The 72,089-nt window shown below is 32.1% G+C and overlaps 6 protein-coding genes and 1 long non-coding RNA gene across 15 annotated transcripts in view; 2 read left to right on the top strand and 5 right to left on the bottom strand.

Annotated features, from left to right (window-relative positions):
* The window catches only part of LOC120342024 (uncharacterized), an 11,398-nt gene extending 97 nt beyond the window's left edge, over positions 1 to 11,301 (bottom strand). Inside the window, exons 1-5 of the mRNA XM_039410676.2 lie at positions 11,283 to 11,301; positions 4,348 to 4,465; positions 3,613 to 3,668; positions 1,757 to 1,901; positions 1 to 1,440 (exon numbers count right to left, since the gene is read on the bottom strand). The exon at positions 1 to 1,440 is cut by the window's left edge and continues 97 nt beyond it. Of these exons, the coding sequence (XP_039266610.2) occupies positions 1,349 to 1,440; positions 1,757 to 1,901; positions 3,613 to 3,668; positions 4,348 to 4,438 (384 nt within the window). The 5' untranslated portion in view covers positions 4,439 to 4,465; positions 11,283 to 11,301 and the 3' untranslated portion in view covers positions 1 to 1,348. The remainder of the gene's footprint in view (positions 1,441 to 1,756; positions 1,902 to 3,612; positions 3,669 to 4,347; positions 4,466 to 11,282) is intronic.
* Positions 11,302 to 18,616: 7,315 nt separating this feature from the next.
* LOC120342022 (uncharacterized) lies at positions 18,617 to 21,113 on the bottom strand. Its single transcript, XM_039410674.2, has 4 exons — positions 20,952 to 21,113; positions 20,610 to 20,713; positions 19,780 to 19,942; positions 18,617 to 19,608 (listed from the first exon to the last, which is right to left on the bottom strand). Exons 1-4 carry the CDS (start codon positions 21,082 to 21,084, stop codon positions 19,532 to 19,534), a joined length of 477 nt encoding a protein of 158 aa, XP_039266608.2. The 5' UTR covers positions 21,085 to 21,113; the 3' UTR covers positions 18,617 to 19,531.
* A 10,039-nt stretch (positions 21,114 to 31,152) lies between these two features.
* On the top strand, positions 31,153 to 41,268 carry LOC120342027 (uncharacterized). 9 transcript variants are annotated; one of them, XR_013474767.1, is made up of 9 exons: positions 31,153 to 31,951; positions 32,665 to 32,751; positions 33,561 to 33,653; positions 34,335 to 34,410; positions 35,887 to 35,940; positions 36,368 to 36,393; positions 37,404 to 37,433; positions 39,131 to 39,182; positions 40,251 to 41,195. It is a non-coding gene; the product is annotated as an uncharacterized LOC120342027 (long non-coding RNA). The 9 variants fall into 9 exon arrangements; XR_013474762.1 differs by having other exon boundaries at positions 31,172 to 31,951; positions 32,660 to 32,751; positions 36,365 to 36,393; XR_013474761.1 differs by having other exon boundaries at positions 31,173 to 31,951; positions 32,660 to 32,751.
* A 4,662-nt stretch (positions 41,269 to 45,930) lies between these two features.
* LOC120342028 (uncharacterized) lies at positions 45,931 to 49,115 on the top strand. The gene is made up of 3 exons (XM_078110583.1): positions 45,931 to 47,054; positions 48,197 to 48,413; positions 48,770 to 49,115. Exons 1-3 carry the CDS (start codon positions 46,539 to 46,541, stop codon positions 48,883 to 48,885), a joined length of 849 nt encoding a protein of 282 aa, XP_077966709.1. The 5' UTR covers positions 45,931 to 46,538; the 3' UTR covers positions 48,886 to 49,115.
* Positions 49,116 to 55,934: 6,819 nt separating this feature from the next.
* Positions 55,935 to 59,273, bottom strand: LOC120342008 (uncharacterized). The gene is made up of 8 exons (XM_078110582.1): positions 59,130 to 59,273; positions 58,799 to 58,860; positions 58,375 to 58,390; positions 57,938 to 58,204; positions 57,462 to 57,626; positions 57,237 to 57,382; positions 56,930 to 57,026; positions 55,935 to 56,168 (listed from the first exon to the last, which is right to left on the bottom strand). Exons 1-8 carry the CDS (start codon positions 59,176 to 59,178, stop codon positions 56,068 to 56,070), a joined length of 903 nt encoding a protein of 300 aa, XP_077966708.1. The 5' UTR covers positions 59,179 to 59,273; the 3' UTR covers positions 55,935 to 56,067.
* Positions 59,274 to 63,510: 4,237 nt separating this feature from the next.
* On the bottom strand, positions 63,511 to 68,812 carry LOC120342013 (microfibril-associated glycoprotein 4-like). Its single transcript, XM_078110581.1, has 9 exons — positions 67,996 to 68,812; positions 67,695 to 67,756; positions 67,278 to 67,293; positions 66,840 to 67,106; positions 66,364 to 66,528; positions 66,139 to 66,284; positions 65,830 to 65,926; positions 64,972 to 65,068; positions 63,511 to 64,486 (listed from the first exon to the last, which is right to left on the bottom strand). Exons 1-9 carry the CDS (start codon positions 68,042 to 68,044, stop codon positions 64,165 to 64,167), a joined length of 1,221 nt encoding a protein of 406 aa, XP_077966707.1. The 5' UTR covers positions 68,045 to 68,812; the 3' UTR covers positions 63,511 to 64,164.
* Positions 68,813 to 69,746: 934 nt separating this feature from the next.
* On the bottom strand, positions 69,747 to 71,555 carry LOC144411720 (techylectin-5B-like). Its single transcript, XM_078110588.1, has 3 exons — positions 71,465 to 71,555; positions 70,692 to 70,788; positions 69,747 to 70,087 (listed from the first exon to the last, which is right to left on the bottom strand). Exons 1-3 carry the CDS (start codon positions 71,544 to 71,546, stop codon positions 69,763 to 69,765), a joined length of 504 nt encoding a protein of 167 aa, XP_077966714.1. The 5' UTR covers positions 71,547 to 71,555; the 3' UTR covers positions 69,747 to 69,762.
* Positions 71,556 to 72,089: the final 534 nt, after the last annotated feature.

Here is a 72,089-nt window from a genome sequence, read left to right as displayed (position 1 = left end):
GCATTGGCAAGTACTTTCTCAGACAAGGGTAGATACGGTAGAGGGGGTGCGGGTTGGATCAACGTAAAAACTATTGGATTTTCTTGTAATAACACATTCATAATTTGTAAAATTCAAAATATAATATAACAAGTTTATTTGCAAAAATGAACACAAAAAATTCCAAAATTAAAGAAGCTAAAGAAATCAGGGTTTATAAAATCACCGCACGTAGTTGGTCCTAACATTTTCCTGTCTGAGATCTCAACATTTATTGGGTATCAACAGTAAAAATATTATTACAGGGTAGCAATACAATGTAGAAAAAAAAAGTAATTTTTGAATCAATACGAGTTTAAAGTAAATTCAAATATAAACAAAATTACGACCACTCACGCTGCAAGATAACAATTTAAAAAAAAAAAAAAAGCAATATTAAATTCACATTTTTATCTACGATCCATGCTGCCAATATTTGTCATAACAGAACGTATATTGTTAAATAGGCTTTTTACAAAGGTCTTTACAAAGAACCTACATTTGGTTCATTTATGCTATCGGAATTTTAGCATCTTAATATGCAATCGTATTTTGGCGAGGTTGTTTTCAAATAAAATAAAAATAATAGGAAAATTTATAAGAATCAGAAGCCACGCATCAGCAATGTAAAATGAATCTAATGTGGCCAACAACAAAGTGATTTCTTGGGGACTGAAAACTTCCATATTCAGATTATCATAGGTCGATCATAGGTCGGGGCAAGGTTGGTTATGGGTGACTTTGTCGTTGGACAAGGACTCCGTACTCACGCCATCTTAAAGTGTGACGTCATGTTATGACGGATTATCACTTCAGTGCCGCTTCTAATTATGATCTAAGTTACACTAGTCATTGTAGATATTTTACAAAAAGTAGAAGAATATTGAACTATTCATCGAATAAATGCAATACGATGTCCAGACAGACAAAAGGATGTGATTGGTGAAAAAAATAACATTTAATGTAATCATTTATAGATATGAACTTTTAGATTTAGATTAATTAAAAGCCGAAATTCTGAATTAAAACGTATATACTAAATGCTGCATAGACTTGTACTTTGTTGAAAATTGGACCGGAAGAATCTGAACGTGAAAGGGATTTAATATTTACAATCATCTCTGCCCTAAATTTTAAATAATAATATATCGACAAAACATTAAAATGTTGAAGAATATATAGGCGTGTAAAAAACATTGATTTCGACATGTTTGAAGTAAGTTTATATCTATGTAAATTGTCGTCATCAAGTAAAGTCTTATAACATGGTCTGCAAAACTAAGCGAGAGCGAAGTCAGTTTCATTTACATATTTTGTTGAGGAGCTTCTTTCACATCACCATTTCATACAGTCTGCAATAATTCATTTGCAGAATACCTCGTTTGCAGCATTTCACCAGACGGTTTTTCCCACGATAAGGACCTGTTAATGAGATGGTAATTACTAATTAGTTATAACATGTTTGAAAAAAATACCTTTGTTAGCAAGAAATACCTTTATTAAACTACGACTCTGTTAATAGTTGGTGTTCAATGGGATAGCCGGTCTATGCTCAACGTATATTATTTCAGCAAATTATTGTAACCAGAACTAATGTGTAATGGAGTGATCGTAATTAAAACATAGGTGAGATCTTTAGTGCAATTTTTCAAAATCTTCCGAATTTAAGTATTTCCTGTTTATATACTTAATTTTACCTAATAATAATGATTATTGATTAGGCAATTAGTAAACTTACGTGCTAAGGGTCGACGATATTCTCGACATTTTCTCAAGCAAGGCTTTTTGGAACAAATGTATCGCCAAAACGAGTTGAGGCTCCTTTTCGTTCTGTGTTCTTCTGAATCTTCCAACGTTTCAATATCTGAATTTGTTGATCGTTTCTAATATAAAAATTTACATCAGGTTTAAATATATTCCCGTAGGTCTTATGTATACAATAATGTGATAATTTAATAATTTAATTCAGACTTTCAATCTAGGTGTTCTTAAAAAATAATTTGACTTTTGAAAACGGATGTTTTCTTGTGGACGAAGTCAACTCTGGAAACCCGTTTTCGCGAACTCGCTCACAACTTTGTGTTTCAAAATGAAATGTTGTCAAATCCAATACACCAACTTTGAAATTTATAAGAATTATACTCCACTTTTCGAAAACAATAATTTTCTAATTCAGGGAAAACCCAATTTTTTTTAAAGATAAACATATTTAGGTAATTGGCTCTTAACTTATTATGGTTTATGGTTGTCTGCATATTCTAATTCCGATAACCAAAACTCTCATCCCCATAAAATACAAAACCGAAAATAGTTCAGAATGTTTTGTATACATAAAAGCAGAACCTTTTGCTATTAATGAAAAATTATCTCCGTTACCACGTCTACTTAAGATATTCAAAAAATTGCATGGTGAATGTTGTTGAGCATATCTTATTTTGAGCAAAGAAGAAATGATAATTTTTAATATTGTTCAACTATTTTTAATTTCAAGTTTTTTTTAATAGAACCTAACGGAGAACTGTAAAACTATTGTATAATCCTGTTGAGGGTTTTAAATCAACCAATTGACAAATTTGTTTCAAGCCTGTAATTGTTTGCTTATACTTTCTTTGGAAACGGCCTGTATTGAATGAATATGTACATTGTAAGGTAACGACTCTAATTATTACAGTGTGGCAAAACTAGGATTAGATTCAATAATTTAATGTTAAAGATGATTACCCAACGTGTATTCAGGAGAATTGCAACAACAATATATCCCTCCCCTCCTCAGAAATGCCAATAAATCGATGTTTTTATGGATGCCATAAGTATTGATAGCTTAGTAACCACATAATACGAATTTAACGATATCACTTATACACGGGTATTCTGATATATATTTAAAACTTACTCATAAAACACAGGCTCATATTTGCACATGTTTATTACGTTTAATTGCTTCCCTTTCGTTAAAACATATCGGTATGCACTTTGATGATTTTTGTGGTATTTTGAACAAGAACCATGCGGCTCATTTAATAATAAATATTATATTACAGAGTATAGGGAAATTTCATACCCTGGTCCAATATGAAGTTGCTAATATGCAATAAAGTGTAATACCGGGAACAGTATAAGTCGTATATCAAATAATTCCAAAAATTGAATTTCAAGGATATGTATTGAATCAAGAAATATACGCAAAACATACCGCAAGCATAGTTGGATATTATCGTAAATTTGCACAATAATTTTTAGTCGAAACAATTATTTCTAACGTATTATTAGATGTCTTAAAGGGTTTAATTTGATATAGGTGCAAAATAATATATTCACATGAGTAATTTTCGGTTATTCAGACCTGAATGATCTAAAGAAAATTTAAATAAAATTATGTATGAAAATTTGCGAATTTGGGGAACACTATATGCTTCTATATGAGTGTTGTTGACGCGATTTTGTATTTTCTCAGAAAATCGTTTTACACTAACAAATCGTTAGGCATATATTGATAATTACTTGGATAGCCCCTACGACTTAAAAGCGGTTGATGCAAGTACGAAAGCATTAACATTTTTGGTTTTAAGTTTATCTCAAACATTATCAAATTACCTCCATCAAGTGAAACGTGTTATCTTCGTTTTTGAACTGCTCCAGCTTGATTTGTTCTGCAAAAAATACGCAAGTTCAAATTATGTAATATATCACAAATGCATTTGACAACAACCATTTAGTTACAATGGAATATTTTTATAGTAGCAATCTTAGCTAGTCTTCAATTTTTCATTGTTTATTGTTATTTTGATATACTAAAATAGCAATCGTTTTTTAGCTTTCGAGTGAGCATTTTATGGTTTTAGTGAAAGATTATACAGTGAAATTGAAAATTAAAAATCAGCTAGGCATTACAAAACTTGAACAAGTCAATTGTATTATAATGTGAAAAATTTTCTGTAATTTACTTTCAATTCATTATTCAATGATAATATTATATATAAATAAAATAATAAAACAAAAATTGTTCAATTTAAATAAAAAATCAACTTGGTTTTAATATTTTTACTTCTCATTATTTTAGTTATAAATATTCAGCCATGTTTTTAATACCACAAATGTGTACGTACTTTGCTTCAGCAAGAAAACAAGCACTGAGTTGTTTGGTCAAAATACGTAAACAACTGAAATCGATATTCACTTGCACCACTGCCTGAGTGAATCATATTTGGTAAACGTCAATATATATTTTTAAACATTTCATTTTACTACCTCTGTAGTTGTAGTATTTTGAGTTTTCTTTCTCAAATTTTTTTTTGAAAAATGTTATTTTGCATATATGAAATCACCTACCTTTTGATATTTTTGAAGATTGGCACTGCAGAATAAGACCGTATAGCAACATACAAACAAGAAATTGAGTCATCACGCTTGTGGTCTTCATATTGTTTAGTTTAAAATTAATGTTACACTAAGAAAAGATAATGTTTTAATTCATTAAGTTATTTAAATAAAATTTGTTGTTGAAATACTTGAGAATGACGGGAAGAAGAAAGAGGGCTGAGTTAAACTTTGGCAGTTCATTATGGGCAAATAGGGTTAGGTTATTTGAGTTGAATACAAGCAAATTACTATCTAATATGGCCCATTCTTACAACATTAACATTCTCTTATCTACAATTAATTTGGATTGTTTTCGTCTTTAAAATAAAGGATTACTTCACGTTAAAGCGGGCAAATATATAAACCAAACTAGAGCCTGCTTTGGTATAACACTTTCCATTGATACATGGTGGCTATAGTGATTAAATAATTGAGTGACAGTAGTGTATATTTTATTATTGCCTGAAAAAAGTAGTGTTATATCAATTCATGATTAAACACTTTTTTTCAATTTTAATATTCTCTCAAACACTAAAACTATAAAAAGAAATATATATTATATAACATGATCCCATACTTATATTTCTGAATCCATTTTTTATAAGTTTTTCACAGTATTATAACATGCATCTGTTGATAAGGCTATTAGCGTCATATCTACATGTTGACATTTTTTTTAAAACCTCTTAGTGTGATTGCCTAGTAGTTAGACAGCTCTATCTTACTATTTTGGCGCCACTGGCTGAAGCTCTTAGATTCAAACCGGGGAACTGGAAATTTCGTATGCCTACAAAATTATAAATAACATTAAAAAAAGCAATAATAATAACACTGGATGTTAATGAAAATCTATACTCAGTTAAGCGTAGCGCCTAGAATGACTGATAGATAAATTATTTGGTCAGCGAAAAAAAAGTAACGCATCAACTACACTATACATTGCGTTTAACGCTATACATGCAAAACACCAAATTAAATTCTTACACATTGGATCCGAACAATTATTATGCGTTGTAGACTAGAATTTAAGAACAATCTTTGTCAGACAGCAAATATTTACACATTTGTTAAATGCTATTCATTGCTATTCAAGTTGGAATCCGTATAATGGGTTTTAAAACCTATGTAAAGTCGATTATCTGGATTTTAAGCCAGTAAAGCAAAACGGTTAAACAGTTTTAAGAGACGTACATTCTAATACACCAAAGAAAAGGGGAATCTTCAATTCTACACAGCTGTACACATCCTATTTTAATGATCATCTGATATTTCAATATCATTTAATAATCCAATTTGAGTCTGCCTTGTTTCAACGCAAAATAGGTGAATAACATAGACCGAGAAAAAGAATTTGTAATTCTTCATTTTGAAAATTTGAAAATAATAGAAATTATAATGTGGAATTCAAAAACAAAAAAAGTTAAAAATTCTGTGCTGCTGTCAAAAAGTTCGGATAAATAGAACGTACGTATCAATTTTGAGTTTTGAAGTTGAAATGCCATACTATTTGAACCACTACAAGAGAGTCAGTTTCATCTAAATCCGTTCAAAAGTTTTACCAAAACCTTTCGAATTCATAATCTTGGTTTTGCGAAAACAATATCTTGAACTTGACTCAAGTGCCTACGTTCTGCTGAAGCTGTTGACTTTCTTTCAGTCTCAAATACTTATGAAATTCTAATTCATAAAAGCTAATCTAACACGTAGTAATAAAATACTAATTAAGAATTACATTCAAAAATATATAATCAACGAGCGCAAGAGTGTTCGAGATGGGTCAAACTTTGTTTAAAACCGTTATTTTTTAGGTCTTTTCCAGACTCGAATATTATTGCCTTCGTGAAATTGCTTATATTTGTACTTACCATGACCTTATTTATTGTATATTTACCAAAATTGGCAAATATTTCAATAATTTTAAATTCATAAATATGGTTTTTAAATGGCTGACAACTATTGTAAATATTTGTACCATTAGTAATGAACCTTGTCAAAACAGTACGTTTCCTCGTAGATTGAATATAACAAATTTCAGCCATTGCATATGCGCATACAAATTATCTTTGTACATATATACAGGGTGTCCATGGAGTCCCTTTACAGTTTCAATTTTGTTATAAAGTCAGACCTCAATAAATTTTGACCAGGTTTGTTGTTTTTTAATTAATAAAAATATTTTAAATATTCAAATATTATGTTTTATTTATTTATTTAATATTAATTATTTGGTATTTATTTTACATTCAATACATCTGTAAAGGTCAAAATATTTTATGGTGTCGATAAATTCCCTTTGCAATTTTATTGCAACTTTCTTTTGCAACTTTATGGACACCCTATATATATTAACATAAAATATTTTAATTTGGATTAATATAGACTTATCCAGACAATCTATTGGCGACAAAAGTTTGATATTGGGCAGTGTTTCTCCGAGTCATACGCTCACAATGGCGACCCAATGTACCCTAATTCAGTGTAATGTATTATTCTCTAACACTATAGAATTAACAACCTTTTTTTCTGTCTCAATTTTTAAGCTGGTGGTCTTTTATAAAAAAATTGTATTTTTACGTCGTCTTTTATTATTTACCTCCCTTAGTATTTATTTCTATCATTTTCATTTATTACTTCTATACTGCGGTCATCAAATTCTAGAATATTTAATTTACCATATTAAAATAATTTATCATGTTAAAATAATTTTGAGTATTCAGGTTTATTCAAACATTCCAAAAAACTAATTGATAAGAGGAACCAAAAATTCAGATAAAAAATTGAATGATGAAATGAACACAAGAGAACGATGCTTAAATATATGAACACAAAAACCAAAACAAAGTAGTTCGGGTATGCAATCTGTCACAGTAGACTATACCGGTACCAGACTCTTCTCGACTTCGCCTGACTGCTAACGCAAACGCGAAAACAATACAAGGTGCGCATTTTTAATTTAGATGACGCTATCGCACACAAAACAAAACAAAACCAATAGAGCCCACAAAAATTTTTGAAATAAAAGTATAATAGCCTAGCGAAAAATACGATTTTTAACCACTAAAAATTTCAAAGCAATTGTGAGGTCCGTTTTTTTCACAGTCAGAAGTAAATGGAAAAGAAAAATACTAACAATAACAACAACGACATAATAAGAAAACGATTAATATGTACATTTTATGTCCAATAAATTCGAAGTTATGATTTGAAACGTTTCTCTTGTTACCTTGTGATTTACTTGATGAATGATATTATCACATTTAGGACTTCCTAAACGCGTGATTCTGTACATTCCTATATAACAAATCAAACGATTTAATCACTGTCACTCATGCTGGGCATTTTAAATCTCATACTTGGTATCACTACAAAAGCATATTTACTTATTGAACAAATATTATAAATTATAATATGCTGAATTCCTCAATACTGAGCACCTCACGACAAATTTTTGATGTTTTTTTGTTCAAATCGAAATTTACAAGGACTGACTCCTGGAACAATTCGGCGCCACAATACAAAGGTAATACAAAGCTTATTAAAAAGATATTCCCGCCTCTGACAATGCACATCGATAACCGGTAAATTTACAAAGGGGAATGAACTTAAATACAATGAGATAGTTTCCAATATTCTTATATTTTATTTTAATTGAAATCCTATTTTTCAAGGTCAATAATATGGAAAGCAAAAGATTCAGGTTAGGCCTCAATTTCAGGCACAAATGTTACAGGAGTCACTTGGCTAGTCTCCGAACTCCGAAAATTGGAATTGAAATAATGGCCTAACTTTAACCTGCTACACATACTATGTTCCGGTGTCCGCCATCTTGGTTCACATACTACGGGAGCGGCCACTTTTTAGTAAAAACCTAAATAGTTATTACAGGATACCGCACAAGATTACAACCTAACCAAAAAATGTGTTGTTTTCCAGCCAACAAACTAAAATTTCGGGAAACTTGTTCACCATCTGTAGCGAGGCAGAACAATCGCAATCTTAAAAATTCTAAAAGGTTAAAATTAAAATACAGAATTTCTGAAGTCGATAGTTAGATCATAAAATTCCTCCTGTCATTATTGTTATGGTCAGATTATGATGGAAAAAAGCAAGCAAGATTCAATGTTATACAATTTAAAATAGAACTGAATTAAACTGTTCAGTCCCTATGAAGCTCCATGGGAACATGATATTAATTTTTATATCTTGTAGTAAAGTAAACAAGGTACAACAGGGTCGTGTGTGGCTGCAACGTTCTCAACAGAACCTAATCTTTGTCAATCGCCAGTCACACACGACACGTCGCTTATTTCTCAGTTCGCATTTCCATAAACCGGTAACTTTATTTATTGCGTGACTGAAATGCATAACGCATACCTGGGTGTGATGTCGCAATGAAAATATTATTGAGAAATAGTCTTTACAGTCAAACGTGCGTTATTGATGTTAAAAAATATTTTCAGGTGATATAATGATTATACTAAATTCTAAATGTTAGTATGATTAAATATTTCACATTAACATTTTCAGATACTTCAAAATTGTCTTTGCTTTTCACAACTATACAAGGTTTAAATACATTCTTTCTGATACACGACTCGTAATTGCAGAATACACATTGTTAAATAATTATAGATCGCTTGTGTCGAATGCAATCCTTTATAATTAGCAAATTCTTTGGCAAATCCATTTACCTGCATGCAAAATGACTGAGCATAACCTTCCCGGATATATTTGAATTCCCCCTTTCTGCAATGAATAGCAAAATAAAAACTAAGTCATGCCAATACCACATTTTCACTCACATTACCATTTTTCTCGCAACTGCACTTCACTGTTGCTAAAAAACCAAAATTTCATTTGGCTTACATACGACACAACCTATGATAGATAATACGAATTAAAAGTGAAGGTGAAAAAACGTGGGCGAGGTAACTCTTGCTCAATCGCGTAACCAAACTCTTAAAGTCGAGCCCTGCTGCCCGCAAAACCTCAATTCTCGTGAATGTTTTGCCTCCAAGAATAGGTTACGAAATTTGAATTAGATGCCGCTGAGGTTTAGGGGAAAGTAAGGTCCAAAGAATACAGTAGACCTTTCTTAAGCGGCCCAACAATATTTAGACTGAAAACATTCCGGCCATTATGTGTCGATGTTATTGTATATCGGAACACTAATTAAAATGTTTGGGATATCTAACCGGCTTTCGATTTTATTCACAACGGCTCCAAACGTAATCCTAATATCTATCTAATAAGCAGGTTATATTTGCTATTATAAGATTTTCAGAATTATTTTCATAAACTAGCCCAACTTTTTAATGTTTGTTCATGGTTAGTCAAGCACGATATGTGAAACATAGTCGCTACAAATTGAACAGAAGGAAATATTTAAAATTGTTCATACAGAAGGAATCGTGCCAGGTATAATTAAATTAATATTGACGTATCGCATTTACAAGTGAACACCGTAAACTTAATTACTTCATTTGAATATTAGTACCATATTGGAATCACGCAACGACAATTACCGGCTATTTTTTGTACAAGGCGTTTTCATGTCTTCACCTCAAACACTTCTATAGACAAACAGCCATCGAATCACAATAATATACTATTTTTTAGATAACTTTCCGTTTCGTCATTGCTAACCTGAAATAACTTGAAATAACGTAAGTGAGGTTGTGAGTATGAAATTTTAAACCTAAATTTTCAACTTGCGACGTCTACGCGCCCAAGACTATGATTTTGGTCAGACAAAATATTTATTATTTTTTAGTTTAGTGGTTTCAGTCACAAAAGAGATCTGTCAGTAATCGTACAATTTTTTTTTGTTCTGCAAAATGATCTATAGCGTGGGATTAGACAAGAATGATTTATTCTTTGAGACGCTTCAATATTTATCTTTTACTGGTTTGTTTATAAACGTGATAATTCAAGCTCACCTTAACCCAGTATTCAATTTGCTCGCAATAGACAACAACTTGCACTTGGTAATACTGTAAAAAATATATGTAATTTTACAAATACTTTAGCATCGTGGCCTGATCCGACTGCCATGCAACTGACTCGGCGGTAGAAACATTCAAACTCTTTGTAAATACAATATTACTATAATGGTCTCTAAATTTTAAAATTCCTATAAAATTATTGCAATGGTATATTTATTCGTGACATGAAAATGTGTCAGTAGTCGTGTCGAAGGAAACGTTTCAACAAGATGATCGGCGAAAGAACAGGCTATTGCGCATAATGTCAAATTACAGTCAAATTAACGGTTGTTTAAGATGGACGTGCCTATATGGGAGATAATTTACTCATATCTCAATTTCCCACATTTAGCGGTCGGTGGGGCTTGTTTCACTCCAAATTTGGTAAAATTTTGTATGCATGTATTCAATTAACAGCCGCATGTGTGCCGTACTGAGGTTCACAAATGTGGCCAATGTTCTTATTTTAGTAAAAATCATTCTACAAACTTATAAATAGGTTCATTCTTGGAATGATAAGATGACAATAAAGCTTTGCTGACAACAACCTAATTTGAGAATTATTCGTCCATTTTTCACAAAAGTATGCTCACTCTACAGTTTCAAATATTGCGTCGGCATCGAACTGTTAACCAGTTTTTGTACAGTTTAGGTACTTTAAAATATGTCCATGAACACGTATAATAATATTAATAATAATAAATAAACAATTACAAAGCAAAATTTTCCACAAACACGACAAAACTCCTTCCTCGGAGGAACTGTTCACCGGTTGGGGTACGTTGTATTAAACACTCATATAAAAATTATTTTTTTTAATGTGACTGTTCATACAAACATAGAAGATTTTGTTCATCAACAAGTAAAAACTACTACTTCTCCACAATATCGTTTAAGAATAGGATGAAAGAAATTGCTTACCCACGCTCTCGGTTTATCGCTTTGCACGATTTCAACATTTTCCCAGTCGGAAACACTCCGTTAGATGAATCAAAAATCAACAAAACTTCATTAGAATTTACTAAATGAAATGTAGACTCTTGGGAATTTATTTTCTTTGACCTTTAAAATCACAAATTTCATCAAAAAGATTGCGTTAGAATTTACTGTAAATTGCACAACAAGACAAAACATCTCAAATTTGAAAACAAAAGCAACTTTCACTGTTTCTCACGGAAGTACAACCTCACAGTTTGAACTTTTCATTCATTTTTATTTGAATTGCAGCCCATTGTTATTGCTACCCGTTAACTTATCTTTTTAGAAGCTATATAGATTGTCTGAGTACAACTATGAAAAAATTTCTATCCATAAACCGATCCCCCTTTTCCCCTTTCTGTTAATATTCAATTTGCAATAAGAAAATTATGTTGGAAATTGATATTTATTAAGTTTTGAACTTTTCTGCATCTCAATATATGCATAATTAGCACAAAAATAGAAGAGGAATTGAATTAAAATTTTACGTGTGTCAATGAATGACCCAGAAATTAAAGTTTTTAGAGTCATAAAGTGTTTTACAGCTCAAAAAACGCAACAGACAAAAAATTTTATATACGAAAAGCGTTACTTTTAGGAAAAATGTTATTAGAAAGACTAAGAATACGGTGGGCGAGGATGTAAGTAAGATCATAATCCTTGTATGCAAAATTGTTATTTTTACTCAATTATCTTTATAATTATCTTGAACATAAGTTTATGATAACAACATCATATAGTACAATAAAGTGTAACTTTAACAGCTATTTTTGATTCCTTATTGTTATGGAACATGATAGGAGTCGAAACACCTCATCTTATCCAAATAACCAATAAAATTGTGTCAATGAATGTTAAGCAGCATATATTTCTCATTCTTTGGACATTATAAAGCATTTCCTGCCGCATAAGACAATCATATTCAGACCCCAAATTCTACATATTTTAGATTGTTAGATAGATATTCCTTTATTCGCAATCTATTATTCTAGCAAACGAATTAAGTAATAATAAATATTTCTCATTACTTGTCTTTAAATATTGCTTTGTCGGAATAAATACCATTGCATGCTTCAGCATGGATTCACTATTATTACCATTTTCTGGGTATTACAGAAAATTCAATCAAAAAATATTTTCTGCCTCTAAAAGTATAGCTTTTCTCTTGCATTCTTACATCTTAAAAATATAAAATACATCATCCCCCAGTCGAAAAGGAATAGAAATATTGGATGAATAAATAGAATGAGTCTAAAGGAAAGGCGTAGTAACTGCTTATCATTCAATTAATTATTCAATATACTTACATTTAGAAAAGCAAACTCGAAATACCTAAAATATTAAAGCACATACTGTTTCACAGCAGAAAATATTAGAATCTACCAACTCTACCTAAGTTCGGCTTGCTTTGCTTTGAACAGCACGCAACAACCCTGTTTTACGACTGACGAACAAATATAGAGCAGTCATATTTATAATCGTTTTCGATTGGTTTTGTCGGCTCCACATTAACTAGAATGCTATTTTGTAAAAAATATTAGACAAAAAAGTATAAAAGATTGACGATCTTTATATAAAATGGGGAAATTCAAAAACATGATGAAATAATTTATTTATTTTCAAGCATGAATGTACAATACACTGGGTTGCCAATGTTTGCCTTATTTCAATTGAACAAAAGGCTTAAAATCTTATTTCAATAGAGGGCCGTACTGGGGATGTTCTGGTCCACAATAGATCAGAAAACATTGTAAGTTTAACTTGTACTTAGCAAGTATCATGAGTTTCAATGATATTCATTTTTAAATATTCTTGTAATTCTTCTTTCTAAGGATATTCAAATAATTCTATTAGAAATGCTTATCTGAAACAAATTCTTAATTTTCAATGAAAACAATTTAATTTTACCTTAAATTTACTTGAATTTTTCACGTGTTATTACATTTCAATTTGTTTACGCAATTAGGACCTGGCATCTTCCAGGGTTACGAAGCGCCATTTTTCTATGGGCCATCGTTCGTTAAAATCCCAAAATATAATGTTTTTCATTGAGGTTTCTTGTACAAATATTCAATACAAAACGGTGAATTTTTTGGCGTATTTACTGAACAACAATACCACCAAATGGTGATATCCCCATCGGCGGCCATTGTTGATCAGTGTAATATTTGCATTCATATTATGAGTGTTTTGGAATTTATATAAAAAAAAATTTGGTGACACAATTTCGCTGAAAAATAATTTATATTGTTAATTTCCTATGCGCAATCCTAGTTCTTTTTAAAAAACAATAAAGTCATGGGTGTCAAATATCTATTCCTTACCAGCACAAAACATAATTTAAGTTCTCAGCTATTGAGTATCCGTTGTTTGCTGTATTGCCACTTCCTATAAGTCAAAAAAGAACTATTTATTCAAAACCGTCCAGCGCGTTTAAAATACGAAGGTGATTTTCCGTAAATTTGTTAATGTTAAGAGGTTCAATTACCTTCCTATTGTTTAACTGGCAATTTTTTTTACATGCATATCAGTTTTCGAGCGGGAAAAATTACCATACAAATGAGTTTTCCTGAATAACTGTTTTTAGAAAACTTGATTTGAAATTGAATAGGTATTTAATCAAAGACAATAACCCGAATATTGTGGAAAAATCGTAAAAATATGTTTTAAATTTTAAAAGAATAGTAATTTGCTATTTTGCGAACTTGTTTTTACTCTTAAACCTTTAATGTTATTTTTTTACCTTTTTTCCCCGCAAACAATAAAACTTCTTGTTTTGAAATATGTATCCAAAACTATAAAGCTTATTACTATAAAGTAATTAGATTATTATTGATGGTATGAATAAATGTACATATTAATTATTCATAGTTTTAATATGTTTATATGATTTTTATATGATAAAACCGTGTACGACATATGATAAAATCAACACGAATTGTATTGGGAATATAGGAAGTAGGAATCTCTAAATCCCATTGCTCTCCTAATTTAATCAAATTTTAAGAATCTTACAATTAGAATATTCATAAACTACACTAAATTAGTTGTATACCAATATTTTTAGCTGCATATGCAAATGAAATTTAATCTAGTATGCACATCATTAAATGGCTGTATATAAATTTATTGAGTACCCAGTTATTCATTACCAAAAATCTATGACTACAAGAATCATATATAAACTTAAGTTATGTTTAACTTGAGGCCACGATGATTGCACAAACATCGTTACGAAAATCCTACCAAAGCAATTTATATATTTCTAGAAATGGGATCGTTAGGCTATAATTTATCAAAATACTTGATCTTTAAGAAGAGTATAATTTTGTTGTGGCATGTCATACTATTACAAAAAACTTTAAACATGGACACGATGGTGACTAGTTATCATCCAACCCACGAGAGAAATACATTTTATTGATACATTGTATGTCATGAAAAAATTTCATTATACTAACATTGTTATCGGTCATAGATAAAGCTTGAATTGAAACGTATAGAACATGGAATTAAAAGATGAATAATTGAACTCAGATTCCACGTTGTTTACCTTACCAGTTGGATAAACACATATAGATAAATACGCGCATTATTTATATATTGGGAAATTCAAAACGACTGAATGAGTTTTAAAATTTCTAAATAGTACTCGTTGAACTTTAGTCAAGCGTTACTTACCATTATATACTTAGGTAAACAAAGTACACTTGAACTTCTGAAGAGCATAGAACACGACCAAGCATTAATCAGAAGAAAAGTCTCATTGGCACTCTCTATTGACAATTAATACTCATAAATATATTATTAACACGAGGATGATATTACGGAACACTAGCAAATTGTATATAATCCGGAATCTTTATCAGATATATATATAACAGATATTGAATGAATTAAGTTATCGTTGAAGTGTTTAATAAACTGAAGAATTTTTTCTATTTTAAAAATAAATCCGTAACATTGACCTTTATTATTTCAATTTACTGTCCTTAAAAACCGATTGAGTGGAATATCATTGTTACTTATCGATCTTTTAGATCGGTAAGTATGTTGATAGGTATTTGTCTGTTTGTCCGTTTGTCTGTCTGCTTGTCTGTTAGATGCACGCGATATCTCACGAAGGCTTAGTTGAATTTGCTCCAAATTTTGCATGTGCATTCATCAGATCTCGGACCAGAAGTCAATTGATTTTGGATGATTTATGTCGTATAATTAGCAAGTTATTAAATAATTAATTAGTGATGGGACACGCGGTGTCACTATACAGTCATGAATCGAAACCGCAGTTTCGATCGATAAGTCTTCGATCTCCGACCGATATTCTCGTTTTGTTATTGGGGTTTGATTGTCATTTAAATTCATAAGAATTTCCAGTGTTGCGAACTAAATTGGTGCACTTTTCCATCCAATTTCTTGATTGAATTAGTTTGAAATAATCTTCCACTGTCTAGAAAAAATGGCACAGAAATTATAGAACTTTATAAGCAATTTCAGATTTATTTTATTTTTCACTTGAGTAATCAAAAAGTTTCAATAATAAGTAATACAGGAATGACTGGGGTTTTTAAGGACAAATTGCTCCGTCATCGGGTCTTTAGGTGAGTAAAAAGAAAAAATAAATAAACAAAGAAACAAATAATAGAGAGCAGTGACAATACATATAGCAATAGATTCGGTTATATTACCGTAATCCCAGCACTTGATGGTTAAAAAAAAAATTCAAAAAAAAAATTGAATATAAAAATCAAAACAACGTTATGGAATTTTCCAGAGTTTTCCAGTTTTTATTTGCATTCATATGCTAAACAGAGAACTTCCCAATGACATTTGTGCGTGATTGCCATTCTAAATAATACTTGAAAAATAACTCATGTTTATACAGTAAAGAGGATTGCCTATTTCAAAAAGCTTCCACGAATTGCGGTTAATACCTTGAAAGCCCCTATTATTGTTTAAAAGCCGAGTGCTGACATACTTGGGAAATTCAACAGCACGGGAAAGTGAGCTTCCTTCGTCAGTTCGATATTCAATTATATTTTTACCAAACAAACTAAAATGAAATGCTCATAATAGCACATGAGCTTTGTGCGCAACTCCAATTTTTCAGTCAATTATCAAAAATAAGCCAAGTTTGATGATACCACCAATAGATAACCATTATACAGTGTTGGTCGTGATTTCCTTTAATTAAAACATATCAAGCACTTTTTTAATGTTACATCAAGCCACACTAAAATTGCGTGTAACGTATTTTTATTTTTATTTTTTTTTATTTTTTTGTTTGAATAAAAATGAATTACTTTCTTTTACTTTTTAATTCATAATCATTGAAGTTTCAAATGGGATTTACCTAGTTGAGTTGAATAATGAAAGGAAAGTAACTTAAATTTAAATTTATTGAATTTGCATATGAAGAAAATTTGGCATATTATCAAGAGCAGATATAAATGGCTAGTTAGTACAACGAATGTCGTGCAGGTATATGCGAGACCAAAGTTATTCGAAACTGGACTAAAAATATTAGGAACACGAGCTAGAAATATTTATTTGTTGTGACTAAAATTTTTCAAAACTAATCTAAATTTAGAATTTTTTTGATAATTTAAAAATACTATTCATTTATATCTTTGAAGATTTTAAAAATTAGAAGATTTTGAAGATAAACGGGTGCTAAGGGCAAAAAATTGGAAAACCGTTTGTAGTGAAAAATTGAGATGCTGTTGAGCAGTTTTGGTTTCTACTTCGCTGTTACATCGATATATATTAGAATATAATTTCATTGGAATTCTAGTATTTCATTACTTATTTATATCACTTATTACTTATTTTTTTATATTTATAATTATCTGTGCACTTTAATGTTTTTTCTTTTATAAATACTAAGCACTTGCGAAATGCAATAAAAATATTTTAACATAATTCCGCAGTTTCAATAATAATTGGTGTTTGTTTTGGACCTAAATTATTCAATAATGCTCACCAAAATTGACATGAATAAAGTTTTCGTCAACAAAAATAGTTATATTGTAGTACGTAGTCTATGTTGTATATAAAGTTTTCAGAATGTTCATGAATAAACTTAAAATATTTTATTTCAAAGTATCTTGTTTAATAACAAATCTTTCACACAGACTTGAAATTACGAAACATTCTCGAACTTCAATGTAATAACAGCACTATCAGTTAGAATTTTGTTGCCCACCTTAGTGGAAGATATCAAAAAAAAAATTATGCCATGTAGGAAATTCAAAGCAATGAGGTGTTTGGGAATAAATGCGTTGGTGATCTTTGGATTTTCGCGTTTTTGAATTATATTCGTTAGTTTTTAGTTGTTTTTCGGAAATTTAAATATAAGTCAATGATCACTTTGTCTTCCTATGAGTTTTGGTTTAATTACAGTAATCAAGAATTAGTGTAGAAATAAATGTGGTAGACTAGGCTAAAATTCTTTACCGGTACTTTAAAAAAACAGATTGTTGAATGGTATGAATTAGAATATTAGTTTGAAACAAATACCCCATTTTACAGGCAACAACTCGCAAAACCGCTCATAAAATAAGCACCGAAAATTTTAAAATAGTAAAGTATAGGAACAATTTTCCGGGGTCAAAGGTTGGGGAAAGGTCCATCCAGTGAAGCGTTCTGGCCAGATTATTTTACTCCGGCCGTATTTTGCCGACCACTGGGATACACAACCCTTTTGCGTGTGATAATCACCCACGTGATTCAAACCAAGGAAAGCACGCTGAGTATACAGTAATCAAGTTCACGATGCGCTGAACAAAAACAGGTTTCGCAAAATCGCCCCCCTATCGCCTTTTCGCCCCCCCTCTGTATCGTTTTCACCCACCGGGGCGCGATATTGCCCACATTGGGAATCACTAGAATAGATGACTATTGAATGAATTCATCTTATAAATGAGATGAACTCAACTCGAAGAAGAGTACGTATAAGGTAATGGGGTATGTCAGAAATCAGGAAACACTTTTAAATTAAAGACTTGATTATATTTTCTAATTGCTTACGCCTGAATATGCTGTTTCTATAATATTTTATGTTCTTTTGCATATACTCCATGAAGTAGAGAAATTAAATTAATTTTTCCAATTGTTGAAAACAGTCGAATATTTTTCAAACATGAGACAAGTAAGTTGATGCACAGTGAAAAAAATTCAGGTTCGATGTAGCGTTTAAATTTTTGCTTAAGAGCTACTGTCATGTATTGGAATATGTAAACATTTACTACTAAATATCAAACAAAGTATTTTATGTGTTAGAACTTTATTTGTCATTGAACAAGAAATATTACATACATATAATAGGTATTAATCAATGATAAAAAAGATATACGTCGCATTCCCAATATTTTAACATTTTTCTAAAATTTGTTTGTTGGAAATATAAATTCGTGAAACAATTTTATCTAATATAATTCCATGCTTTATTGACTTATACAAAGTTGATCAGTGTAAATCTGTTTATTCAACCTTACGTGATACAATAAATAAAATGATGCAACTTCCTTATTCATTGAAAATGTTATCTATATACACTACAAAAGCTCAACATAAAACGAATTATATATTAACTATCATTATAAAGGAAACAATTTAATGACTCAGCTATTATAATCTACTGCAGAATAAAGACTAGGTATAAAAAAAATATTGCTATATACATAAATTACCCGTTGCTTCTTTTGATAAAAGGATATGAATTTCGAAATACAGGTGTGTAAAAAATATATTTTCCCTGGAAAACACTTGGCAGAACAATTCAGGCGCCATTTTGCTTGATGAAAACTTCATTTAGCGTCATCGCCTTACCATGAAATTTATCTAGTATAAAAATCCTTTTACTAAATATTGCTGTATATTTGCCTGATATAAATCTTTCTCCATTCAGAAGAATCAAGTCATACTTCTCAGTAAATGTGTCAAAATAGAATATTTTTTTGCAAATTTATGTTAAGGTATAAAAAAAGTGATTATCGCATATTAGATTATTTGACTTTGGTGTCACTTAAATAAAATGTAATATCGTGTTGATAATTTTACATTTAAAAAACAAAAGTCACGAAAACGACTTTTTACATTTCTTTGAAGTTCGACAGTTATTGACAGGTCCCTAAATATATCTCTTTTTTGTGGTAGTCTTTGTAGGAAAACATGTTGGAAACACATCAGTTCTATTTTGAACTTATTTTGAGTATTTTAGTTCCTCTTCTACATGCTGCAACTCTACAATGTTTGCACAAGATCTTTCCTGAAAGTATTTTAGAAATAATGTAAAATAATTATAAACCAAAAATGATCCTAGCACAAGTCTAACCGGAAAGTCTTGCATGAACTACTACTCTACAAGTTCCAGTCTACTTACAAATCGAAATATACAGGAAATAATTATCTCGAACTAATACGACAGAAAATTTCCTACCTTTTGCATACAGGAAAGTACTGCAGTCGTAAGATCCACAAAAATGTTTGCGACAAGCATGTCTGAACCATTTAGGATATGCTTGTCTTTTCCTAGGCAAACTTCTCCTTTGTCTTGTTGAACTATCATCATTTTCGATGTAAGTTTTTTCGGGGTTTTCCAGCTGAAAAAAGAATGTGAAAATTTTCGTCAAACACGTGGTTTTTTATTAAGGTAGAATTTTAGAGAAATTTTATTTTTGGTACATTTATACTATAAAAAAGGAACTCGAATTTTTTATCTTACAGCAGTACTGGATATATTTCATATTTTCTATTCATTTCATTGAAGTTATAAGTTAAATAACCGCCCGGAATTAGAAGTAAGGTTTCAATAAACTTCTTTGCAATGCGTTGTATGTGGATGCTGTTAGCAAAGTTTAGCATTTTATAATAGAAATTTTCAAAACTGATACTATTTTTCAAAGTCAGATCGTACAAATGTTTTTTTTTAATTGATATTTTTTTCTATTCAGATTGAAAATTTTAAGCTAAGAAGTTTTCTACAAATGTCCTTAAACAATTTATATCATGCCTAAACATTAACATTTAGATCAACTATACTAGTCATAGATTTGCCTAAGAGGTGCCTTTAAAATTAGGACGTGGTGGATTTTAAATTTAATCTGATTTAAAGTTTGAATTTGTGGAAATGTTGCAAAATTTAACATGATCTACTTGAAATATTATATGTCCTGAATGACGTTTTATATTATTTTAATATATTTAAATTGGGAGGATAAATAGAAAAAATAAAAATGGAGATTTGCAACTCATTTAAAAACAACTTACCTTTTCAGCAAAGTTCGACATTCGATCAATGACAAAATATTGCTCGGTTTCGTCTTCAGGATATATTTCTTCCTCAAATGCAAAATCTTTTTTTTCGTTAATCACTGAAATTATAGAAATATATTTTAGCTATATTCACATATACTAACCAATATATCAAGTTAAAATTAATATAATTATTTTGCTTTCATATATATGATATTTCAAAATTTTCTCTCATTCAGTAACAAATGTAAGAAGTCAGAATTTGCAAAAAAGTGTCTACATATGATATATATACATATACGTCTATGCAATATAATAACAATGAACAAACTTTATTTATAAGAATATTATACAGACCTTGTTCACCTCCATTTGTTAAACTTTCATAATTTTCATCATATACATTGCCTCTCACCGTACAGAATTGTCCTAACAAAGCGAGCAATACTGCCAGAAAAATAACTTTTCCAGTTTGTACTTCAAAAACCATTTTGTCTGATTTTTTATAATTAGATTATCTCTAAAAATGAGAACGAATATTATTTTTTGGTTAAAAAAATCATTTTGAAGTAGAAATAGTTTCAAATAATCATAAAATTGAATTGAATTTTACAATTGCGAGTATCGGTATTTATAACTAGTTTTGAATATAAATGCTATTTTTTTGTTTATAATTGGTACTCTACATCAAATACAGCAGCCCTAAATACAATTTACAACACAACTTACTATAAAGTAGAATAGCGAAGGAAAACTTGAAGCGCTTATCGGATGAACAACGAATTTTTTTCGTTACGTGACATTGCGCAACTCAGGATCTTCAACGGATTATTGCTTGAAGAACAAAATGGCGAATGAAGCTGAGATTACCAAAAACGTAATGGCGTAACAGTATTTTTCCATTCTGACATCAAAGTGATAATCTAATCACAAATGTTAGAATGGTTATAATAAGGTTACATCAAATAAATGTCAAACACAAGCGCTGAATATACTTTCTGTATCATCCTAACGTCTATATTTAACATAGCGATATTACTAACAATTTTCCAATAATGTAGGGTTAATAATTTATATATATTATCAATACATAGTAAATAGAATCAATATTTCACAATTATTGAATGTAACTGTTTATTCTAGCAGAACGAATTCTATAAGACCATATTATGTGTACGTTATGTCAATTTTCCAAACCATTGCGTAAATCCGCTTTTGACTTTTGTTCTAATTTTATGGTCGACTTGTTTTGTCACGTGATCTCATCTTTGTCGAGCTTATGATTTACCGAAAACATCAGTTAGTCACCTGATATATATTCGCTAAAGGTCGTTACTTTCGGAACAGATTTATTTATGTTTTGTCGAAACTTTCGTATAAATATTATGAGATTGAATATTTTAGCTGGAAATATAAACAATTTCTTTTCTTGGTATAAAAATGAACTGTATAACAGTTCAATAGAAACCAAGTCGTTGACTATATGTTACACAATTGCGCGGTATCCAATCCCGAAAACTGTAAAATTCAATTGATGATGTAACAAATATTAGTCGCTTTAATTGTACATACAAACATCGGGCTAACTGCCAATCCAAGCTACAAATAATTGTTAGTTACTCAATGGGTTTGGCACGTAATTTCATATTTTCAGTCCCTGATTTATCTCGCTTGGTTGAGCATGGAAATTTGAAAACAAATAAATAAGGGTCCGTTGCTAAATGACATTAAATACTTTCGAAACTTTTATTACTTTCAGTTATTATTACTCACAAAACTAGCAACGGTTTTTATTTGAGAATTAGGTTTCTTAATTTTAGGATTACCAATTTCGATGTACATATGCAATCATTGTGTTATGTTACCCATTCTCATTTCGCGGCGAAAGTATCCGATAACTAAGACGAAAAATACGCTTGTTTGTCAGAATTATAAAACTAAGTAGTTTACGTTCTAACTTTCATATCCAGTTAATCCTAGTACAAAAGCTTATTATTTCGCGGTGTTACTGCACATATATTGAAATTTGCTAGTTTTTCGAAAAGTCAAGTTGCTCTGCAAAATATTCGAATGATGCGTACTTTCGCCATTATATATACCCAAAATATTGTCGAAAGCCCCCAAAATAATCCCGATAAGCGCTCAAATAGATTCTCTCTCGTAACTATGTTTGATCAAGGAATGTATAATATAACTGTATACAACCTATCAACGAATAGTCTATTGATAATGCATGAGAATGTTCGAATGAGTATACTTTCGCTGTTATATATATACTCAACATATTGCCGGAAGTCCCCAAATTGCCCCCGATATGCGCTCAAATAGATTCTATCTCGTGACTATTTTTTTTATCAAGGATGTATAACAAACCTGTATACAACCTATCAACGAATAGTCAGTCTATTGATATTGCATTCGAATGTTCCAATGAGTATTCTTTCGCCGTTAATATATACCCAAAATCTAGCCGAAAGCCCCCATAATGCCCCCGATAAGCGCTCAAATAAGTTTTATCTCGTGACGATTTTTTTAGCATACACCTGTATACAACAACTCAACAAAAAGTCAATTGATATTCATTTATTACTTTTTTTTTTCCATAAATTATAATTGTACGTTTTTATGTTTGTAGAAAAAAATCGAATGTTTCACGCAAAAAAAGACGTTGCTCATATAGATTAGAAGTGCTAACATGGTATATTATTTTTTTGAAATTTTACTGTATTTAATATATATAAATGGTTATTTAATTGTAGAGACAGGCGGTTACACAACTGCAAATATTGTGATAACAAAACGACATAACTCTACAGGATTTTGGATTTGAGAACACTGTCTATAGTTCTCATTCACCTCGAACATGTAGCCATAACTATACTTTCGACAATGAAGACATGTTTTATCAAATGCTATTTTGCAGTGCGTGAAGTATATAAATTGTAAACTTCAATGTAAAAAAAGGAAAATAATCCGAAAGCTATAAAATATCGCTGAGGACATGCATGGCTTTCGTCATTTATAATTCCAATATTTGTTATGTTATGGTTACGCATATTCAATCCAAAATATGCCAATTAGAAAAAGCAATCGATATACACAAGAATCAAGTACTATTTATGAAAAACGTAATCTTTCTGATTATGTGTTTACAGTTTAACCCGGCAACTTTCGACTTCAACGTTTTAAGATGAAGAATCTATTAAATCATTTTGATAACAATTAAGTTTGTATTTGTGTTATATCCAAGCTGAATCTTTGATTTACTTATTATTTGTTACCGTTATGGATAAAAAATGCTACATAATACCACAAAATCGAATAATTTTTTAAATGCAAAAATTTTGAAATCGTTTTGGAAAGCAAGTATATTAGAAACGTGAAAATGTTGAGCACGATAGAAGTTGGGACATGCCGAACAGATACAATGACCAGTTGTTTAAAATTGGGAAAGTCAAAGATATTTGCATTTTGCAAACTTGCATCGATCAAATGGGGGCATAAAAAGTACCGAAAAGAGATCTCATATTTTGATAAAATTCGCGTTGCCGCGCATGAGTGAAACGGCGATGAAATTTCCCGAGTTGTAGTTCATTTTCACAAAACATTTAGATTTGCCAACACGACACGCAACCTCAAATATACTAATTATGATAAAAAAAAAATTACGGGTAGAAAATAAAAAACATTCGACACAATGCCATAACTCATTTATGTGTTACATTTTTTTTTTAAATTGTTATTTGTGGGTGACACAATGCATTTATACTCACTGATTTTTTGGATACCGACGTTGGTACAATAGTGTGTTACTTTAAGGACATTTTTCAATATACATATTTGAAAATCAACATTATTAGATTTGCTTGGCCTCCGCGTAACTCAGTTTATAGACAAATATGGAAATCACCAAAATAATTATAGTCAGTCGGTGAGGAAGATGCAATACAATTTCACTCTATGTCTTCTTACAAGGCTCTTTACAAACGCCCATAGTTAGGAAAATGATGATTGGAATATTCAAAACATTTTTATAAAATATATCTTTGTGCGTATCGGTGACTTACACAAGCATTCTTTGGAGTGAAGATGTAAAATCGCTTCATCAGAAAGATAAATCGCGTACGTAATTTGGTCCATGGATAAACTGGTAGATAAAATTTAGCAAACAAACATAAAAAGGTTTAAATGAGTTTTCATTATAAGTTAGTACCCTTGGTAACAACTATGAAATCCTGATCAGATATTTGTTTCACTTTTTAGCGTGATAATAATAGCGCAAGTGACGTCATCACGTTCGTCAATGACCTCGCGCAACCTCAGTGAAATGTATTTTTGTTGTAAAAGGATATGGAAATATACCACTTTCATCAATATTATAATACCAGGAAATAAAAAAAAATCAAAATAGATTGCAAAAATTCTGTATTTTTCTAACCACACATTCGACTATTTATTTGGTAAGAACACATTTGTATAGCGGTGAGCAATCAGAATGGTTTATTTTTAGGTCTGGGAATTGCTAAAATTAAATTCATTTACCAAAATTAAAACGCAAATTACTTGCGTAATCTATATAAATAGAATTTAATAAGTTACATTTAGGGAACTTGATAAAGTGATTAGGTAATGGCTCCGTACATTTTAATGCGTCTGTCCCAAGGTTCTTTTGTTTGCCACAAGGTGTGACGTAAATATGTGGAAATTGCATCCTTTATCTCTAAGGCATAGGTTTTTCAAGTGCTCCATGCGGAGCCCCAGGGCCCCACGAGAGAAACCTAGGGACTCTAATAGCTATTCGTTTACTTATTAGAATACCGCCTTGGCTAATTTTGTAACTGTCCAAAGGAGCAATAACAGCATTAACAAAATTAGGCAATGGTAGCTTCGAAATGTGGATACAGTGCGGTGATTCAAATATGACATTATCAATAAATTCCAATAGATTATTTTCATTTTTATAAATTTATTGTGGGGCTTTAAAATAATGGTTTACCTGTTCAGGGCAATATAACACCAAATGTTTCAGAACCCTTGGTCTAAGTAAGGTATACTACAATGTCCCTCAAAAAATTTCCTTTCATTTAACATTTGTCATTTGACACAAAAAATGACCAAACTCAATTAATATTTCGAAACATAATGAAACTTATTTTATATCCCTGTGTAGAGGGTTTGAGTACATTGTCTTTTCTAATATAATAATTATAACATATTTTATTCATTGATGTACTTCATTTACCGCAAACAAGCACGCACTACTGACTTTGAAGATGCGTAATATCTGGTGGTGGAAATGTTTGTATTGAAGCGAAAGATACCAGTTAACAATTTGGCAATTTCACAGTTCCGTAAAATGATATTGCGTCCCTTAGAAAACAGTTGTAATTTTACAAAAACATTTTAACACAAATTTTAAATTCCCCGAAATTCTGAAAACTATTTTGTACGCAATAACTATGCAATATCCAAACGTTATCACGACCAAAATAAGTTCTGTGTCTTCAAATGACCTTTCAATTCTTCATAATTTAACTGTGTATTCTAGATAGTGGGTATGAAGAAGTTTGGTATTGTAAAGATATAGTTACTCGTCGCTAAAGATGGAAAATACCGCTGGTATTCGTAACGTTGGGCAATATGTATGAAATATCCCATTTAAGATTGTGAAATCGTAGTCCATCATTGGGCTTTTAGTCGTGTGTCACATGAAGAACGATTCTTCACCCGACACGAATGAAGCGCGTTCATAAATTCCGCCAAAAATTTTTTGCTTTATAATTGTCATAATGAGACACGTACGATGGTTGGGTACCCATTGTGTAAGTTTCCAGTTTCGCCAGCGTCATAATTCTTCACGAGATTTGTATGGGACGGCGCGCCTGAGTTCCCCATACAAAATTGCGTTATAATTGCGACCGACCTTTGTCTGGGTTCTTTAATTTTAGATTGATAATATTCAATCACGGGTCTGGAGTAGAGATGTACCGATACCACTTTTTTCGCCGATACCGATACCGATCCGATACCAGCTAAAAACGCCGATACCGATACCGATACGCCGATACTACAAAAAGGCCGATACTACCGATATTCCGATACCGATACTATGTAAATATTACCTAATTAGGTGTGCTGTGTAGGGCAGACGGGTTAAAACAATGGTCTTTGAGCGTTGTTCATAGCACACATTATTTCAGATCGAAAAAGAGATCTATCACATAATATGAAATTGATGTTTGGCATCCAGATGCTTTAACTGATTAAGATACACGCTAGTAATCTCGGTGTTCAATTAGAAAAATCCTGAGCCGGGATGTCCACTGTCCACTAAAAACAGGTGAATCCTATTCCCTCGCGGGGATGGGGACAAGTATGGCTCATAGCTCACGATCTCTCCAGACAAAAAATAAATTGAAAAGTAGTATTCCAACTTATCTTTCAAAACATTCTGGACCAAATCAAAAAGGTAAATATATCGGAAATATCGGCCTTAATCTAACCGATACCGATACATGGCCGATACCGAAATAATGACCGATATTGCCGATACCGATACCCGATACCGATACATCGGTACATCTCTAGTCTGGAGTCGTATAATTTCCTTTGCTATTTAAGTTGAATGAGGTCATAAACCATTGTCTGGAAATGAATTTCCAACTACGATTCGTATAATAATAATATATACTGATGACCCAGCAGCCTTTATTTAAACAGACAGCAGATAACAATAATAATTTATAAACGATTTAGGTATTCTTAAAAATAAAATATGCAAATATACGGCATTTTAGTTACTTTTAAATAAATATTTGAAATCTGAAAGTCTAAAAAAGCCCACAAATTTATTCCTATTTTTAACGGAGGTATCTCTCTTGAAACCCTGCTATTGCATCCGAGTTATCTGATCATTGCCCAACCAAAAGTGAACGAGTTTGTGCCAATGATAAAGTGCATGGCTATTTCGGGCCTTTAATGGTTCATGTAAGATATTACTACAAGGTGATTATTCATCTTATAAAGTAATTCGCCTAAAACGGGTAATCGGTAGTTAAATGGAATTCCGGGTTAATAAGACAATACTAACAGGAAAAGTATAAACGATTGTGTGAAGCAAGTCGCCATTCTAATAAGGGACCTAACGTTTTAGTATGACACTACTTATCGTATTCATTAATTCTTATACGTGTTAACTCCTGAAGTAGAATATTCACTTCCCCGATACGCATGGACCGTGCAACAATCAAATTGCAGTTAAAAAGAAATTGGAATGAAGTTTAAAAGTTGTTATTTATCTTATGTAATTTGAAGATTGAAGGCGCATTTATAATAAAGAAATTGTGAATAATTTGTAATCAATGTAACGACTATTTTTAAAAGTGAAATATGAACTGTCTATGGCTATGCTGACTTAATGAACTGAATTTTACGCGGCGCTTTAAGGTCTTCGAATTTAGTGACACCCGTAACAATCCAATGAAATGAACCGAATGAATATTTTAATCAAACTGGTCAATTTTTGTTGAAACACATTTTACCTTCAAAGGTGATTTCATGAACCGTTGCTAAAGTTCACATAGTATTTGGCCACCTTAACAAATAGTCTCTTTGTTAGGCAGTGAAATAGGATATACCTTATACTTATTTATATGTGCTGTTGGGGATATTTATTTCGACAAGGTTCCATGACTCAGCATAACTTTGAATAGTTTGAAAATTCCTGTTCGGCGCTACATAATAAGGTAATCGTTCAGATGTGCATGACTTGTTGCAAAATGGGGGTTTTCAATGCTTGCAAGAGTTATATGTCTGATGATGCGAGGCCAGTATGAGGGACATTTACCATTTCCTCTGTTTCCCAGCATAACCTTAATTTCTGCTCATATGTACAAGTAATTCAAAAACTCAATAGTAATATTATCAAATATAAAATCAATAACCAATGGTCGGTTAAGGCTTTTTTCACCATACACGAAAAACAAATAATTCTGATAGACGACCAAACGAGAGGCCGTTGAAACTATTTAACCAAGTCTTCTTATCGGTTTCTGCCTCTCCGGAATAAATATGGAAATCATATCCTAATCGGAAGCATTTGCAAAGATTTGCCCTCAAACTGAAATTAAAATGAAATTCAGGCTGATTGTCAGCGACATCTGGCGGAATGGTCCAAAAAAGAAATTCAGGTATCAAAAACATGACGACTGCCCATAATACAATTTTATTAACAACAAAAGTAAAATGATTGATACCGAAAAACGTTGAGAGAAAGAGCAAATTCCAGTGGGTTTTACTACCTACTGAATAGAGCGCAGAAGAGCGCAGTGGAGCGCAGAAGAGCGCAGAAGAGAGGGAAAGAGCGCGATACAGCGTAGAAGAGATGGACATTTTTCTTTCATTATTTATTAGCGTCCGTTAAATTTTAAACAACTTGATGGGAAACAGTATACAGTGGTAGGGAATGATCACGAGTTTATATCAGTAATCTTCAACATCTTTAAATATCCAAACATGACGCACCCTAACCTGGTACACATACTGTGTTCAGGTTGAGCGTCATCTTGGTGCACATACTTCATGACGCACTCTAATCTGGTACACATACTGTGTTCAGGTTGAGCGTCATCTTGGTGCACATACTTCATGACGCACCCTAACCTGGTACACATACTGTTTTCAGGTTGTGCGCCATCTTGGTGCACATACTTCATGACGCACTCTAACCTGGTACACATACTGTGTTCAGGTTGTGCGCCATCTTGGTGCACATACTTCATGAGGCACCCTAACCTGGTACACATACTGTGTTCAGGTTGTGCGCCATCTTGGTGCACATACTTCATGACGCACTCTAACCTGGTACACATACTGTGTTAAGGTTGTGCGCCATCTTGGTGCACATACTTCATGACGCACTCTAACCTGGTACACATACTGTGTTCAGGCTGTGTGCCATCTTGGTGCACATACTTCTGGAGTTCCAAAATTTCTTTGATTGGTGGGTTCAAAGTGACTATAAATCACTATAGTCACTTTGGGTGTGCTCATATTACGTCATGTTGAGTTATTTAAAGATGTTGAAGATTACTGATATGAACTCGTGATCATTCTCTACTACTGCATGCTGTTTTCCATCAAATTGCGGACGCTAATAAATAATGAAAGAAAAATGATTCCATTTCTTCTGCGCTGTTTCCCTCTCCTCTGTGCTGTTTCGCGCTCTTCTGCGCTCTTCGCGCTCTATTCAGAAAAGTAGTAAGACCGAATTCCAGTTGCTTGTTAGCGTCATCTTCCGGAATGCCTGAAAAAGAGACTATTATGATAAAGCTGAAGCCCTGAAAAATATAACATAAACGATATCAATTTTATGGATAATGTTAGATGGACTCAATAAAACATTATCAGTGTCCTTGATGTCATTTATTTTTTATTTAATTATGATTTGTGATTGTTCAATGAGTTTTTCAACATTTCAACATATGAAATTTCGTACGTTCTGTTGACTACTTGACTATAACAATTTGTCCCGGGAATAAAAATCTTATAAAAGAAGCAAGTTTATTATAAATAATTTATTTACATTGCATATATTTATTATTTCTTTAAAATGCGCCTCCTAAAAAATTACTTTTATCAGTAGAAGTATAAACTATTCCATTTCCTGTGCGCAATCGCGAAATCGTATTGCCACTTTTTTGACTCAAACAGCATTCTGTTCAAGAGCAGGGATCTTAAACGCGGGTAAATTCATACCTTAAAAATGTTGCATCGATTGGTCTTCAATTTTGCAAAAAAATAATTCACTCTTTTAACTACTACACAAATATGTTATATGGAGTCGTTAAGTACATACTAGATCTCAACATTTTTGTTATTGCAACGTTTTCTGTTGTGTAACAAATGGGGTTAAACTCTCGCTACATCGAAGAAAGTCTGTTTGCTATATAGGAACATGGTATTGCGACTGGTAATGTGAGGTATTCTACATTGGATTCCTTTTTCAAAACCCTTTTCGGCCAATAAGGTATTGCAGGTATTTGTAGAAGTGAACTTTTAAACATGGAATAATTTATAGTTCGAGATTTACAGAAAGGGAAATCAGAGAATAACGGTTTATTTCTTCTAAGTTAAGAGTTTTTGCGACAAAATATATCATAATGAAGCATTGTACATTGGAAGAAACTAATAAATAATAGACTTCGACGCAAGCTTGTATCCTGCATGGCCATACCATGTTTAGCATTAGAGTGTATTGGTATATATCCAAGAGTTTAATAAGTTGGCATAAACTATATTTGTTGGGCCTGGCGCTCAACTTATCTACTTGACAACGCAAGAAAAACATGAACAGTAATCAGTTTGTAGCAACACAGGTGCATCAAACGAAACAATGTTATTATATCGTTACAAACTATTACTATGCATGTTGATATAATGTCGCATCACGATGAATTCTTGATCATTGAAATGCCTTCGAACAAGCAAAGTATATTAGTCACAGGTGGCCAGAATGTGGCAATTGTATAAATAATAAACTTTTTCTTATTCGACGTGGTAAAAACGGAGATGCATGGTTGATATTCTATCGCCAGATGTGGAAAATCACATATATTGTATTAAAATTGTATTTTTATTCGAAACGATATTGTTAAACACACATAAACTGAAAAAACAAAACGCATTTTGTTTATTAATATTATCAATTGTTGAAAACTTCAAATATACAGAAGTTATACTATTATTTGTCTTGAATAAAAAATTTTTTAAATCCAGCCTTAGTGTGATTGTCTTTGTCATTTTTCTGGTTAATAGCCCAGATCCAGAGAAGAATTATAAAATATAACAGCGATAGCACTAATTCACATCTTGCTTCTGTTTTATTTAAATAATAATACAAATGTGAAACCTGATGATTTTATCGTGATTTAAAACGGAACAAAATCCTGGTAAAACTATATTCAATTTAATATGTTGCAATAATAGTAATAGTAAATATTATCTGTGTTGTTCTACATGAATATGTTGAATTACACATAATTTTAAGGTTATTTTGGGAAATTGGAAATAATTAATATCATATTGTCTATGATCCAAGTTTTATTTTCGCAACGAAACAGTAAAGATTACAATGTTAGCGAAGAATAAGTTGACTTAGCTCCCGAAATTTGTTGCGATATTCCGACTAAAGTAACAATTCGAGACACAAGTAGGTGCAGCAGGTGTTCTGTCGGATTGAGTACCCAACACCAATGCAAACAGCATCTGCTTAGAGATATAACATGGCACGTAACCGTACATTTGCGTCATTTGAAAGAAGATCTTCAAGTTGACTGGAATGCGAAGATCTTCGTTCGGTAAGTGTTGAAATCAATTTTTATATTTAAAATAGGGTGTGGTCTCTATAGTGCAGGAGTGCAATTTGGAGAAATATTATTTCGTTGGTAGAATCTAACAAAGTGCAACTTGACATAGTGCTGAATTAAGTAATCTATGTATGCATTTTCCTAAGATGATAATTGAAAGTAATTAGAGATTATTTGAGTTAATTTGTACGTCAAGCATATCAAATTTAAATCTTGATATGATCACAAATTTGAGAATAATTTTAGAAGATAGAGCCTAAATAAATATATCGTTTGTCGATAACATACAGTGCATATATATTGAGTCAAACTAAATTAAAATGGACATCAAAAAGGGCAATAAAATCTAACCGAGTATGATAAACCTGGCGGTTACAATTGATTGCGCAATTTTTGTGACTCGATTTATCCCTAAGTACTTAACTACCTGTCTGAAATTTGGGTCACAATTATTCTCTCACTTTAAATCTCTAACCGAACCTATTGTGAGTAATTCAAGAACCGATATACGTGGGCTACATAATAACGACCATTTAAAAGAAGGTTACTCTATACCCCATGCATGATAAAGAGCAATTATTTCTGTCCAAAATAAAGGCACAGTTACGCGTCGGTAACAATGGGGAGATATGGTCTACCGCACTTGTTCATTTTGTAGTTTCGTCCCCAAAATAAAACGGGTTATTTTACATACGTCAGATCAGGCGACAGAAGGTAATTTCGAATGGTGTGAGAATCACAAGACAAAAAAAATCTTGCGATTACGACAAGAATATACTATGAACAATGAGGTAAGACAAATTTTATGTTTTATTAGAAATAAATTGCTCTCATATGCAAAAATGCAAATATTTTATAAAAACATTTAAGAATAGAAATCTGAATGTGGTTACTATTAAAACGATTAATTTGCATGATTGTTGTATTTTTGGTGTCAGTTAAAAATTGGTTAAATTGGTCAATTGCGGATCCAAAATTTGTTATAACAAACATAATATAATTTGACGCACATCGGATAAAAAAAACTTTTTCCTGTCCATATGAGAAATTGACTTGATCAGAAACACATAAGAAGTAGATGGCTTAGCTAAGCTCATAACGGAATATATAAATTTCCCGTTTATGTACAGGGCATAGCCAACAGCAATGGGCTAATAATTTATAGTGATACAATATAAATTTCAATTTGTTTATCTGATTAGTATGTCCGAACAAAATTATAACTAAATATTTTATTTTCTAAGATTTAATTTGGTATTAATTTCCGTAACAAATTTATAAAGTGAAATTTAAATGGGTATATGATTACACGCAAGAATGAGTAAAGTGGATCAGTTTTGATTTGAGTTGTAATCACAGTTGTTGCTAATTAGGGTCGATATACAAAATACAATACTTCCATGTCATTTTCCTCAAGTACTGTTGTGTAAACAAAAGATTAGTTCATAAGTGAGGATATCCTGAGCAACAATATCGTCGGAGTGGTTTAAGATAAACGTAGAACGATAATTTTAAATTTCCCCTCACTACGGTGCCAAAAGGCAATGTCGAAAAATCGCAGCTGTTCTTACTAGTTTAGTAAAATTTTATCTTTATTCAGAAAAAGAACTTGATAAATATAGACGAATCGAAAGGGCATCGACATTGAACATACACCGAATTGTATAAGTGGAATGAGGATAGAACAAAGAAGGTATTTTTATATTTTATTCTGAATAAATTGTATGACAATATAATATTTGACGAGGACATTGCGCTAATTTATATGATTGCTGATGGCTATGGGGCAAAGGACATTTGTTACTTTTGTTTTTGCATCCAAAGTCTCTTTTATGGACTATAAAACGATCAAATTATCTGTTCTTTTTATCGGAAAATTGTTTTGCGTCTTGTATAATTGCTGAAATCAAACTTACGGAAGAGGTATCTAACATGAATTAATTTTTAAACGTTTTCAATTCCATGGATTTTGCGGATGAAAAATGAACTTTGTTTCAAGTAAATTTAGATTTTTTTTAAATGTTTTTCATTGAGTCATTGCAATTAACTGAAGCGGTTTAGTGAATACCATAATTCATATCTTCAAATTGGTCTAGAATTCTTCAACAGTGACTTATTTTAAACATGAACATTTACGTCAGACGTTAGATCGGAAAGAAACTTGATTTAGCCTGAAAGAGTGAATCACATACAAACCGTGAAAAACTATTGAAATTACATCAGTCACAAAGCGAAATTCGAAGTTTTATTTGAAAACAATGTTTTCAAAATTTGGTGTGTAATCGTGAAATGGAGAAATTAGATTGATCTTAATAAGCTACATCAATTGTGTAGAATCCAAGTCCTATTTCTGATCAGAAGCTAAAATTTACAGATGCTATTGAAATACAGGATACAGGACAAATGAAAAAGGAATGATGCTCATATTGTTGCACGCCAATGAATAAGTGGTGAGCTTTTATTGAGTATTGAAAATATTAAAACTTCGGAACAAACAGTTAGCTTTGTATTATTACCTTTCGATTAGAAGTTGGAAGCTTTAAGGCCAGGTGATGTTTTGGCTGCTTTTACAACCTGATTTGGAATTGAATTTCAATACGGTTCATTGAAAATCAGTTTCTTTTCCCCAAATTTGCGACTCAGTGAGATCATTCACTCGAAAGTGATACAGTAGAATTTTGAGTGAAATTTTGTGGCAACATGTCTTATAAGATTCTAAACAACACCAATGAAAGAAAATCAGCTTGAGTTTATAATATGTGCGATAGCTAAAAAAAACTAGTGATCATTTTGATTATCCAAATTTTTTTTGTCGTGTCTGTTTCGGATTCTATTTTGACGCGTCCAAATTAACACAACAAATTACTCCTTGAAAGAATATATCTATACACTTCAGCTACGCTGATTAAAGACGTTTATGATTTACGGATGTAAATGAAATGACTACAGCTTGTTTTTCTATGCATTTAACCTGCTTGACCAAACTGACCAACCATAACATTAAAATTAAGAAAAAAAGTATGTTCAACTTGCTCCGAGTTGTAACCCTGTAATTTCTATGAGTTATCTACAATAATAAATTATTTGAGTAATAATAATAGATCAAAGATAACATTTCAATTATTATTAAATTTGACTATTCGGTTTCAGATTGATTTTAATTCTAGCTTCAACTCCTATATAGTGATATAGAATCAACATGGCATTGTAGAATTGCGACATTAGGATTAGTATTTTTTTCAGGTGTTTTAAAATTTGTAAATGTATATCTGCCAAAAATTTAGATTTCTTTAAACATCTTAAATTCTGTTTAAAATTTCTATGGATCCAAGCGGAACGAGAAACAAGTGAAGCGCACTAACGTCCATGTAATACAATAGTCTGTCGATGTAATATGACCCCATGCCTATCAAAACTGCCTTTTCCAGAAAAAGTATGAAATTCTAAGTTATGACATCTTGATCGAACCTATGCTTCATATTCCTTTAAATTTGAGATTTTTTATAATGTGTTGTGGAACTTTCACTATTTACAAGGCCCTGGACACTGATAGATATACAGCTATAATTTTCACCTGTTTTAACATGGTCTACCATGTAGGTTGAATCGGAACTAATTTAGGTTGAGACAATTTTATTTCCTTATCAATATTGAGTTTGTTTGTCAATATAGGCGTTGGCGAACAGTGTTAGTACAAAATCCAGCCAAAATTATTTAGTTAACTTGCTCTGATTTCAAAATGGAATGTTTTTTTTATAGATTAATAGAACATAGGTTTTCACTAATATACCTGATAAGCATTTTGCATCTTATTCGTAAAACAACGCAGGCGAAATTTATTATTATTAAAACTTATAACTGAGATGAACCGAATAGCCTACACAATTTTCATTTTGGATAAACGTTAATAACATTTTGTATTGCAGGAGTAACGCCGGGATCAGTTACAAAGAAATAAAATGCACGAAAACCTTCAATAAGTAAGCAAATAAAATTGATAAAATTTGAAATTAATTTATAATATACCTTCATGTACCAAGTGCAGCTTCTGACAATAACATCTCTTAAAAATTTCAAACTAATGTGTTTGTTGACTATTAATTAACAACAGAAAAAATTATTTTTTCTTGTGAATTTGATAACTTCTACTTGTTGGCATTAATTCGCTTTCACTGATTATTCAGTTTGTTAAGCTTTCTGAATTTCGTTATTTTAATTTAATTCTTTTACCTGCATGCATGAATTCTGTAATGATGAATCTTATTCACAGCTGAGAACTAAATTTAATGATTGATTATTAAGACTGAGCTGAGCGGAGTTTACAACTAAATCAAACATTAATTTATTTTATTTAAGTTAAGACTTCGTTCTAAAACTTTTCTGCTATTTTTTTTTATTTTCGAGAAGACTGCCATCAAGACTGTTTGAAAAAGGTAAATTAAACGCAAATTGGTGAAGTAGATATGTTGCCAATCGTGAAATTAGATATATATATGAACCCACGCAAAATAAGTAAATAATTCAAAATTTTAAAATCGTTTTATATAGAATGAGAAAGATTGGCAACAATATTGGGTGACGGGAAATAGTTAGTAATGATGACAACGTTACTGAGCAGATTCTGAAACTTTCTGTGATAACAAACCAACGCTTAGTCTGAGCTTTGTTTAATCAAAATAACATTATCACTAGTAAAAAAAAAAACTTTTTCAATGTATACAAGTATGAATTTATAACAGCTGTTTGAACAATTAAAGTAAAATGTTGCCAATATATGAAGTAATAATAATTAAATTCTAGATAATTCTTAAATTTCAGTAAATATTTGCCTGTCAAATATTTGCTTTTAATTTTTACATTTTAGTGCAGAGGTGTGCAACAAGCGGGTGGCGGCCCTCAACCCGGCCATCCAAGCCATTTAATGTGGTCCTTGTCAACATTCAGATTTTTTCACATCAAGCATAAAATCGTAATCCGACAGTTTAAGTTTAAAGGCGCTCATGTGGATAACAATACACAATATTTTTTACTCTTGTGCCTGCGTTAAATCTTTCACCGTTTGCCCGGTGCATTTATTACTGTAAGAATAAGCGACAGTCGCTTTCTCTTCTCTTGCCTTTCCCGCTAAATTTTTTGTGTGGGTCGGTTAGGTTCTTGAAGCTGATTATTTGGCCAGCCGATAAAAATGTTGCACACCCCTGTCCTAGTGTATTTGTACTCAATTCTGATTTGTTTTCCTCATCTATATACTCAACTTAAAATTTGAAATCATAAATGATGACAGTTACATTCAACATGAATCTCCAAATTTCTTTGGTCGAATGTATGGGAAAATGATAGGTCTGAAGAAAAAAAATAAAATAAATAAATAAAAAATAAATATTTGAAACAAGAACAGAACCGAACAGAAAACATATTAAAGGTTATTTAAAATATGCTCAAGGCTAAAGAATTTTTCTGCAGAGTTTTCTTCGTGAGTATTTAAAATCTAAATAAATTATTAGTAATTATCGTCAATTAGAAAAACGCTATATCATAGATGCATGAAAGTTATATAAAAATATTTGTAGATCAAGGTGCCGTAGATGAAATAGAATAAAAAAAACGCTTAACTGCCAACTATTACGTAGCGAGAACCTTTTTTAGGATCGCCTGCAAAATGTAGATGACAATTTTGTATTTCTGTGGTATGAATTTTTAGGAATATAAAACAATAATTTTCTCGCACTTCTTATGACACACCCCTTATTAGGAAATCAGCACTAGCGCTATACATATTAATAAATTTGATTAGAAACTGAATAAATTGTGCATTTTTAACCAAATATGACGACTCGACATTCACAGATTACCTAATTTAAAGCAATTTCTGGGAAATAATCGAACTTTTTTTGGTGCGTTCTATATTAATATATATAGTTAATAGTATATTAATTTAATCCATTATCCTAGTATATACTGTTGTAACAAAGCCAACGCCGAATGTTTAAAATATAAATTGAGTCAAGGAAATATTAGATTTCAGTAGTACAAAAGGTAAAATAAAAATTTAGATAACTTCTGGAGATAAAATCTAAAATAATTGAAATTCTGATCTATTGTATACTGCACTTGAAATGTTTGTTGCCAAACGCCATGTGAACTAACGCAGGACAAAAGAACGTTCACGCATCAATTGGTGGTTAGTTTGTAAAAATTCCAAAACCTACAATTTCCTTCGTTTACTAAATTCTTAAAGTCTTGAAGATTTAACCCACAAATGATCAGGTTCTTCAACCTATGACGTCATTTTTACGGAGTTGGAGAATAGATTAGAAACTCGATCCTATTCGCAATTGTGCTTGTTGTTTAACAACTAAATTTATCAAGACTAAGCAAACGCCACTCTGGTGACGAGTAAATTTTGCTGTCATGAGAATAATTAATATTTGGTACAATTTTATGCAAAATCTCTATGAAATCATAATAAATTAAATAATCGATCCTTTTTTTATTAAATTAACTAAAGCGTAGCCTACCTATTCTCCACACATGGAAACCATATTATTCGTCGCAAAATTAAAATCAATGACAAATTTGATTGCAAAAATTTGCTGCTGATGTAAGAGAAAGCATAAATTCTTTTGGATTAGATCATAAATATTCAATTAGTAAAAACAAAAAAATAAAAACTAGAACAGAATAAAAATAAAATGAATTATAATCTAATATATCAATGCATGTTTTTCATATTATGTTGTTAGTTTGCGTCACAACACTATAAGAATGCTTAAAATAATAGTAAAAAGTAGTCAACTCTGTGTTGATGAACTAATATATCATGAAATGTTTCATTCGTGATTGAAAGAAATGGCCATCGCTATTCTGAACAGAATTAGTTTTAGTTTCTAGATACGTAGTAGAGCAAATGCATAATTCTTTATTTTATTGATATACTTTCATATAGTTTTATACCTTTCCAACTTCGATAAATTAGTGAGATTAAAATAGAGATTTCTTTGATCGAGAGCTTCACTTGAACTTGTGTGAAACTTCAATTTTTTTCAGATATATAAATAACTTAAATGAAATATATATACTATAATATAGAAATAAACTAATACTAACTGTAAGAAATTAATCTTTTATATTTATAATGTTGTCAAAAATAAAAGTAATTTTATCTCCCAGGGTTCATGGCATAACAAAGAAAATAATAATATAATACAAAGCCCCAAAACAGGTATTCTCGAGTTTTTTAATTTGAAAATAGTATAGCGTCGGTGAATAGATAAAAGTTTTCTGTGCTGAAGAGCTAAAGTAAATATGACGCTTTTGCATGATATTATTGCCATCCATTCTGAGCAGAAAATAAAACTTTTTGGTTCTTACTTACTTTTATTTTTGCATGCTTCTTCATGTTTGCTGTCAGATAACGTTTTAAATCATCCTGCAACATTTTATTTTTTAATAATCATTTTTCTGTATCATACATGTCAATCATCTTTATTTTTCCTAACCATACAAATCAAGTTAAGTAAGATGAGCAAGAACATGTAAAATTTGTAAAATAAAGAATTCACTTCTACTTACTAACCATGGTGTACTGCTTCATTGAATAGGTTAGCTTAACAAATTAAATTAAAAGCTAACACTATTTGATGTAGCAATCCAACCTGGCAACTTCAACTAAATTCCAGTCTACTTTCTTTACTCATAAATAATCAGTCTATTACTTTATATTCTATTGCTGATATTTAACAAGCCTGTAAAATCAATGAAGTATGTACAGTGAAATTATGCTTTTTGGTTGCTTGTTGTTGATTGCAATTCTAACATAATTAACTACGTTTTTCATCCTGTTAATTAGATCGAGATGCTAAATATGACGAAGTTTATCAACTTCAGATAATCATATGAACACGTAATCGAAAACAAACGTTCAGCTTTCTTAATAATTTCGAAATAGTTAATTCGAGCCAAATTGATTTCAAAAGTACTATTCATAGTATTGAGTAGTACTCACAGGTCGGGGTCTTGAGATGAAATAAAACAAATGAATGTGTTTGGTTCTTTATATTCGGAAAAGTAGGGTGGACGATGAGGATTAACGTCCGGAGCATTTCGTCCATCTAACTTTCTGAATTTGAAGCGCGACATATTTTCAACAATCTTGTATTTTGTTTTTTAAAACTATGTAGTTCTGAATATATTCAACTGTCAGAAGTTTTTACCTACTAGCGACATCTACCGGCCTGTTTATAAACAAACAATCTAATCATGTATTAATGTTTTTTTCCCTTTCTTCTAGGTTGACACTTGGAAATATTATGACCACCTACAACTCAGAAGCCAAGAGAACCAATTTTGCAAAATTCATAATGTTATGCCATCATCGCCCCATTGGTCTCTCATACATCTTTGTGAATAAAATTGTGATACTGATATTGTATTTAATCATGCAATCGTAAAACCTTTACAATGAAAATACCGCTATGCCTTTTGAACTTTGCGTTATTATTACAAGTGTTTGCTAATTATTCAACTATAACAACATGAAGAGCATTCACTGTGAAATTTTATTCTCATTTGTATTTTCAATCATTGAGAAGCGATATACGTATATCTGATATATATGAAACAAAAATATTAAAAAACAAATTGGCGAAAACGTTATTTTACAGGTATATATTTGTCCATATTTTGTTTTTAATGATTAGTATTATCAAATACTCAATACTCCCGTGTTCTTGTTTCTGGTTTAAACGTTTAAATTATTATTTCCGTAGAAACAATTAATTCGAAATACGAAAAAGGCTTTAATATATTTTCTAATAATACACAGCAAAATACATCCTATTTACTGTAAAATAATACAACTATTCCTATATTACAATCACTTTATTTTAGGCAACCGTTCCATTTCTAAAGTGTCCTATCCTTTCTAGTGTGTTTTATTAGGCAAACACATATAAATAAAGTCAAGAACTCTATGCAACTTTCAGTCCCACATTTCACACACTGATCACTGGCGCATTGCCGAGGCTATGCAACTTGTAGCCAAAATAGAATTGTTAGACCTATCAAGACCCAACTGTTGGTACCAATAAATACCCGTAATAATTATAATGCTTCACCTCATTCTCGTCTCGTGCTTTTTGTCGTGATTTATATGAGATTGTATTTTATATACGAGCCATTCAACAATCATATTGTTTTACTTTTGGTATCATGTAATTCTTATTTACTTACGCTTACGCTAATTTACTTGCAAATTGTTTTTGTATTGTTCATATCGTGAATTTGAAAAATAATATCATGATAATAAACTTGTTGGTGTATATAATAGTTTTTCTTACATAAAAATGCACTTTGAATGTTATATAATGATGCAGTGAGGAACACGCGAATCTATGAAGAGAATACAGTTACTATACAAGATATTTAGATACTGTACATGGAAATAGTGATGGTAAAATTCGCCATAAATCAATTATGTCAACAACCTAGTTTATGACGCATTATCGCAAAAATAAAGATATTGCCAATTTCACGCACATCATAAATGGTAAAAAATATTCCAAAGAGTATTAGTGGCCGAATAGATAAATTCCATCTTTCAATACATATACTTATTACAGACATGTTGGTGACATGGTGTTTTTCGAAGAAGAAACTGAGTGTTTCATTCATTTCGATTAAATGAACTGTTAAGATGATTTTGAATTGAATTTATTTGGAATATAGAGTTATTTAATCTCTCTTACTTCGTATAAGTAAATACCGCTTAATTAATATTACATAAATTTTATTATAGTTAACCCAAAGTAATTTGATAAAATTTAGTTTTAATGAACAAGACAGATATAATTAATAGAACTTAGAACTAAAATGAGAGTATTTATAACGATAATCCCATTATTCGCGGCACCATGTACATATGCAGGCTCGTATAGTATATACCTATGACAGGTTCAATAATTTGCGCAATATTGGGTTATAATGCATGATGCACTCTTCAAAAAAAGACCCGTTTTTGAAAGCTATATGCATGTTAAAATCATTTACTCAGACAAGACCTTTGGTGTGTGACTTTAGCATTCCGAGTCAGTTATTTTCTCTGATAGGTTCCGAACTATATCCATCGCGAGCACAAAAAACTTGGTTTGTTTTACACCATATTTTCATAGCCACATACTCAACTATTTACAGGAGTCTTCGACATTGGTATTCGTAACAAGTTTGTCATGCAAAATTCTTCAGCAACCTCTTGTCATTTTTGCAATGTCACATGGCACCGGGTAAAAAATTTGCTGCACCATTTTCCGGCTCAATTATGCCACGGCTTTTTCCGTGGATGTTGATCTTTTTTGATCATAGCATTTAACAGCATGTTTTTTTTTATAGTCGAGACATTCGACTGTAGTGCCAATGAAACCAAAGGTAATTTTGAATACCCATATTCATTTTATTTGATGACCGGCATATTACATCTAAAATGGAAAAAAAAAGGATAAACCAAACTATGACTGTACGTAAATGAATTCAATACTGGAATGATAAAAAATATAATAAAGTTAGTCTACGGTTCTTATCGTAAAACATCAGTGAGGAGTTAATTATCTGCTTATCTCTTATCTGTATAATCAACCCCAAAGCAGTCTGTATAGCCCTCATAATCTATTATAATGAGCATACTTGATTTGATTTATTGGCATAATTCATTATAAATGTATGAACCTAGGATTTTAGTGGTAGGTTATCGAAAAAAAAAAACAGAACTCTCTCCCTCTATATATATATAAAATTAACAAGATTGTACTTATCTAAACAAAAGGGGACATTTTTTGAAATCAGAAAAAAGTTTTAATAAATGGAAATGCAGTTCTTAACATATGTTAAATGTATAAATTACGAAAAGCAAAATATTGTTTGTTCAATGCGTGAAAATAGGGTCTGCAAACTTACTATCATTGTCGATTATTGAATGTTATGATATATAACTACTTACAATTTGTTTGTTGTGTATTCTCAGGGTATTTAATAGTGGAAAATGGAATAAATAAAAAATTTTAATTTTTTGTGGCAAGGGAAATACACATAAAAAATCTTTGAATGGTTATTTTCCTATTTTTAGGTGTTATTAGAAATTCATCATGATTTAAAAAATTTTATAACTAAGTTCAATATTACAGAACTTCCTTACCAAAGTGGTCCCTGTATTGCTTCTTATCATTTTTTGTATAATTTTCCAAGATGTTTTTAGCTCAAAATATTCTCCGAGTTAACATTTTTTGCAGACACAGGTTGGTAAGTTATGCGATCAATTAAAGTCATTTTTACAAAACAAAATATTTTCACCCTGCAAGAGGATAAAAAATTTTATTGAAATATTTTTGCTGTTTTCTTTCATCTTACTATGTATGTATTGTTTTAATATCATTTCACGGCAACCTCGGGCCACGAATTATTTTAACAGATGGCTCCCGATTGTTCGTTTGTTTTTATGGTAAATTAGAAAATTTGCCGAGTGTTATCCCGTCAACTCAGCCTATTCTCTAATTCATTGATAAATATCCTAGATAGTTTTACCATTATCTTTGTGCTTTAAAAAACACTGATACATAATTCATTTCACCATTGCTGTACAGCCAAATTTATGTAATATTAATACCGACTTAACATAAAACAAGTGGAACTGCCAGAAGTTTAGTGATTCTAGATCCTGTGTTCTGTTCTATGTTCGCAAGTTTAGAAAAGACTCAGTGAGTGATGCACACAGATTTAATACAGCATAACATAAGACTTTAACTATAACAGTAAGATCAAAACGAGAATATCGGTTGGAAACCGAAGACTTATCGATCGATTGTTTAGGGTTCCCCCAAAACAGAAACTGCAGTTTCGATTCATCCGCTCTTGTAACTTGCGTACTGCGCATCGCACACACACACTCGGCGGGTTTCAAAATTCTCTCGCTTTACAAAAATCTAGATCACTATATCAATAATTGATTGATAACTCGCTAATTATACGACATAATTCGCCCAAAATCAATAGGCTTCTGGTCCGAGATAAGATGAATGCACATGCAAAATCTGGAGCAGATTCAATCTCGCTTTCGTGAGATATCGCGTGCATCTAACAGACACACAGACAGACATACATACAGACAGACATACATACAGACAAATACCTATCAATATACTTACCGATCTTAAGATCGATGTTTTGCCTGTTTTTGAACTTCTGAGTTTTGGGGAATTAAAATAAAATTATTCACGAGAGTACAGTATCACACACCACCTTGTTGGAACGAATGCAGTACGAGTTTTTTTTTACTTCACCATTCCAAATGCTCGCCTGTCAAGTATCTCTGCATTTTGTTTGTCGGTTTACTTTTTGTGATGTTTATGTCAGAGAACCGAAATAAAATGATTGATGGATTGAATTATGCAATTACTTTTACAATTTCCACATTAGTAGTCCAGATTGCTCAATTGTTCTTGTTTCACAAATCTACACCCGTTAATTTAATACATAGAGGAATGACCACAATTTAAGATTAGACAATTTCAATCAAAATATTAAAAGTTTGCGATAGTTGGATTGGGCATATCGTGGTTGAATTAAGTAGGAGCATAGACATAATTATTCATGAATAAGAATTCCTATGTTTTAAAATTAATTTAATTCTATTGATCTCTGTAAGCCACATCTTGTTAAAGACACGTGGTTATCTTGATGTTTTATATAATATGACCGAGTCACTGGTAGGTTTCGTTCAAGTAAGTTTTGACTGTGCTCGTAGACCAGGGTGGGCAAGGTTTTTTGATCCAGGGCCGAAAAATATTTTCCACCTATGCTTGCGGTCCATGTGAGCGTAACGAAAGAATTACACGTGACACACACGAAGCGAGAGGTGTTAAATCGAGTGAGCGAGAAAACGTAATATTTTATTACCGTCTCCTTATCATGAAAGTTTGTTGCAGCCTAAAATACAACTTACACGAACTACGATCATATTCTAACAAGCCTATTGCACCATGCTGATTTCAATAACAACAACTATTTAGTGCACGCATTATTGGTTAAAAGCACAAACTCAATGCACCAACGGGCGGGACAGATTAAATCATCCATAGAGCAGGATTTGGCCAGCGGGCCGTAATTTGCTCATGTCAGTCGTAGACCATTCTTGAAGTGTAAATATTTTCGAATTTTCACACTCAACTTTTTTTATATACAAATCTTGAGATATTTAACAAAGCTCTTTCTTTAGCTGTTGTACGCGTGTGAGCCAATGTCAAGAACGAGAAACTGTGATATTTCATACGTAATCTTATTACTCAAGACGTCATATGCATAGATGGACTCACTATTGATTTATCCCACGCAACTTTTCGTTCAATGAACTTTGCTGTTATTTCATTGTGCATGAATTTTCTTAGCTTATTGAAGCAAACGTTCAAAAGACTTATCAATTAGGATATATATGCCTACTAGATCATTAGTAAGCTATGACGCGCAATTTGGCGTTTATTGAACTTTATTTTTGCTTCATTGTGTGCTATTTTGCTATTGCTTTCTTGATTTTACGCTTAGCTAGACGATCATAATGAGTCTAGCGTTAAACGATATTCTCTGATCCCTCATATACAGCATTATTTAGGTATATACGAATACCTATGTAATAATCTACTTTGGTGTGACGCGCAATTACGCGTACATTGAAATTTGCTATTTGCTTCCTTGTGTGATATTGGTATGATGATGGTGATGGTATGGTCATATCATAATGAGTCTATCGTGAAACAATATTCGACGATGCCTCATATATGGCATTATTTTGATATATACGAAAACCTAAGTAATAATCTACTTTGCTGTGACGCGCAATTACGCCTACATTGAAATTTGCTATTTGCTTCCTTGTGTGATATTGGTATGATGATTGTGATGGTAGGGTCATATCATAATGAGTCTATCGTGAAACAATATTCGACGATGCCTCATATATGGCATTATTTAGATATATACGCAAACCTAAGTAATAATCTACTTTGCTGTGACGCGCAGTTACGCGTACATTGAAATTTGCTATTTGCTTCCCTGTGCGATATTGGCTATTCCTCCCTTGATTTTACGCAAAGACGAGTTTATTGAGGCTCCCTAAAACGTGTCTAAACGGGTTTTGTTGGATAAAGATTTTGACGTATAATCTTAGAAAGTATATGAATTAAACTGTTTGAGTTTTCTTTGAAAGATGAGAGAGATGTGACAGTTCGAATCGTTTTTTTAGACATATCAAGTATATTATCTATATATATACAGCAATGTTAACAGTTGAACTGGTGAATTGTTTAGCAATTTTCTCATAGTATATCCAATCAAATTTATCATCTACTACACGAATGTGTATCAAGAAACACTTTTTGGTTTGAATCAGAAAAAAATAGTCCATCAAAACTGCAATATTTTAATGTTTGGAAGAATGACTTGTACTTTTATACCTGAATAGTAATTCATTTAAATCAAACTTTGGACGTGTTTTAAACTCTATAAATCATTCGCTCTCATAAAAAAATTAGCTGAGAACATGGGTGAAAATATTCAAAATCGAGTTGGCAATTCAACAAATTGTCATCAAAATGGCACAATTAATTTACATCCTTTGCATCGAGCTGTTTTTGTTCACGGATTAGGAGGATCATCTAAAAGTGCCGAAGATCAAGCACACATCCTCAGCACTTATATTTATAACCACTCGCCTCTTGATTCTTCGAAGATAACTGTCGTGCTCAATAAAGCAAAGAGTTTCCATGAATCTTGCGCTAATGCAACAAATTGTCTATTGGGATGTATATGGGAAATTGGAAGTCGCGTGCAACGTTCAAGTAGCAACTGCGATGAATGTGTTGAACTCGTGGTGTTTTGCCACAGTAACGGTGCAAAACCGGTTCAGAAGGCTCTCGCTCCTGACCGTCTTACAGAATTATGCGATGTTCTGAATATATCTCAAATGGGAATAGCCAACTTTATGGGAAGGCTTAGAAAGAAAATTGTTGTTATTTCGTTTGGAGGAGTGTGTTACATTTCTGATGACTACGCTAAGGTATGGTTAAACCTGGAAACGAATTTGTTATCTCTCAATTTTATATGTTTGCCTTCACATAAAGTAAATTAGCTGATAAAATCTGTTTAGAACATATGTATCTGTCAACCTTTTTTGGTATCGAGGGTCACTTCAAATGGCAAAATTCATTGCGGGCCGCAAACATTTGTACCGAACTCAGATACCAGCCAAGTTCTCATTCACGTTTGAATTTACATAATTTTGAAAGTTTATTGGCATGGAATCAATCAAGTCAATAATTACTGGTTTCTGAGTAGAACTTGGCAAAATATTCGAATACTATTAGAATATCTGGTAACAACTGATCTGGACAAGGCACGTCACTTGCACGTCGGTGAATTAAACGCTTGGATTGCACAGGGCACTTGAGGATTTTTGACTACTCATGAGAATCTGCGCACACCTTCCGCTAACAGACAAAAAAAAATCAAAATTGAGTGTTATATTTGGGTTATGATGCTTTTGTTATTTATCTCTAGTGGCTATGATATTGTTTCACTTCTTAATTAAATGAGCATAATGTGCGCCAATGTCGCGTGAATTTCAACAACTTTTTAGTAGACCGTTTCGTGTATTTTGAAACATCAATACAAGTACGGTATTAGAAGTAACTTTAAAAACGAATATATTAATTTGAAAATGTAGAAATGCGGTGATGACAAACAAAGCCGATGCGAAAGATAGTAATCAGAATGATATTAATTGGAAATTTGGGTTGAAAATTCGTTTGTATATTTGTCTTCGGCGTTCGTCGTCAAGTTCGTCGAACAAAACGCGAAGTTCTGCGAGGATTAAAATGAACTAAATATCGGTGTCCACCAGAGCGCAAGACGTTATACATGCGCAATAATGAGATCAGACATTTGGATGTAGAGAGGACCCAATCACACAAAAATCACAAAACATATATACTTTAGTGTTTAGCCTATAAATTACATTGAAAAATTGAAAAGTCTGTTCACATAATGCGGGCCACAGTTAACAGCCTGGTGGATTATAATCGGCATGGATGAATTGCAATCCAGTATGGACCTCCTCCACACTTAGGTTTTAATAAAAGGCGGCAATTATGTGTATAAAATGCATTTAAAAAATCGTAAAGTATGTTGTTTTCTGTTAAGGTGGTCATGAATTTTTGTTCAACGAGCGACAATTTCAGCAAATTTTGTCATCATCTGAAAGTTGGAGATCAACCGAAAGATGGCGAGACTGGTCGGAAAATTTATGTAAGAGATCCTGCAACACCCTCTGAAATAAAAGAGGTTCCTGCTGGAATATGGGGATCAATCGCAGCAGTTAGTTGTATTTCGGGGGCTGGCGTAGACTTAGCTGCCAAATGTAAGTAACTGGTTGAGGAAGACTTTTGTAGTATAATACATGGCATTGATGGCAAAATAGTGTAATCACGCATTCAATTAGGTTTTTTTTGGCATTATAATTTGTTTTAATGAATTCAATTGAATCAATTATTTACATGTTTCGTAACTACAAAATTAATGAATTTTGCATGAATTTACAAAATATCCAAAAAAGTTGAATGTTTTGCAAATACTAATTCGTCTCATTTTTATAAAATCTCATGATAATTTTTAATAGTTTGTTTGAGTAAATTTTATGAAGCCGAATTGATTCGGGTTTTTATGTGTATTTATTTACATATTAAAAACTGAGGTAAACACTTTTCTCCTACATAGCATCTGGAACATCGGATGAACTAAGACATCCACACTATCTAGAAAACATTCTGAAGAATAGAGAAATGATCATGTATATAAGAGAAGTACTTGGATTGAGTGAGAGACCAAATTAAAAGACTGCAATTACAACAGCTGATCTTCAGAGCTGCTTCAATGTGACTCATTAACACAAAATTTTATAAAAACTTTAAAATTAAATACTCCGAGATTTCATATGGAATGTGCTAACAGCTATCAATTCATGATTGGAATTTTTTTATATGCTATTTATCCGCTTCCATTCTTGACTGACGAAGATGTGGAAGACAGAGTATTGATGTAAACATTTTTTATAAATTATCTTGATTGGCTTTGAAAAATGGTAATGCAATGAATTTATCACTAAGTGTAAACGTAAATACATGCTCCAAATACGTTTAAAATTTATCTACATGTACTATCATTCTTTTATTTATATGCAGATAAGTAATGAGATATAACTAAATTACTGAACTAAACAACCCTGGTTCTTTTACTATTAGGGGATTTTGATATGTGTTTCATTCAATAACGTTATTTGCGTTATATCATGATGAACTTTTACTTGTATTATGTATGTTTGGAAGTTCTACATATACCTTATTGATATCATGATGGATATATATTGGACTTTATAGTGCATGGCTAACGTTACAACAACTTAGTCATTTACTATGCGAACAATAAATTTACCGGCATTCATTATCTAATTTTTCAAAGGCAGCTAGTACGTTTCTAATAATTGATTGCAATAGGACTTACTTTTAAAATAAATTACATTTTAGGAATTCGCAAATCATGAAATAAACTTGACTTGACTTGAAAGTAAAGGAGAGTGAAAAAGCTGCTCCTAAATTTTGTATAATACAACATAACTGCAACTAACTTTACTCTATAAATACTACCAATAAATATGATAGAGGCAGTAGAAGAATAGGGCTAAAGTATTGGAGGTTAACTTCAATAAAAATAAACAAGCTATTAAAAAAATATTAATTTCATCTCCCGGCTTACTTTAGTCGGCAACTTGTGGCAACTTTTGATATAAGATCCAAGTCAACATACCTAATATATTTTGACTTTATACACCCTAGTTTAAGCGAAATATTAATTTGTTTTCAAGAAGAAGAAATGATAATTTTATCTCAACTTTAATCATCAAAATGGGATCAGAATATTTATTAACTAAACTTTGTCTTGTTTAGTAAATTATATGATTTATGATTATGATTCACACGCCCAGATATAAAGAAGTAAACTCTGACATTGAAAATGTTATACGTTTCAGACAGCTATGGTCTGTATGTTTCGACTGGATTGGCTCTCTACTACTTAAAATTCAATAGATGATAAATAAAGTCCTAGAACAATATTTATAGAAAATTTCAAACGGCAAATTCATGAATGGGTATTAGAAAAATAATGTTCGAATGAAAGGTTTTTACTTTTTCTTTCAGTTCTCAAGTGAAGAAGGTAAGTTGGTATTCATTAATATCAAGATGGTACAATTTCATCTTTCTGTTGTTAGTATATGAAGCAGACATATGTCATCCTTTGATATTAACGATAGTTTTTTACAATTCATACAATGTCATTGTGCTTTATTTCCCTATATTAACGTTGAAATATCACAAGCAAACGTTTTGTATGTATGCACATATATTTAATGCGATACATGAATTATATAAGTAGGTGATCATAACGCAGCCCACGGCAACATTTACTTTTTAACAGATTTGATCATTTTATGCAAAGTTGTAAACGCAGGAAGGCTCGTGCTTCGCGAAATAGGCTATCATATTTGCAATGTAATTAAAATCATCTCCAGCACTTCGAGGCCCCGCGACGTCAAGTTTGGGAACACCTGTTTTGGGTATTGCTCAAAGAAGTTATGAACAACGGGGTTATCTTAATATGTTAGATATTATTACCCAGTCACAAACATGCTTCGTTCAAATTAGTTTAATCTCTGATAGATAGATTAATCTTAAAGTGTAAATAGGTTCACATTTTACATTCAAATTTTTTTCAAATAAAATATTTTATAAATATTGAACAAAGCACACACAATTTATTTTACCTGACTGTTTTACGCTTGAGAACCAATGTTAAGGGCGAGTAACTGCGATATTTCTATTCTTAGTGTGTAAAATATCTACGCCTAGGTAGACCATTATCGAGCTGGGAAGTGTTACGCTATTAAGACTTTTTGAACTTTTTTATTGCTTCCTTGTGTGATATTCTACTATTGCTTTCTTGATTTTATGCCTGGACGAGTTTATTAAAGCTCACAGAAACGTGGCATATGATTTCGCGTCCTGTAAATATGTGACTGTTATCTCGCATGTCTATAAACGAAAGTACGCTGTGCTAAACGAGTCTCGTTAGATTAAAGATATCAAAGTATAATCTTAGAAAGTATATGAGTGAAACTGTGAATTTTCTGTGATAGAAATGAGAAATTTAGTAGTTTGGATCGTTTTTTTTTTTACATTCAAACTGTATTAACTATTTTAACTGATCTTCATATACTACAATGTTAGCAGTTGAACTGGTGATACGTTGAGTTATTTTATCGTGGTATATTCAATAAGATCTTTGAATTATAATATCTAAACAGATGTGTATCAAAAACCTATTTCACTTCAAATTAACAAAAACTAAATTCATTTATACGGGAATATTTTAGTATTTGCAAAAACGACTTGGTTTTTTTATAATTTTAACAAAGGAATTAAAAATAATGCGATGCCTATTACATTAATCTTCATATGTTTTGACGGTCACAAATTGTTCATTATTTCAGAAACCATAGCTGAGAATATAAGTGAAGATAACCGAAGTTAAGATTTACTTGGCAATTCAACAAATTGTGAACAAATGGGAGTAATTAATTTACATAAAGAACAAAAAGCTGTGTCTGTTCATGGATATGTAGTGATACCTAGAAGTGCCAAGGATTGAGCACAAGCCATCCGATCAACCATTGATGGTCACTCGCTTCAGGGTCTTTTAAAGATTACCGTCATTCGTAATAAAGCAACATTTTTAATGACTGTTGCGATGAAGCAACCAAATGCCTAATAGGATATTGAATGGAAATTAGAAATCGTGTGCCATGTTTTGGATACGATGATGGTGTTGAGCTAGTAGTATTTTGCCACAGTAATGGCGTAAAACCAGTTCAAGTGGCTCTTAGTTTTGACCGTCTTACAGAACTATGCAAATATAATGTCCCTCTAGTTGAAATAGCAAACCTCATGGAGAAGATTCGAAAGAAAATTGTTGTGATTTCGTTTGGATGAGTGTCTTACATCCCTGACGACTACGCCAAGGTATGTTTATTCTAAAATTGATATTATTTATCCTCCAGTTTTCTATTTTTTTAATCATTTTGAATAAAGTTAATTATCAATGTAAAACTACATCATAAAATTATAGCAATATGTAGCTTTTGATTGGAAATGCAGCGAATTAAGGTTAAGAAATAAGGGATATGATATTTATTTCTTTTCCTTTTCAATGTTTACGTATCGTTGAAAAATTTTCTACTGTCTGATTCCTTACAAAACTTTTCGTCATCACTGACTTTACTTCCAATATTATAGGTAGTTGACCAGACTAGCTCACGTCGAAATAAAAATCTGTTGAGGCGACAAAAATCAAGAATATATTTTCATAAAATCATTGGCTTTACTAGCTCATATTATTTTCTGCCGCAGGTATAAACCAATATTAAGTTTTTTTTCTTAAACTCCTTCCACCTTTAGATTTGGATTCAAGGCAGCAATTCTGTATAAAATAATATTTAGAAAACGGCTAATATGTTCTCTTTTATTAAAGCGGTCATGAATGTTTGGTCAGCGGGCAACAATTTCAGCCATTTCTGTCATTCTCTGGAAGTTGACGAGACTTATTAAACAATTTATGTTAGAGATCCTAAAACGCCTTCTAAAAAAGAACCGCCAAACCACGAACCAGTCAATAGTACTTTGGGAGCGATCGTAGATGCACTTGCCGCATGTAAGTAGTTAGCTGAGAAAAGTCCGATTGAATTAAATCAATTGCTAAAATATATTGTAACTGAAAAAAATTAATGTTTTTTTTACATCGATCTCTTAATTTATATAAAGATACTGAATGTTTTGCAAATGATATGTTGATTCAGGTTCATAAGATATCAGATATAAATATTTTTTATAGTTTGTTTGTGTTAGTTTCATGAAGTCAAATTGATAATATATGTTTCATATATTTGTTCACATATTATAAACTAAAGTAAACGCTTTTCTCTTACATAGCATTTACAGCATCTGGAAGTTCGGAATCAGATGCAGAAAATCCGCACTATCTCAATAACTATCTGAAGACGACACAAATGATTCTTTACATAAATAAAGTTCTTGGTATATGAAAGAAGCCCAATTAAAATGCTGCAATAATAACTGCTGTCTTTTGGGCCAAATGTTCTTTAAATTAAACGAAAACGTTTAATAAAATTTCGAAAACAAGTTGAAAGAAAGATGATTGTGACATTTAAAATTTAGGTGTTTACTGCTGTCAGTTGTTTTATTTTTATAATCAGTTGTGCATATTCACCGCTAGCATCGTTGTGTGTATATATACTAGAAACTAGAGGGCACGAAATGTATGTATGGGTACATATTTGTGTAATGACATCTAAAAATTGCGCACTTTGTGGCGGTTATGTATGCGTTAGTCGTGAAGTTTGCGGTGCATTTCGGCTTCTGTGTTCATATATTTGAGCATCGCTCTCTTGTTTATACATGCAGATAGGAGAATTGATATAACTAAGTTACTGATCTATATTTTGACCAATCGAAGTTTTTTGTCTTTGAATAAATTCAATTTGTATGCTCATTCAACACATGTTCTCTTCGTCATATTATTATAATTAACGTACAGCTGTATCATTACGTGTTTTGTAAGTCCTCCTTTGTAAGTAAATGTTTTGATTTTTTAAATAAATGAATTTACCAATGCATAACGCAACTTATTAAAACGATTTACTATAAAAAAGCGTCATTGTCATTTGTTTAATCGCCCCAATTGCGTTCTGTCACTATTTGTTTGGTATACATTAGCAAAATATCAGTTCTAATTAGGGCCATTTCGCCTGGATAACCTGAATATTCTAGAACATTGCTAGCATGCATGCTCAAGATGATATACCATTTTCATCATTCGGTTTTAATGATGGGTTTCAAAATATTTGAACAAAAATCTGAAACTTATGTAAGTAAACCCATACATGGGGTTGCCGAATTTAACAAATTTGAATAAAAGACACCGTGACACATATCCCCAGGGTTTTTAATTAATTAACTGCTGAATTATGAATTTGTATAATAATTAAAACACACAATTTGTTTATTTGAAGAGGCCATCCGCGTAAAAAAAGAAGCCATTTACAATATTCACAAATTGGGATCTGGGTTATTTCCAAATGTTTAAATTTTATCCTAATCAAAATTTTTGTTATTGCTGAATTCAAAACAACCTTCAATTTTTTCGAGTTACGATGCCATATACACATCTGCGGTGAATCGGTGTTCATTATATCTGAAGATAAAGTTTTATGTCGGTCTTGGTATTTTAACATATATCTTATATTTGTTCAATTATTTATATAGGAATTGAGTACTGCCCTCTGTTCTCCATATCCCGGAATCATTTTACAATCTTTTCAGTTTTCTATCCTCGACTCTGGTTTAATCTCCCTGTAGTTTCCAGTCTTCGATCCACTGTCCCATCCTACCGTCCACCTATTCCCTATCTCCGTCAGTCGCCTCGTACAACAAATAAATTGATTGGATGAAACAATACTTTCGAGTTGATAATTCATGTAACAACAATATCCAGAAAGTTGATTTGCAATACATTTTAATTTATACTTTTGCTCATTCTTTCTAAATAACATATCATTTTCTATAGCGGGATTTTAACGATAAAAGATTAAAATCAACATAACATAATTTATTGACCAATATGTCAATGATAGTAGTTCCATAAAGTAAATATGCTGATCATGTATTCAAAAAATATCAAAACGAAAAAGGTGAAATAAATAAATGTAAACCTCAATTTACTTCTCAATCTTGATCTGTCAGAGCAAATGAAAAAAATAAAAATATTGAATTTTTCGCATATTTTGTTCGCCTCATAGTACACATATATAACATCTCAAGATATAACTAAATAAATTCAATTTTATCATAAATGTATATAGTATAATGTATTAAAACTTCTAATTTTCAGCTTTTTTTCAATTCCGAATAGTTATGAATTAAAACTGCAACTGAAATGAAATATTTGATGAGTGTTAGTATATAACAACCCCATATAAAATAGATACAAACCCAATATATAAATAGAGTTACCTTTTAAAATATTGAGAAAGCTACGAAAAAAAAATTATCAATCTTTTGATTCATTAACGTTTCAAATAGACGTACAATTTTAAATTTAGTTTCAAACTTTAAATTTTCTTCTTAGTTTCATCTCAATAAATTTAAGAGAATAGTAGTATCCCCGCCAAGTACGCCAGATAATTCCCTCTGCATATGTCGAATTTCCTCTATAGTAAACTCCGTTGAGGTGAGAGTTATGACATTTCCTGAACCACCAAGCGCCAGTATATCGTTGAGCGCAATTAAAAGGCCAAATATCATTATCATAATCTTTAGTTGTGAAGTTCATAGCATTATTAGGTGACAATGAATCTCCAGCATTTCCGCTATATTCACCAATGGTAAGGCGATAATTTGTAGTTTCATCTCCAACTTTAAACAACCTGAAAATTTTCAACTGTTTTTCTACACTCAAAGTTAAGATATGCCTGAGGGTTTTGGAATTAGTTTTCTTGACTATCCATTAACAGGGGTCAAACGTGTATTGTTTTTTGTACAAATTAGTTCACAGTAGTCTGGTTACGTTTCTATATTATTTTTAGCCTTCTCGTCTGTTTGTAGTTGGTGTATCATATACAGTTTTATGCAATCAATATGAATAATTTTAAATATTAGAAATAGCTATTTCGAATTTGCACCACTTCAACCCTGTTACATGAAATAAGGACGTCAAGTCATTTAATACGCAATCAACTTCTATTGTTCTATCATTTTTTCCCGAGTGTGTATTCAAATAACAATGGAAATTTTGGTCAATGTCAACTTTTTCAAATATGGTATCAGATAACCGACATCTATAAGGTATATGTCATACAATGATTTTTTTTAATTTTATTATCACACGACTCACCCATATCTGGCATAAGCTGTGTTGTTTTTCCAATCTTTCATATCTACACGAAGTTCACAATCATATTTGTTCGTAATCAGATTTAAAGTTTTTAGACCTGAACAATGTATTAAACCAAATAAAGTGTTATAAGAGTATTAGCAGGCTTGTCTATGGGACAGTTTTTTCTGTCCCATCCCATAACAATCTATGCTTGTCCAATCCCATGGGATTCGCATTGGAAAACAATAAAATTGTTAAATTTAAGTTTAGCGTCTACTAAATAGGACTACATGTACGATGAGACATGCAAACAACAAATTATCTGACTTTGTTAACTTCAAGTTTATACCTATTATACACGTGCTCATCAGCCCCCTTATTAAACGAATTTTTAATGCTGAATACATTTTGCTCTATATAACCATCAAGAAAGCTATGCTCAAATATATGGACACGAAATTCATAACGAAATGTTTTACCATCGTTTCCACGAAAATCATCTGTTATTTCATGACCCACGTGTCCCATGTGAAATACAAATGTGTGCTGTCACATCCCATCCCAAGGGACGTTTCCCATGGAAATCTTATTCCCATGGACAAGGGTGGGTATTAGTGCTTCATGATTAAGTTAACTTAAATGTTTTAATACGATTTCAAAGATTTAATATGAAAACAATTAGTTTTATGACGTCTGAATCTAGAAATAGGCAATTAAACCAATTGAAACCAAATTTTGATCAATATTAACATTGCTTGACATTTTTGTTTTCACAGCTTTATGTGCCGTTTATTTGAGATAATCTGTATACGATATTTATTTGGAAAATTGTTACATTGCAAATATTCCAACAATATTAAAAGTAAATATACTAACCGAGCCACATTTCTCTATCAGCTTTTCCAAACCCCTTCACGTAGTCAGAATAATTTCTATAAAAATTTTCCGATCCATCCATTCGTCGTTTAAACACCTTTGAAATCAAGTTTTGTGGTATTCTCATACTATTCAATGTTTCAGTCTTTCAGCTACAACGAAATGTTACCAAAAAAAGGCCAAATTTACGTATCCGCGCAGATTTATAAAATTTGTAATCATGAGAGCGTAGTGAATATAGCAAGTTGATGCTTGTGATGGTTTTTAATCAGCTTATACTTGGTTCGTTCAAAAATACAATGCTTACAATCCATCCTCCTCCGTCGGTGACGAGATCACAGTAAACTTTAATGGAACTTTCAGTTGGTTCAGGATATATTTCAAACACTCCACCAGTAACGTTATTAATTTTTGCGTTTTTCTTGTGCATGTTTGTGCAATCCTCGGGTAAATCTGGTATTGACATAAACATAATATTTATTTTAATGATCAAAAGGAAGGCAGAAATGGTCTGCTAGTAGCCTACAGATACCTGAATGTGAGCTTCCTCTAGTCCTATCAACGAAGGTTGATAAAGTGAAAGACTGAAGAAGAGTTGAATCCGTGTCAGTGGTCACTCTATGTCCAATATCATCTTTGTCGGTTGTTATCAATTGGTCAGTACTAAGCGGCCATCCCCAAGTATATTTCGTTAGTGCTTGAAATAGGATCAAATAGATTGTTAATCGAATCGATAGATGACGCGTTCTTATTATATTACATACATTATAGTTCAAATACTTTACCAATTGCTTAGATTTACCTATATTGAATTAACAATTAAAATTTGGTATAGCATCGAAATTTGTTAGACTCATGATATATTTAACAAATTTTCATATTCCCAAATTTTAGCGTTGCAATAGTATAATTGTTTCTCTTCTACACTGTGTATATTAATGTAATTTGAGTATGTGATATTGCCTGATCTACACCTATGCTTATAGGAGTCAAAAAAAATGATTGAACCTGTCGTAATTTCCGTCCATGTACTCAATGCAGCTTTCCCCCTGATTCCATTTGCCGCTGAATAGAGCGGATTAGTTATGACATCATTAGGAGACGGGGAACTAGAATATACAGCATTATTGTCGGTGGTATCATCTCTATCTGTTGTTGTTGGATTTAGGTTGGAGCGTTCGACATTTTCAAATATTTGAGTGTTTATTACAAGATTACCATCAAAAATGTTCAAAAGGATTGATGTAAGCTTTTTCTCCAACTGCATTCGCAAATCTGTATTAAAAAAACTTGATTCTGGTGTAGAATAAATTAAACTGCTTTAGTTTACTCATAATAAGATTACGATATATACTTATTCAATAATCCTTTTAAATTGAATCAAAATAAAAGCCGATTCTGGGGCCGTTAAACAAATCAATATAGGAATAAAAAACACATCTTACCTTGTTCACTGGAGAACTGAAACAAACAATGTAAAACGTAAATTTATTCATCTGTGTTATGGAGGGGTCACTGAGAAGTAACAAAAAATATGCTCAACAATCAATTGTATAAAATTGAAGCAAAGTTAATATACTACAAAATTATAAACAACAGATGCTACTTTTACATGAACATCCACGGTGTTAAGACTTTACAAATGATCGTGTTCTACATGTAGCCTATATATATATATATATATTAAATGCTGACACCGACGTAAGAAATTCAAAAAATAACATTTTGCGGTTTATTGCTACTGAAAATTTGTTATTCAATGTGTATATAATCTGTGCGATATTCATCTATGCTAAGTTAATAGTATTAACGCATTTCTCGGTGATTGTACTCATAAAACTACAATAAAACATAAGTAATTCAACTTACCGTCAAGTCAAAATTGTATGATATGCCATCATACTGATCTTCTGAGTCTGTCGATATTTTTGCTGTTTACAGGAATAACATTATAAAGTTTGTCAATTTGGACTAAACTGTAGTTTAATTTACGTTATCTAGACAAAAAATGTTCTAACCGGCGTTGTACGCTAATATTGCGACATGTAACTACACAATTCGGGTGATAACGTGAAAGCTTTTATATGTAAACAATTGAGTTGTTTTATGAGAGTTAAACAAATACATACTTTTATTAAAATTTTGGTATTTAATTTACACCAAGTAGGTCCATCTTATGCATCTTATGCAACCATCTTACCGAGACTTGATCCCGTAATAAGTAACACGAACAAATATTGATATATCATGTTTCTTCTTTTTTGAATTATAAGCTTGAAGTTTTGTTGCTGATTTACAGATAGAAAACATCAAACTAAACTAACTCGTCAAACCGAAAATGAAATGTCAACTAATATTTGAACCGCATAACCCATCATGCGTCATCATTGCACGTCATAACATTTCCTCTTTATCTTTTGTTAATACAACTCTCGAACTGTCGATGTATTTATTTACGTACATGTTGTACTCAAAAAAATTTTTCGAAAACTATTTCCCGATAATCCAAATAAATTTGACAACTATTTAATTTACTTCCATTTCAAATTGAAGTAGTTTTCTATATTTTTGGAAGGTTCATGGCATTGTTGAGCTCAGTATAATATTTAAGCGCCAAAGATTTTCAAACTATTATTCTATTGTTGCTGTGGAAACACACCGACAACTCAACTCGATCATTGAAATTCATAACAAATATTTTTGACGTTTATATCAACGTCTCATATGCAATGTGTTTTAGTTTCACTATGGATGAATAGATTTTCAAATTTGTAAGAAGTTATTGATCGTATACATGCATCCCGGTACCAAAGTTTTCAGGACGATGTTTTCAATCTCCTATATTCGGCAACAACTACGGCTCGGTATAGGTCATAGGAGCTGTAGCCCTATATATTGGTTGCCCAACCCACGGCCCGCATGTGGCCCGCCAGACTGTTTACTGCGGCTTGCCCTTAGTTCAGTCTATATGCAGACTTCCGAAATTTTTAGTATTTTATAATATATAGGCTAAATCAGGGGTGTGCATCCTTTTACACAGGAAGGCGAGATACAAAATTGCCCTGCCTATCTCCTTCAATCTTCCTATCCTACACCCCCTGTTCCATTTCCTTCAACCTTCTTGTCCTCCACCCACTTCCCTAGCTCCCCAACCTTTCTATCCTCGACCCACTGCCATATCTCCCTCAACTTACCTATCCTCGACCACTGCCCTATTCCCTCAACCTACCTATCCTCGACCCACTGCCATATCTCCCTCAACTTGCCTATCCTCGACCCACTGCCCTATTCCCTCAACCTATCTATCCTCGACCCACTGCCATATCTCCCTCAACTTACCTATCCTCGACCCACTGCCCTATTCCCTCAACCTACCTATCCTCGACCCACTGCCCTATCTCTCTCAACCTACCTATCCTCGACCCACTACCCTATTTCCCTCAACCTACCTATCCACGACCCACTGCCCTATCTCTCTCAACCTACCTATCCTCGACCCACTGCCCTATTTCCCTCAACCTAACTATCCTCGACCCACTGCCCTATCTCTCAACCTACCTACCCTTGACCCACCGCCCTATCTCCCTCAACCTCTCTATCCTAGACCCACTGCCCCATCTTCCTCAACCTTCCAATCCTCGACTCACTGCGCTATCTCTCTAACCCTTCTAAAGTGGTCACACTCGAGACCTTCCTACCTATCTCCCTCCACCTTTTTACCCCCGGCCCGCGGTCCGACCTCTCTCACCTTTTTACGCTCGACCCACTGTCTATCTACCTCAACTCACCTACCCTCGAGCCAACGTCCCGTTCTACCACGTAGCGAAACTAAATGTGCTTCACACACGCTGCGATCGTCAAATCAAACCTTGTACTCTCAGGTTTTATACGGATCCAGTATGCCAATGAGATGATTGAAGCGTGTGTGGAAGAAACTCGCTTATAAGGTTGACGGCATCCGTGACATATTATTATGGGTATATTTGAATATGGAACAAACGTATATATATGATGACAAAAATGTTTAAAATCTTGGAAAGTCACTTATTTACATCAATTGCCAGGCCATTTATATGCAGGCAGCAATCCCAACTGGAAATCAATCACCATAAATGGTAGCTCAAAAATTTGCTACTTGTTAGGCCACTGATATTGCTTCATATCAATGGATGAATGAAAAACGTACACAACGGGAGAGAAACTTCAGCATAAAACTAGCAAGGGATCGATTAAAAACAAATTTATATTAACTAGCAACGATGCATTGGAAAATAACAGATGATTAACAAAGTTAGATTGCATAAATAAGGTAGTTTTATTCATAGTGAGTACAAAAAGATAAGGGGGGAAATTTAGGCAACAAGGTTGAGAACTATTGTTTTAGGTTCTTGATTTTAAATCTACAAGCTTGAGACTTGTTATTGAATGACTGATGGAAGATATCAAACAAGCTCGTCACTTTTTGATGCTACAACTCCAAACGCCATACCAATGTATTTTGTTACCTACATTCTGAACTCTGAAAAACCTATTTATTTGATTTAAATTTGTGGAAATAAATTCACTAATGCTCCAGTATAAATATTCATGTGCCTGCTTACAAAATAACTGGTATATACTCAAGTGCATTCCGCACCCAAGAAGAAATTTGTCCCCAGGGAAGAATTTTGCCATTTTTAGAGAGAAATTTTGCTTTGTATTCTCTGTGGTATTACTAATATCTATATTTTATTATTATTAATATATTACTTACTTTTTCATGAACATATGAAAAACTATACGAGAGAGCGACTTTGGCATTACACTAGCAAAGAATCTATTAAAGATTGAAGAAATAAAGTAATTTTATGCTTATATAATAAGGAATAAAGAGTCAAAAATAGGAAAGAGAAGGAATTCAACAAAGGAGATTGAAAACCACTGATTTAGGCTGATTTTTCAGGATGGGTAACAGATGGACGCGCCGTTCTAGAAATTTCTAGTTTATTTTTGGCAGTTTTTCATACATAAATAAATCAAAAAATTGAAAAATATTAAAAATTACATATTCGTATTGGTGATACAGTGTGATTTGACTGCATAAGTAGATATAGTAGGTACTATTTACCAATTTTTTATCGAAAAATAATAAAAAAATCCGAAGAGCATCGAATATAATCATGAATATTTTTCAAACTAATTGAATCTCATGCGTTTCCACTGTATTCCCCCACAGTGAGTTGATATTTGTTAGTTTCATCTCCAACTTTGAACACCCTGGAAGTTTAGAGTGTTATTCAGGTTTCTGCCGTTCAACTGCGTTTCTACAGTCAGAGTTTTATGCCTATGGGTTTTGAAATTCGCTTTTTTTTGACTATTTATCAACAGCAATCTATATTATATTGAGTTTTCTATCCATTTATTGTAGCCTATTTAGCCTACATATATATATATATGTTAAATGGAATGTGGATGCTAAATGATTCAATAACCAATCAACTTTTATTACTCTAGCATTTATTCCCGAGTGCGTACTTAAATAACACTGAAAGTTTTGGTCAATGTCGCCTTTCCAAAATAGGGTAAAAGATTACCGACATCTATAAGTATATGTTATTCAATGATTTTTTTCATATTATTATTATACGACTCACCCATATTTGGCATAAGCTGTAAGCTGTTTAATCGTCCTAATTGCATTCTGTAACAAATCTTTTTGGCATATTTTAGCAAGATATCATCAATTCTAGATACTGTAAGCATTTCGCCTGAATTTTCTAGAACGTTGCTATCAGTCATGCTGGTCATATGGCATCTTCATCATACGGTATGTAGAGTGAGTTAACCGTGTTTATACGGCTTAACACAAAAATCCCATACTTATGTACATAAACACATACATGGGGTTGCCGAGCTTAACAAATTTTAATAAAGGACACTGTAACACATAACCCCAAGTTTTGAACTATTTAACTACTAAACTTTGAATTTAAAGAAAAATTAAAACAAACAATTCGTTTCTCCGAAAAGTTCATCCGCGTTAAAAAAAAGCTCGTTTAGTTGTAATTCTCCAATACTCATAAATTTGGATCGAAGTGATTACCAAATGTCAATTTTTATCAGAATCAAAATTTCTGTTATTGCTGAATTCAAAACAATGTAACGTCGACAGTTTTGTGAGTTAAAACGCAATATACACTTGTGGTAGGTCGGTGTTTATTATATGCAAAGATATAATAAGGTGTTGTATTTGATATTTTAACTCATATATTTCCAATATTTGTTCAAATATTCATAGGAATGGGGTAGTGTCCTCCGTCCCTCCATATCCTCGACTTCCTTTACAATCGTTTCGGTTCCTATCCTCGATTGTTCGTTGAATCTCCCTCTAGGTTCCAGTCTTTAACCCACTGCCCTATCCCATTCTGACTTTCTATCCTCGACCCACCCCCAATCATCCGTACTATCCTCTACAAAACTTTCAGTATCCCTAATCTACTGTCCTCGACCCACTGATTTGATTCCGTCCGTCTCTTCGTACCACACGAAAAATGACCGGATAAAACAATAGGTTCGGGTTAATAATTCAAGTAACAACAATATTCAATAAGTTCACTTGTAATGCGTTCTGTTTCATAAATTTGCACATTCATTCTAAATAACATATAATTTTCCATAAAAGTATTTTAACGATACAAGTATAAAATCAATCTAACAATCTATTGACCAACATGCCAATGATTGTAGTTCAATAAAGTCATTATGCTGGTCAGGCATTCAAAAAATATCAAAATGGAAAAAGTGCAATAAATAAATGAAAAACTCAATTCATTTGCTTAAATGCAAAGAAGGATTCTCAATCTTAATCAATGTTCGCACTGACGTCAGTGCAGGAAAAAATACGAAACTATTGTGTTTTTAGTTTAGTTCGCGTTATAGTAATCATAAAAAACATCTCCAGAAATAGCCCAATAAATTCATTCATATAATAATTGTATATATAATAGTATTAAAATTCGCCAATCTGATCGCCATTTTTTTTTTCATTCCGGAAGGTTATGACTCGTGGCCTTCAACTTAGATTAAAGATTTGATGAGTGTTAGTGAGCTTTCTTTAACAACCCCATATAAAATGTATTCAAACACAAATATACCATAAAATTAAATTTTAAAATATTGAGAAAACTACGAATAAAAACTCATCAACTTTTTGATATATCAATATTGCAAATAAACGTACAATTTTAAATTTAGTTTTACACTTCAACTTTTCTTCTTAGTTTCATCTCAATAAAGTTAAGAGAGTAGTACTGTCCCCTCCAAGTAAACCAGATTACTCCCTGTCCAAATGACGAATTTCCTCTAAAGTAAAATCCGTTAAGGTTAGATCTGTGGCATTTCCTGTACCACCAAGCACCAATATATCGTTGAGCGCAATTTTTGGCGGCAATGTCATTATCATAATCTTTAGTTGTAAAGTTCATTGCATTATGATATGACAATGAATCTCCAGCATTTCCGCTGTATTCACCAATGGTTAGCCGATAATTTGTAGTTTCATCTCCAACTTTGAACAACCTGGAAATTCAGAGCGCAATTCATGTTTCTAATTTTCAACAGCGTCTCTATAGACAAAGTTTAGGTTTGACTGAGGGTTTCGAGATTCGTTTACTTGTCTATTTATTAACAGTGGTCAAATGTGTATTCATTTTTGTAAGTTCACAATAGTCTGGTTACGTTTCCATATTATTTTTAGTTTCTCATCTGTTTGTAGTTGGTGTATCATATACAGTTTTATGCAATCAATATGAATAATTTTAAATATTAGAAATAGCTATTTCGAATTTGCACCACTTCAACCCTGTTACATGAAATAAGGATGTCGAGTCATTCAATACGCAATCAACTTCTATTGCTCTATCATTTATTCCCGAGTGTGTATTCAAATAACAATGGAAATTTTGGTCAATGTCAACTTTTTCAAATATGGTATCAGATAACCGACATCTATAAGGTATATGTAATACAATGATTTTTTTTAATTTTATTATCACACGACTCACCCATATCTGGCATAAGCTGTGTTGTTTTTCCAATCTTTCATATCTATACGAAGTTCACAATCATATTTGTTCGTAATCAGATTTAAAGTTTTTAGACCTGAACAATGTATTAAACCAAATAAAGTGTTATAAGGGTATTAGCAGGCTTGTCCATGGGACAGTTTTTTCTGTCCCATCCCATAACAATCTATGCTTGTCCCATCCCATGGGATTCGCATTGGAAAACAATAAAATTGTTAAATTTAAGTTTAGCGTCTACTAAATAGGACTACATGTACGATGAGACATGCAAACAACAAATTATCTGACTTTGTTAACTTCAAGTTTATACCTATTATACACGTGTCCATTAGCCCCTTTATAAAACGAATTTGCAATGCTGAATACATTTTGCTCTTTATAACCATCAAGAAAGCTATGCTCAAATATATGGACACGAAATTCATAACGAAATGTTTTACCATCGTTTCCACGAAAATCATCTGTTATTTCATTACCCACGTGTCCCATGTGAAATACAAATGTGTGCTGTCACATCCCATCCCAAGAGACGTTTCCCATGGAAATCTTATTCCCATGGACAAGGGTGGGTATTAGTGCTTCATGATTAAGTTAACTCAAATGTTTTATTACGATTTCAAAGATTTAATATGAAAACAATTAGTTTTATGACGTCTGAATCTGGAAATAGGCAAGTAAACCAATTGAAACCAAATTTTGATCAATATTAACATTGCTTGTCATTTTTGTTATCACAGCTTCATGTGCCGTTTATTTGAGATAATCTGTATACGATATTTATTTGGAAAATTGTTACATTGCAAATATTCCAACAATATTAAAAGTAAATATACTAACCGAGCCACATTTCTCTATCAGCTTTTCCAAACCCTTTCTCGTAGTCAGAATAATTTCTATAAAAATTTTCCGATCCATCCATTCGTCGTTGAAACACCTTTGAAATCAAGTTTTGTGGTATTCTCATACTATTCAATGTTTCAGCCTTTCAGCTAAACGAAATGTTACCAAAAAAAAGGCCAAATTTACGTATCCGCGCAGATTTATAAAATTTGTAATCATGAGAGCGTAGTGAATATAGCAAGTTGATGCTTATGATAGTTTTTTTAATCAGCTTATACTGGGTTCGTTCAAAAATACAATGCTTACAATCCATCCTCCTCCGTCGGTGACGAGATCACAGTAAACTTTAATGGAACTTTCAGTTGGTTCAGGATATATTTCAAACACTCCACCAGTAACGTTATTAATTTTTGCGTTTTTCTTGTGCATGTTTGTGCAATCCTCGGGTAAATCTGGTATTGACATAAACATAATATTTATTTTAATGACCAAAAGGAAGGCAGAAATGTTCTGCTAGTAGCCTACATATACCTGAATGTGAGCTTCCTCTAGTCCTATCAACGAAGGTTGATAAAGTGGAAGACTGAAGAAGAGTTGAATCCGTGTCAGTGGTCACTCTATGTCCAATATCATCTTTGTCGGTTGTTATCAATTGGTCAGTACTAAGCGGCCATCCCCAAGTATATTTCGTTAGTGCTTGAAATAGGATCAAATAGATTGTTAATCGAATCGATAGATGACGCGTTCTTATTATATTACAGATATTATAGTTTAAATACTTTACCAATTGCTTAGATTTACCTATATTGAATTAACAATTAAAATTTGGTATAGCATAGAAATTTGTTAGACTCATGATATATTTAACAAATTTTCATATTCCCAAATTTTAGCGTTGCAATAGTATAATTGTTTCTCTTCTACACTGTGTATATTAATGTAATTTGAGTATTTGATATTGCCTGATCTACACGTATGCTTATAGGAGTCAAAAAAATTGATTGAACCTGTCGTAATTTCCGTCCTTGTACTCAATGCAGCTTTCTCATGTATTCCATTTGCCGCTGAATAGAGCGGATTAGTTATGACATCATTAGGAGACGAGGAACTAGAATATACAGCATTATTGTCGGTGGTATCATCTCTATCTGTTGTTGTTGGATTTAGGTTGGACCGTTCGACATTTTCAAATATTTGAGTGTTTATTACAAGATTACCATCAAAAATGTTCAATAGAATTGATGTAGGCTTTTTCTCCAACTGCATTCGCAAATCTGTATTAAAAAAAACCTTGAATCTGGTGTAGAATAAATTGAACTGCTTTAGTTTACTCATAATGAGATTAAGATATATACTTATTCAAAAATCCTTTTAAATTGAATCAAAATAAAACCGATTCTGGGGCCGTTAAACAAATCAATATAAGAATAAAAAACACATCTTACCTTGTTCACTTGAGAACTGAAACAAACAATGTAAAACGTAAATTTATTCATCTGTGTTATGAAGGGGTCACTTGAGAAGTAACAAAAAATATGCTCAACAATCAATTGTATAAAATTGAAGCAAAGTTAATATACTACAAAATTATAAACAACAGATGCAACTTTTACATGAACAACCACGGTGTTAAGACTTCACAAATGATCGTGTTCTACATGTAGCCTATATATATATTAAATGCTGACACCGACGTAAGAAATTCAAAAAATAACATTTTGCGGTTTATTGCTACTGAAAATTTGTTATTCAATGTGTATATAATCTGTGCGATAATCATCTATGCTAAGTTAATAGTATTAACGCATTTTTCGGTGATCGTACTCATAAAACTACAATAAAACATAAGTAATTCAACTTACCGTAAAGTCAAAATTGTATGATATGCCATCATACTGATCTTCTGAGTTTGTCGATATTTTTGCTGTTTACAGGAATAACATTATGAAGTTTGTCAATTTGGACTAAACCGTAGTTAATATACGTTATCTAGACAACAAATGTTCTAACCGGCTTTTAAATTACTCAATTCGGGTAATAACGTGAAAGCTTTTATATGTCAACAATTGAGTTGTTTTATGACAGATAAACAAATACATACTTTTATTAAATTTTAGTATTTAATTTACATCAAGTAGGTCAAATATTTTAAAACCATCTTACCGTGACTTGAACACGCAATAAGTAACACGAACAAATATTGATATATCATGTTTCTTCTTTTTTGAATTATAAGCTTGAAGTTTTGTTGCTGATTTACAGATAGAAAAAATCAAACCATACTAACTCGTCGAACCGAAAATGATAATGTCAACTAATATTTGAACCGCATAACCCATCATGCGTCATCATTTCACGTCATAACATTTCCTCTTTATCTTTTGGTAATACAACTTTCAAACTGTCGATGTATTTATTAACGTACACGTTGTACTCAAAATAGTATTTTAGAAATTATTTCCCGATAATCAAAATAAATTTGAGAGCTTTTTAATTTACTTCCATTTTACATCGAAGTAGTTTTCTATATTTTTGGGAGGTTCATGGCATTGTTGAGCTCAGTATAATATTTAAGCGCCAAAGATTTTTTATTCTATTTATTTATTATTCTATTCATTATTCCATTGTTGCTGTGGAAAAACACCGACAACTCAACTCGATCATTGAAATTTATAACAAATATGTTTTACGTTTATATCAACGTCTCATATGCAATGTGTTTTAGTTTTACTATGGATAAATAGATTTTCAAATTTGTAAGAAGTTATTGATCGTATACATGCATCCCGGTACCAAAGTTTTCAGGACGATGTTTTCAATCTCCTATATTCGGCAACAACTACGGCTCGGTATAGGTCATAGGAGCTGTAGCTTTATATATTGGTTGCCCAACCCACGGCCCGCCAGACTGTTTACTGCGGCTTGCCCTTAGTTGAGTTTATATGCAGACTTTCAAAATTTTTAGTCTTTTATATATACGCTAAATCAGGGATGTGCAACCTTTAACACAGAAGAGCAAGATACAAAATGGCCCTGCCTATCTACTTCAACCTTTCTATCCTACACCCGCTGTCCCATTTCCCTCAACATTCTTGTCCTCCACACATTGCCCCAGCTCCCCAACCTTTCTATCCTCTGCACTATCTCTCTCACTATCCTATCCTCGACTAGCCACCTATCTATTCATACCTTCCTATCCTCGAATCACTGCCCTATCTCATACAAACTTCCTATCTCTCTCACCTTCCTATCCTCGACCCACTGGGCACAAACTTCCTATCTCTCTCACCTTCCTATCCTCGACCCACTGCCCTGCCCTATCTTTCCCACCCTTCTATCTTGGACTCACCACTTATCTACGTGCCACCATCATATCTCCCTCAACCTTTCTATCGCCGGCCCGCGTTCCGATCCCTCTTACCTTCCTATCTTCGACCCACTGTCTATGTACCTCAACTCACCTACCCTCGAGCCAACGTCCCGTTTTACCACGTAGCGAAACTAAATGTGCTTCACACACGCTGCGATCGTCAAATCAAACCTTGTACTCTCCGGTTTTATACGGATCGAGTATGCCAATGGGATGATTGAAGCGTGCGTGGACGAAACTCGCTAATATGCTGACGGCATCCGTGACATATTATTATGGGTATATTTGAATATGGAACAAACGTATATATATGATGACAAAATGTTTAAAATCTTCGAAAGTCACTTATTTACATCAATTGCCAGGCCATTTATATGCAGGCAGCAATCCCAAATGGTAATCAATCACCATAAATGGTAGCTCAAAAATTTGCTACATGTTAGGCCACTGATGTCCATTCACACATATGGAAAAAAACGAGAGGGACTTCAGCATAACACTAGCTCGCTTAAAAACCAATCGTTTATTTTGATCGTTTATTTTGCAAGGTTCGCGCGAGATCATATAGTTTTAGATTTTTTCCTGAGTTTCAGCTCAATAAATTTGAGGGAGTATCTGTGCGTTTTCCAGGTAAACCAGCTGATTCCAACGCCAAACTCAGATTCTCCTGATAAGTAAATGCCGTTTGGGTTAGATTGATGGCATTTATTGTACCACCAACCGCCTCTGAATCGTTGAGCGCAATTTCTTTGCCAGATATCGTTGTCGTAATCTTTTGTTGTGAAGTTCATTGTAGAATGATTTCGCATTGAATCTCCCGCATTTCCACTGTATTCCCCCACAGTGAGTTGATATTTGTTAGTTTCATCTCCAACTTTAAACACCCTAGAAATTTAGAGCGTTATTCATGTTTCTGTCCTTCAACTGCGTCTCTACAGTATGTCTGAGGGGTTTTGAGATTCGTTTCTTGACTATTTATCAACAGCAGTCAAACGTATATCATTATTTGGTACTCCTGAAGTATGCGCACAAAGATGTCGCACAGCCTGAAACCTAACTTTGTACACAACCCGAGTTCAGATTGTGCGCCATCTTGGTGCGCATACTTCAGGAGGTCCCATTTATTTTTTGTTTGTACTAGTAATATTACAGTAGTCTGGTACGTTTCTATCTTATTTCGAGTGTTTTTATCCGCATTATTGTAGCTTATGTAGTTTCATTCAATCAATATGAAATATTTTGAATATTAGAAAAAGCTATTCCGAATTCACAACAATTCCAAGATGCCAAGTTTAATAAAGAAATTATATAATAGCCAACTTCCATTGCTCTAGCATTTCTTCCCGAGTGCGTGCTCAAATAACACTAAAACTTGAAGTCAATGGCGACTTTCCTAAATAGGGTGACAGATTGGCCTTTCAAAGTCCAACCCACATTTATAAGCTATGTGTAATTCATTGGCTTTTTATTTTTTTATCACGCGACTCACCCATATTTGGCGTAAGATGTGTTGTTTTCCCAATCTTTCATATCTATACGAAGTTCACAATCATATTTATTCGTAATCAGATTCAACGTTTCCAGACCTGAAGTTTATATTGGCGCAAATGAGGTATCATTATACATGGTATTGGTGCTTAATTACTTATCGATCTTAAGATCGGTAAGTATATTGATAGGTATTTGTCTGTATGTATGTCTGTCTGTATGTATGTCTGTATGTATGTCTGTCTGTTAGATGCACGCGATATCTCACGAAAGCGAGATTGAATCTGCTCCAGATTTTGCATGTGCATTCATCTTATCTCGGACCAGTAGCCTATTGATTTTGGGCGAATTATGTCGTATAATTAGCGAGTTATCAATCAATTATTGATATAGTGATCTAGATTTTTGTAAAGCGAGAGAATTTTGAAACCCGCCGAGTGTGTGTGTGCGATGCGCAGTGCGCAAGTTACAAGAGCGGATGAATCGAAACTGCAGTTTCTGTTTTGGGGGATCCCCTAACTATCGATCGATAAGTCTTCGGTTTCCAACCGATATTCTCGTTTTTATGTTAACTTGAATGATTTTATACAATTTCAAAGATTTAATATGGAAATATTTAATTTTATGACTTCTGGATTTAGAATTGGGCAAGTAAACCAACCGAGTTGCACATTTTGATCAATATTAAATTTTTTTGACATTTTCTTATCGCAACTTCATTCAAAATTGTTACATTGCAAATATTCCAACAATATTAAAAGTAAATAAACTTACCAAGCCACATTTCTCTATCGGCTTTTCCAAACCCCTTCACGTAGTCAGAATAATTTCTATAAAAATTTTCCGATCCATCCATTCGTCGTTGAAACACCTTTGAAATCAAGTTTGCTGTTGTTCTTATATTATTCAATGATTGATTCACAACGAAATGTTACAAAAATTTTGTCAAATTTACGTATCCGTGCAGATTTATAAAATTTTCACTCATGAGAGTGGAGTGATTAGTGAATATTGAAAATTGATACAAGGGATAATTTTTAATCAGCTTATACTAGCTTTGTTCAAAATGCAAAGCTTACAATCCATCCTCCTCATTCGGTGACGAGATCACAATAAACTTCAATGGAACTTTCGTTTGGTTCAGGATAAATATTAAATACTCCACCAGTAGCGTTTTTAGTTTTCGCGTTTTTCTTTTGCATGTTTGTACAATCCTCGGGTAAATCTGATATTGATATAAAACATAATATTATTACATAATATTAACTATACGTTGTAAATATAATGATCAAGAGGAAGACAGAAATCTTCTGCTAGTACCGATACCTGAATGTGAGCTTCCTTCATTCCTATCAACGAGAGTAGTTAAAGTAGAAGACTGAAGAAGAGTTGAATCCGT

Source organism: Styela clava, chromosome 3, assembly GCF_964204865.1.
Source record: "Styela clava chromosome 3, kaStyClav1.hap1.2, whole genome shotgun sequence".
NCBI lineage: Eukaryota > Metazoa > Chordata > Ascidiacea > Stolidobranchia > Styelidae > Styela > Styela clava.
This window is presented reverse-complemented; position numbering and strand designations above follow the sequence as displayed.

Bases quoted from the DNA above. Each gene is read 5' to 3' on its own strand.
- LOC120342028 (XM_078110583.1), top strand. From the start codon at position 46,539: ATGGGTGAAAATATTCAAAATCGAGTTGGCAATTCAACAAATTGTCAT. The intron at 47,055-48,196 runs GTATGGTTAAAC...TTTTCTGTTAAG, and splicing joins TTTCTGATGACTACGCTAAG to GTGGTCATGAATTTTTGTTC. The intron at 48,414-48,769 runs GTAAGTAACTGG...TCTCCTACATAG, and splicing joins CGTAGACTTAGCTGCCAAAT to CATCTGGAACATCGGATGAA.
- LOC120342022 (XM_039410674.2), bottom strand. From the start codon at position 21,084: ATGGTTTTTGAAGTACAAACTGGAAAAGTTATTTTTCTGGCAGTATTG. The intron at 20,714-20,951 runs GTCTGTATAATA...CTATAATTTCAG, and splicing joins AACAAATGGAGGTGAACAAG to TGATTAACGAAAAAAAAGAT. The intron at 19,943-20,609 runs GTAAGTTGTTTT...TTCTTTTTTCAG, and splicing joins TGTCGAACTTTGCTGAAAAG to CTGGAAAACCCCGAAAAAAC.
- LOC120342008 (XM_078110582.1), bottom strand. From the start codon at position 59,178: ATGATATATCAATATTTGTTCGTGTTACTTATTACGGGATCAAGTCTC. The intron at 57,027-57,236 runs GTAAGCATTGTA...TTGATTTCAAAG, and splicing joins CCGACGGAGGAGGATGGATT to GTGTTTAAACGACGAATGGA. The intron at 56,169-56,929 runs GTTAGTATATTT...TACATTGTTCAG, and splicing joins TGATAGAGAAATGTGGCTCG to GTCTAAAAACTTTAAATCTG.
- LOC144411720 (XM_078110588.1), bottom strand. From the start codon at position 71,546: ATGGATGGATCGGAAAATTTTTATAGAAATTATTCTGACTACGTGAAG. The intron at 70,789-71,464 runs GTAAGTTTATTT...TATAAACTTCAG, and splicing joins CGATAGAGAAATGTGGCTTG to GTCTGGAAACGTTGAATCTG. The intron at 70,088-70,691 runs GTGAGTCGCGTG...CTAAATTTCTAG, and splicing joins ACATCTTACGCCAAATATGG to GGTGTTTAAAGTTGGAGATG.
- LOC120342013 (XM_078110581.1), bottom strand. From the start codon at position 68,044: ATGATATATCAATATTTGTTCGTGTTACTTATTGCGTGTTCAAGTCAC. The intron at 66,285-66,363 runs GTATATGTAGGC...TGTCAATACCAG, and splicing joins TAGAGGAAGCTCACATTCAG to ATTTACCCGAGGATTGCACA. The intron at 65,069-65,829 runs GTTAGTATATTT...TACATTGTTCAG, and splicing joins TGATAGAGAAATGTGGCTCG to GTCTAAAAACTTTAAATCTG.